The sequence below is a fragment of the Bombina bombina genome, chromosome 2, assembly GCF_027579735.1.
Source record: "Bombina bombina isolate aBomBom1 chromosome 2, aBomBom1.pri, whole genome shotgun sequence".
NCBI classification, from domain to species: Eukaryota; Metazoa; Chordata; class Amphibia; order Anura; family Bombinatoridae; genus Bombina; species Bombina bombina.
In genome coordinates, this window is record NC_069500.1 from 760,723,790 (window position 1) to 760,795,878 (window position 72,089).

Sequence of the window (72,089 nt, forward strand, 5' to 3'; positions counted from 1 at the left end):
TAGTTAAATGAGATTACTCTAGAGTCATTCACTGGCTGTTCATGCTTGTAAAGTAATCAGTAATCTGCTCATTATTCTCAAGTCATCATCCAGAATTGTTTACCTTAGCTGTGATGACTTTACAAGTCTAATGATGTGATGTCTGATAATGTGCAAATGATTTCTAAAGAAGTTTGATTATAATCCGGTTTGTTCTGAGTATATCTATACCTATATATCTATTTAAATATATATATAGATATATATAGAAAAATATATTTAAAAAAAATAAAAAGGACATTGGAATATGTAAGTATTTACACACACACATATATATATATATATATATATATATATATATATATATAAACACATTATATATATATATATATATATATATATATATATATATATACACACCCATACACATATTTAGATAATATGTAAGATAATTAAGAAACACTTTGGGTTTCTCTCTGCGGATGACAAATTGGAGACATGTGTCAGAGTTGGTGTACGATGCTCCTATAGAAGAGCCAAGACTTTAGCCAATGCATTATCGCCCTCATCCTTGCCTGAATTGAACAGACCCACAAGTGCTTGGCTAGCTCATAAGGGTTTGTTCAAATGTAGACAGAAATGTCGGGTATGTGAGTACATTTTGGCATCTAACATTTTTAAATCTGAAGTTACGGGTGAAACTTTTCCTATCACCAGCTGCCTGAAATGTACTTCAACTTATGTCGTATATGTACTCACCTGCATTTCTTGTCACCTACAGTATGTAGGTTTAACAACAAATGAAGTAAAGGTTCGCATTCGCAACCATTTGTCCACCATTCAAGCAGGAGAAGCTAGTACACCTTTGGTCAGACACTTTTCACGATGCCACAACAAGGACATTAAAAGTCTTAGATGGCAGGCCATTGAAAGAGTATGTTGCCCACCTAGAGGGGGTGATCTGGATCGGCTACTGCAAAAGAGGGAGATGTATTGGATCTTTAAACTTCAGACCCGAGTACCCTTGGGTCTGAATTCTGAATATGATCTAATCAACTTCTGGAAATAATCATGTGGTCATTCATCTCCCTCTTTTGCATTGGCCTTATGTAAGATGGATATAAATTACAAATTACAAGATTGATAGTTATACTAAACATCAATATACAACATTACATTAAGTTTACCATTTCGAAAGTGTCAACATCTCTATCTTATCTTATCTTACTTTAACCATTGTAATTTTAGAAGAACCAATACCTTAGATAAATTTTCAACTTTTTGTATAAATCTGCACCTAGTTTGAATGGCTTTAAGCTATCCTTTTAAGCCAATTTGTGTGATATGATTCACCGATATTGTGTGGTTATGAATTCTTATTGCTTAACAATGGGCATCATATGTATACCTCATGTCAAGTGTGAACACAGGGTTAATAACCCCCCCCCCCCCCAATTTAGCTCAATCTTTTTATTAAGTTATGTATTTTGGTGCATCTTATAATGCTTATATTTTCAAATGGATAACTTGACCATTTGATATGAATTTATCTGCATGGCATTATTTAGGGCTTAAAATTAATATACTATTTTTGTTTGCAAAAATAAATTTATAAAACAAAAATATTCCCTTTTTCAAAGTGTTCACAGTTCACATGGGGTTAAGTATTTATTCCAACTCTTCTTGCCAATTAAATTTTAACCAATTGGATTCTCCCAGCCACCTTTAACAGGTGAGCAGGGATTTTACCTGTAGCTATGATTACGCCGTGAGCGGCAAAACATGTCAGCAGCAGTCTTTCTACAAGTTTTGCTGGAGTTGTGAGACATGCCGATTTTGATCATGTATTCATGGATTGTTTTATATTGAAATAAATCAAGTTTTGGATCTGCAAAAAGTCTTCTGCAATTTGTTTCTTATTGCTATATATATATATATATATATATATATATATATATATATATATATATATATACAGTATATATACAGTGTATATATATATATATATATATATATATATATATATACCCATACACATATTTAGACATATATTGAGCAATGATACTTTTTTATTGGACTAACTATACATTTATAGTCAACTTATCTAAATCTCTGGACTAACATGGCTACTCCAATCAACGTGTGTAGAGCTGCAACAACTAATCGTCATAATCGATAATAATCGATTATTAAAATAGTTGTCAACGAATCTCATAATCGATTAATCGATTAGTTGGTTTGCAATTAGTTGCTCTGTGCACAACACCAGCTGCTTCACTCTAATGAGCTCCTGCACATGGTATTGTGTTTTATGGCTATGTCCTTAGCCTAAAGGACGTCTACAGACATCTACTTTTCACTTTTTCAGGACAGTATAAGTTTACAACTACCCCTGGCTTATGTGCAACTCAGATATAATAGTCATCGTTTGGATTGTTTATATTAAATCTGGTGATTTGGAACTATGCTTTTCATGATATAGTGCCAAGCTTGTTGTTTACACCTTACCCCTAGATTGATGGGAGTTATTTAAATTGATGTGCACTATTATCTGTTTGCACAATTATTAGCGTATTGCTGATTATATGTACTGTATAAATAAATGTGTAAGGCTTTGTCATGTTATTGATATACAGTCCTTAGCGCTTTTGATTTTGTTTTTTATTGCTTTTTTATATTTTTAATAAATTGTTATACATACCAGATTCAACCTTTTATAAGTATATATTCATTATTTTTAGAGCGGACTAGATATTTCCCCTAACCTTATAGCTGGTTATTTACCATTGCATATAGATATTCAAGATATTTTTATGTTAGAATGAAGTCAAGGGTTACTTTATTGAGAGGCCCCTTGCCAAGGTAGAAAACACTTAGCATTGGTGAAGAGCTAACAAAGATAAATATCCCACTTTGGTGAAATTGGCAAAAACCTACTTATACACCTCAACTGCCTTTTCTCTGCTGCAGGAAATATGCTGCAAACAGAGAACCAGCCTTAGCCAGAAGCATGTGGACATGTTGAGATTTTTGCATTTCAATCCAAAGTTTCTGAAAGAGTGAATAACAGAATGTTATTAACAGTGATAGTATAACTCTTTCTAGTTCTACCTCTTTTCAAACTGTTTGTGCTTTTGTTTTGTTTAATTATAAAACTGGGCTCTGCTGCTTACAAATTGAAGAAACAGTTGTGTTAATGTAAAGTTTTAGTCTGAAGTTTATAACACTCATTATGTGGATTTTATTTAAAACATAGAAAACTATTATTGATTCTCTTTTTATCCGATTAGTCGATTAATCGAAAAAATAATCGGCCGATTAATCGATTATGAAAATAATCGTTAGTTGCAGCCCTAGTGTATATATATATATATATATATATATATATATATATATATATATATATATATATATATATATATATACACACATTATAGCCTTTTCCAATCAAATACCTTGTCATATACCGTATACCTTTTAACCCTTATAAAACTTTTTTCAATTTATGTAAATCATTTTTAAGGGACAGTCAACACCAGAATTTTTATTGTTTTAATAGATAGATAAACCCTTAATTACCAATTCCCCAGTTTTGCATAACCAACACGGTTATAATTATACACGTTTTACCTCTGTAATTACCTTGTATCTAAGCCTCAGCAGACTGCCCCCTTATTTCAGTTCTTTTGACAGACTTGCATTTTAGCCAATCAGAGCTGTCTCCATGGTAAATTCACGTGCATGAGCTCAATGTCATCTATATGAAACACGTGAACTAATGCCCTCTAGTGGTGAAAAACTATCAAAATGCATTTAGATTAGAGGCAGCCTTTAAGGTCTAAGAAATTAGTATATGAACCTCCTAGGTTTAGCTTTCAACTAACAATACCAAGAGAACAAAGCAAAATTGGTGATAAAAGTAAATTGGAAAGTTGTTTAAAATTACATGCCCTATTTGAAACATGAAAGATTTTTTTTGGACTTTGACTGTCCAGATATTGTATATATGAGTGTAAAACTTTATTTTAATGTAGTTATGTTGTGCTTTGTGCAACGTTTTTTTACTCCTTACACTTTAAGCAAGGTCTTTAGTAACGCTAATCCAACAAGGGCAAATTTTGTTTGCATTCAAGCGCACTTGTTTACTTTTCAACTTGTAATACATGCTAAACTTTAGTGCACCACTTGTAATCTAGCCCTATGTATTTAAAATGAGTAATACTTTGCGCACATACCTTAACTGTGTTTGCAAGTCCAAAATCTCTAATGAAAACAGGGTTGGGCGTATTTATACCTCTATTGACTAACCATTTCAAGGATATATAAGTGGATACCATACCTATTAGGAAATAATGTCTCCGTATTGCAAAAAAAAAAAAACAACAAAAAAAAACAATCATCTGTACAAAATCTCAATTTTAAGGCTAGATTAGAAAACAATTTCCTACTCACGTGCTAACTACTCTCAAAGTAAAATATGATCGTGTTCGCATTAGTGCACGTATTACAACTTGAAAGTAAAAAGCACATGCAAAAGAACAAAGTGCGCTAACTTAACAACTTCGGATATTGCAACCGCACTTACTCTTTTCCACACAGACTTCGTTTATGTACTACTTTATTTTAATGTGTTTTTGATGTGTTTTGTGAAACTTTTTTTAACCCTTACAGTTTACGTCCGATTTTAAGCCACCCTAAATATTCTAGCGCAGTTTCGACTTTTGTTCAAGCACAAACTATAACTTTTTACTTGTAATATTAGCGCAAGTTAGCGTGTTCATAAAATCCATTGAAATTATAGTTTGCATTTGAGCAAAGTCAGAAGTGTTATCCATTCTCTAGTAAAAGCGCTTTACCATGGACTTGTAATATCAAGATGTGCGCTAATGTTACTGAGGTCCAGCTATATTGTGTATTGCATTGTGCACTATAACTAGCACTTCACTTGTAAACTGGCCCTTATTTAGTAGTTGCAAGGACTAAATTTAGCCATAAAATACAGAGAAATGAAAATGCATACCTGCTTCTGATTAGCCCTATCATATGCTTGTGAATAGTGTGTGGGGGGGGTCTCTCTTGCTGATTACCTACATTGCTAGCAATAAGAAAACAAAGCATACGAGGAAGGAGTATTTGTGGATTTTCATATGTACATTTTCTCACAGTGAAGATGTGCATATTGATCATGAATTTGAGGGTGGTATTAGGGGGACATTTTTCACAAAATCCTATGCACTTTTCTTTTTTAGTAATATGGCAAAATATACAAGCAGGCTGCTTTCCTTATAGGGATAGTAGAAATTGTTGTAGACAAAAAAAAGTAATCAGAATTTTCTATTTTCATTGGTACTTAAATTCATTAGTAATGTTCATTTGTCCCTTGCTGAAAGTCCTCATAATAGTGGCCAGGAGGAAGGGGTTAAAAATGTGTGAGTACCAGGCCAGCCCCTGTACCAGCAAACACTACAATCCTGAAGCTTTCAAGGGGAGGATTTCACCGTGTTATTGTGGGCAGAGCTGGATTCTAATCATTAATCCCTAGAGCGCCATTACTGGACTACAAAGAGAGAGAGGTGAGAGAGGAAAGAAAGAAAGTTTGAAAAATATTTGTGATTTTTGTATTTTGGTGTGTGTTTGTGTTTGTGTGTGAGTGTGTTTCTTAGTGTGTGTGTGTGTTTCTTAGTGTTTGTTAGTGTGTGTGTCTGTGTTTGTTAGTGTGTGTGTGTTAGTATGTGTGTCTGTGTTTGTTAGTGTGTGTGTGTGTTAGTGTGTGTGTCTGTGTTTGTTAGTGTGTGTTTGTTAGTGTGTGTGTCTGTGTTTGTTAGTGTGTGTGTGTTAGTGCGTGTGTCTGTGTTTGTTAGTGTGTGTGTGTTAGTGTGTGTGTCTGTGTTTGTTAGTGTGTGTGTGTGTTAGTGTGTGTGTCTGTGTTTGTTATTGTGTGTTTGTTAGTGTGTGTGTCTGTGTTTGTTAGTGTGTGTGTGTTAGTGTTTGTCTGTGTTTGTTAGTGTGTCTGTGTTTGTTAGTGTATGTGTGTGTGTTTGTTAGTGTATGTGTTTGAGGAGGGTGAGTGTGTGACAGAGAGAGAGAGAATATAGAGAAAGAAAATGCAGAATAGATATTACATAGAAAAGAAAAAATGGTTTAACAACTTAAAACAAGAAAATACACTATAGTTACATTGAAAAGGCAATGGGGAGAGAGAAGTGAGGCATGAAAAAAAAACAATGTGTGAGACAAACAAGTGGGAGTGAGAGGAGGAAGGGAGAAGTAAAGGAAAGCACATACAGTTAGAAATGTAAAAAGAATAAAAGAGTTACAAGCACTGGGATACTAAAGAGGAAAAACAGCCATGGGTAGTTAAAGGGAGGAGAAATAGTGAGAGAATAGGGAGGAGAGATTACCTGATACCAGTCTGTGTAAAGAAACGCTATGACCTGTGATTCTATCCTCAGACTCTCACGTGAACGCTGGCAACTGAGGATGAAGTGACAGGTAGGCCACTTACCCCTCATTTGTGTTTATTCTGGAATAGCTAGAGGTTTACAACTGAGTAAAGTTATTTCTTCTGAGATCTATAAGGAATGTGTGGCAGCCAGTCACCCTAGCAGAGAATGTGCCTGGGGTGGTTAGGAAAAATAGAATACATATGGCACATCTATACTCGAGAATTGCTTTATTCTTATATACTAGAATATTGATCTGTAGCTTTTGTAATGTGATATCATATAGTCACACAGAGACCTAGATTCACTAAGCTTTCAAAGAACTATAATGAGCCAGATCTCTAAAATTTTTATATTTTTCAAGGGAGCTCCAGGATAGTTTTAGATCAGTAGAGCCTGTTACTGTTTTTTTGAGGTTTGTCAATGTAATCTACTTATGTGTGTGCTAAGCATAAGAAAATCTGAATTTGCATGTGAAATTGATCTTCATTTAACATAGGAACAAATATCCTTGTGGTGTATATTTTTAATGTCACTGTAGTGATGCAGAACAATTTTGTGCAAGACTCATTTTTATATTTATTTTAACCTGAACCCATACTATTGTTACTGACTGAGAGGGGAATAGGTAATCACACTAATGGTCAACACTTAGAAATCTACTGGCAGATCCTAATGATTTGGCAAATTCAGATCAGCTAATAGCTTTGGGGGTAATTAATGGGGGTACATAGCACCCACCCTAGAAGTGTCACTAGAAAGTTCATTAACTACATTTTTAAGAGCCCCGTCGCATTTTTAATGTTTTCAGTAGAAAAAAAAAAGTATGACATTTAGAAATATTTATTTCAGTGGGGACCTCTGAATTAAAAGGCATTTAGGCCAGGAAGTATGGCTGTTAAGATGATGATAATGTCACCAATAAAGGGACATAAAAGTAGAAAAAAAGAAAATGCTGTAATGTGCACTGCTGCTCCTGAGCCTATCTAGGTATGCTTTCCAACAAAGGATACCAATTGAATGAAATACCTTTGATAATAAAAGTAAATTGAAAAGTATCTTAAAACCACATGTTCTATCTGAAACATGAAAATTACATTTTTACTTTAATGTCCCTTTAAAGTGAATGTAAATTTAGATGATAAAGTGCCCGGTTTTTAAAAATCCGATTAAAAATAGGGGCACTTTAATTCATAAAAATTTACATTTTACTTGTGTTGTGAAAATACTTACCTTTTAATCTTGACAGCCGCTGCATCGCTTCCCCCGCCCGTCGCAAAGCCTCTTCCCGGGTCTAAAATGGGGAATTCGGTTTCCTCCAATCACGGCGTTGAATCAGACACTGATTCCCCTGGGGGGGAGCCGTGAGCCGTGATTAGAGGATGACCGTATGACGTATGAAGAGGCTTGTGACGACCAGGGGAATCGCTGGAGCAGCTGTCAAGATTAAAAGGGAAGTATTTTCACAACACAAGTAAAATGTACATTTTGATGAACTAAAGTACCCCTGTTTTTAATCAGATTTATAAAAACCGGGCACTTTATCATCTAAATTTACATTCACTTTAAAGAGAAGAATGTGTGAATATTTGAAAGTCTTGAAAAACGAGGGTAATGTGTAGAAATACGGAGACTAGATAGGAAAAATGAAACAAAAGGGGGTATTTGAAGGGGTATAGATTATAATAAAAGTAAGGACAAAGTATAACATGTGGGTACAAAATAGAAGATGGACACTTGGTAGAAGAAGGAGGAAGTCAATGACAATTAAAAAAGTATAAAAAATTAAAAAAATAAGCATAATACTTCAAATTAAAAATAATTTTAAAAAATAAGTTCCAAAACTGTTAAAGTAAAAAAAATGATAAAAAAATAAATAAAAAGTTATAATATATATATATATATATATATATATATATATATATTGGAAAGAGGAAGTGACATATTTGGGAATTATGGCCTACTTTTATCTCCCTCCCTAGGACACACACAATAATCATGTACAACCAGAGCCGCTATGACAGCCCCCCTGTCTACAGCCCCCCCAACAGCTACTTCCATCACCCGAGCCAAGCTCCTGGCTCGTACGCTTACCATGTCAAGTCAGCTCCACCGGACTCATTTTATCAGGAAGATGTCCCACCGCAGCACTTCTACAAGTGGAACTCCCCTCCTGGGTGGATTCGCATCTTGCAGGGCACAGTCATTTTCCTCTGTGTGGCCATTTTTGCCTGTGTTGCCTCCACTTTGGCTTGGGAGTATAACTATGGAGGGTTGGGTGGTATGGGAGGAATGGGTGGATTATATGGAGGATATAGCGGAGGATATATGGGCGGCTATGGATACGGCTATGGTTCTGGTTATGGAATGACCAATCCCCAGGCTGCCAGTGGCTTTATGATGGCCATGGCTGTGCTGACCTTTGCAGCAGTTTTGGGGCTCTTCATAGCTAGTGTATCTAAAACCAGTAGTTCCCGTTCCCGTAGGTTCTTCATGGCTGTCCTTGTAATGAGTGCTGTACTGGCCACTATGGAACTCATTGCTAGCATTGTCTACATTGCTGGGGTTAATCCACGTTCCCAGATGGGTGGCAGCCTATACTATAGCCAAATCATGATGATGTGCAACCAGGTATACTCACCTGTCTCTGGTGGTGCTGGATTCGTGAATCAGTATCTTTATCACTACTGTATGGTTGATCCACAAGAGGTGAGTTGCTAGTGTTTATCTATCTACCTACCTTTCTATATTTTCTTTTTTATTACCATGTTTTTCTTAGTTGTATTCCTTTCTAACTCCATTAATAACATCAATTCCATTTACCTCAACAGGCGATTGCTATAGTCTGTGGTTTTATCATCGTCATCCTGCTATGCGTCATATCCTTCTTTGCTCAGAAGACAAGGCGCAAGATTTGGTCTTATGGTGAATCCAACATTTACTGGGACAAACCCATTGGCACCCTCCAAGAAGGTCCTAACGTAGAGGAATGGGTAAGATTGACAATGCATGGAAATAAGCTTTTGGAGAACTATTTTGTCTTTTAAATTACAAAATGCACTTTATCCAGTGCAGGGAATTTAGCATTATAGAAGCAATTATATTCAGTCACAAAAAATAGCCAGTACACTCTCTGTTATATCAGACAATCTTCTATATGTGTGATAACATTCTATTGCTTGTCAAAGAGGTGGTGTGTGGTACAATGATATCTAAGTAGGTGAAATTAGGATTAAGTATCAGAACATGAATTTGGTATCAGAACTTGACTTTGGTATCAGGACTTGAATTTGGTGAGAAACAGATAAGTACAAAACTATGTACAACCCATTAAAATTACCATCACAATGATATACATGTGCAGAACTGACAAAGGGTATCAATAATTTGCACCAAACAGATATATATAGGTTACATCTGTAAAGTTAAATGATAGATTATATTTATTGAAATATTTAGCACTTAACATCAATAAATAAATAACCAAATACAACTGGGAAAGTCCAGTAGTGCATTACTCTACTAAAAAAAATAAAAAAAGCAAATACGCAAATGAACATCCCAGAAGTGTGTTCCTTAAAGGGACATTAAAGTCAAAATTAAACTTTCAAGATAGAGCCTGTAATTTTAAGAGACTTCAGTTTACTTCTTTTATACAATTTACTTAGTTCTCTTGGTATCTTTTGTTGAAAACATACCTATAGGCTCAGGAGCAGCAATGGGAGCTAGCCTGTGATTGGTGGCTACACACATATGCCTCGTCTTGTCATTGGCTCACCAGATGTGTTCAGGTAGTTCACTTTTCAGGTTTAAACTCATAGTTACATGCAAGCAATAGTGTAATAATAAAATGTTCTAATATATTACAACATTTATATGTAGTTTTAAACTCTTCTACTCCCCAGCAACATAATTAGGAGTGGCCTTCAAAGATGTCAGACATATGCGCATTTCAATGGGTGTGGCCTAACATATTTTCCAGAAATACTTCACTTCACACACAGAGAATCATAAGTTCATGTCATATATTTCACTTTTCCCCTCCTGTCCAAGTGCTTTATGGATCCTGCCATAATCTTGCTGTCACAACTGTGGAAACGCCCAGCAGGGACTACCACATTTGTAGAACGAAATTGTCAAAGATCTTTAAGCCTCACATTGGAAGCCTAAGAGGAAACTATTTTTCACATTAAAGGGACACTAAATCCATTTTTCTTTTCTTTCATGATTCAGATAGAGCATGCAATTTCAAGCATCTTTCTAATTTACTCCTATTATCAATTTTTCTTTGTTCTCTTGCTATCTTTATTTGAAAAGCAGGAATCTAAGCTTAGGAGTCAGCCCATTTTTGTTTCAGAACCTGGGTAGCTCTTGCTGATTGGTGGCTAAATGTAACCACCAATCAGCCAGCAGGGGTGGTAAATAAAGGCAGAAAATTAACAGGCTAGATGGATTTTCTGGATTATATCTATCATCAAAATGTTTGTGTTTACAGTATACAGAAGGGTGTAAAATTGAATTTTTAGAGGGTAATTAACAAACAGGTTGGTGCGAGCCTGTGATACAGACTTAGAAGTGAAATGTTGGTTCATCTGCAGCTTTGCCTGAGAGGGTGAACTAGAGTGTGAGTGATTGGTGTTTGAGAGAGTGGAGTGTGCGCTGTACTTATATAAGAAGGAAAGGAACCAGTGTAAGTAGAATGAGCATGGGCGTAACTAGAAACTGGTGATAACCTCGGGAAAAACAAATAGTGTTTCTTATCTATTTAGTACAATTATGCCCCTGAATTTGGACCTACAGAAATAAGATTAGACAACAAGCAACCCAAGTACTAATAGGGACAGTAAAACACCTTAAGATTTTTTTATAAAATGATAGTTCTACATAATGAGACAGCTCTGCAATACACTCTTATTATTTATTTCCCCCTTTCATGTAATTTAGCTCTGGAAACAGGAATTCCTAATTGCCAAAACTCCAAATGCCCCCTGCTGACTAATCATGATACATGTGTTTCCTTAATTGGTTTTAACTGATAATAACAACTGCAAAACAATGTACTTCATATTAACATTATGACCTTGTTTGCAGACTAAAGCTCTGACTTGTTCAATGGTGGGTGGCGTTTGCATTAAAAACAATGTTATTTTGTTTTAAACATATTTAGACTTGGTTGCTGTATTATTCTATAGCAGCACAGAACCAATGGCTTGTAATTAAAAGGTACCTTTAACAGGAAATAGAAATATTACTTTAGCACTAGTAGATGAGATCATTTAGACTTTGAGCAAATCTGGAAAAGCCACAGATGTAGCAACCATTTCAGAGTCCAGGATGCAACTCAGGATGCTGGGTAATAGATATCTAGAATTGTTTCCAGTTACATGCAGGAACAATGGCAAAAATCATAAGTCTGCAGAGTCTAGAATCACAAATCCATATCATTCAGTTGAAATTAGGAACATAGAAGATTCAGACCCACAAGCAGGAACACCAAACTCAGTACATGGTCGTTGTATCAAAAAAGATACCACAATATAGAAAAGCACCTAAACACTGCTGTGTCAGAGGAAAAACATAAAGTATCATAAATACTTTGCATAAAAGTTACACTTAAAGGGACAGTCAACTCCAAAATTGTTATTGTTTAAAAGATAGATAATCCCTTAATTATCCATTCCCCAGTTTTGCATAACCAACATGGTTATATTAATGTACTTTTAACTTCTGTGATTACTTTGTATTTAAGCCTCTTCTGACAGCCCCCTGATCACATGTCTATTTATTTATTATCTATTGACTTGCATTTTAGCCAATTAGTGCTGTGTCATCCACAACCCAAGGGCATGAGCACAATGTTATCTATATGGCTCACATGAACTAGCAGTCTCCTGTTGTGAAAAGCTAATACAAAAGCATGTGATAGGAGGCTGTCTTTAATGGCTTAAAAACAGGCAGAAATTTAGAGGTTTTAAATGTTATAAAGTATATGAATATAACAATGTTGGTTGTGCAAAGCTGGGGAATGGGTAGTAAAGGCGTTATCTAACTTTTTAAACAATAATAATTTTTGTGTTGTCCCTTTAAGCTTAATAAAATGTGTTATACAACAGCTAATGATTTTTAAAAATGTAGATATAATATGGCAGTTCTTATATAAAGTAGTGCAGCAGCAAGATTAAATGTAAATAAAACTCAGTATAAAATTGTCCCCAGCACAATCTTTGGAACATTCCCAAATAGGTTTATTTAAAAAAAATATCTTCTTCTGTGGTAAAGGGACATGAAATTCAAAAATAAACGTTTATGATTCAGGTAGAGAATACAACTTTAAGAGACTTTTCAATGTATTTCTGCTATCAAATTTACTGTGTTCTCTTTGTATCCTTTCTTGAAAAGCATACCTAGGTAGCTGATGATTGGTGGCTATATACCTCTTGTCATTGGCTCACCAGATTTTATCAGTTAGGTCCCAAAAGTGCATTGTTGTTCTGGAGGGGACTTTAACTTTGGGGTTGATTCCAGTCTATCGGTCCCTTTTATTTTTTACAAAATCCCAATCCCAGGTTTTCGTTTGTTTCTCGGAGCCGAGAATGCATTTTCAGCTTGACGGGGAAAAAAACATTTTTATCATGGAGTTGAAAAGTTCTCTGTGATTACAATCCATTTTCTTGATACTTTTCAACAGGTTTTCGAGACCATATTTCACTTATGAAATTTGACACCTAGAGGCAGTCCCAAACGGTTTTGATATATTTGCAAGTATTCCAAGACTATTTGTAACAATTCTATCGTGTTGCACTGAAATGGCCACAGACTACATTTTAGAGGTGTTTTTTTTATACATGGTCTAGATTAATTAAAGCTCTATTTATGGCTATTGTAAAGTCCGCCTGCAGTGGGAAGGACACAAATTTACATATGTATTTAATATGTGATATTCCGTATAGCTAATGGGATCTGCAGGAAAAGCGATAAAACAGAAATCACAACCGCCAACTCTAGGAATGGTGTGTTGCAATTAAGTTCTGTAAATGTTTGTTTCTAATTCTACAGTCATCTTCATAAACAGGATTTCAAATGGAATCTCTTATTTATGATCAGGATTTAAGAACAGAACTGTATCTTTGTGACCAGGTTTTCAAGTGGAATTGCGTCTTTTTATACTGCGATTTTACCATTTGCTGTTCTGTGTTGTTTGTTTGCAACAGAGATGACGGGTTTCTAAAAAATTAGAATGTGCAACAATTACGTTTTAAAAAAAGAAATATATTGCGTTGGGTTGATTGTCCCGGGAGGAGGGGGCATTCCCTACACTACGGAAACAATTATTACAGCAGGGGAAAGGGAGGGATTGAGCCCTACAGATACGTAAAAGATGGGCTGGAAGGGTGAGGGGGACCCTACACTGCAGAAAAAAACACTATCGTGGAGGGGGTAATAAAGACTGTCTGCCAGTACCTACGATGGTGGTGATCCATGGGGGCGAGGGGGGAGGGATGAAAGAGAGCTGTTTGTTAGGGATCAGGGGGTGGGAGGGTAATCTCTACACTACAGCTTAAATGAACTTTACAAGCTAACTGATTAACCCCTTCACTGACAGGAATTTCAGAAGTGTGATGTGCAACTGCAATTAGCAGCATTCTAATTGCCAAAACCAATAGCAAAACCATGCATGTCTGCTATTTCTGAACAAAGAGGATCCCACAGAAGCTTTTACAACCATTTGTCTTATGACTGTAGTAGTTGTGTGTAAATAATTTCAGTGAGAAGCCAAAAGTTTGCGAAAAAGTTAAAGATTTTTTTTATATGATCATATTTGGAGACCAAATAGTGGCATCAAATATGCCAAAATGAGCCTAGATCACTACCTTGGGTTGTCTACTTTAAATATATATATATTTCATAGGTAAATAAAGAAAGAAAGGCTCTATTTCTGTTTAGAGTGATAGCAAAAATGTTAAAAATTCTCTGGTACTTTGGGCAAGTTTTTATCTGAAATTCCGTTTGCAAAGGGGTTAAGATCCATGTCTGTGGTGTGCAGATCCTGGAATAAAATACTGTAACATGTTATGAAATGAAATAGAAAACACACAGCGCCCACCGAATCAAGGTAGCTTTTTTACAACAATTTATTGTGCGCAAAAAGTAAAAGTATACACTTACAAGATAGTAGTGTTACATGTGCCTTTAAAAAATGATGATTGTCTTCAGCAAATGTCCGTTTTACCACTGACAGCGTGTAAGTTCAGAGTTCCGTGTTTAAATACTGCTCACACAGTCTTGCCGCCTCAGCTGTTCTCTCCTAACAGCGTATGGTGTTCTCCAACGAGAGCGGCTTAGGTACTCTTTCTTTGCTCGTCGCTGTGGTACGGTGCTTCAGGACCTATCAAAGGTTTGTCCTGTTTTTAACCCAACGCGTTTCTTTTGCAAGCGTGCAAACTTCATCAGGGGTATTTCACTCCTTTGCTTGACTGTCAATGTGGTCTAAATTTCCGACTTTTAAACTTCTAAACCGGATGTTACCTGACCATAGATCTGATACCGGTACAGGTATAAGATTCTACTGGGTCCTAATGCTCCCTTTGTTTCATCCTATCTTTTTACATTGAATCAAATAGTTAAAAATAGTTAAAATAGTAAAATGAACAGTTAATAAAAAATTTCAAATACATATATATATATACTCAAGAGCATGTTTGATATGTATATACCTCTGAAACAGATGCCTATATTTTAATAAAAAAACATAATTTATGTAAGAACTTACCTGATAAATTCATTTCTTTCATATTAACAAGAGTCCATGAGCTAGTGACGTATGGGATATACATTCCTACCAGGAGGGGCAAAGTTTCCCAAACCTTAAAATGCCTATAAATACACCCCTCACCACACCCACAAATCAGTTTAACGAATAGCCAAGAAGTGGGGTGATAAGAAAAAAAGTGCGAAGCATATAAAATAAGGAATTGGAATAATTGTGCTTTATACAAAAAAAAAAAAAAACCATAACCACCACAAAAAAGGGTGGGCCTCATGGACTCTTGTTAATATGAAAGAAATGAATTTATCAGGTAAGTTCTTACATAAATTATGTTTTCTTTCATGTAATTAACAAGAGTCCATGAGCTAGTGACGTATGGGATAATGAATACCCAAGATGTGGATCTTTCCACACAAGAGTCACTAGAGAGGGAGGGATAAAATAAAGACAGCCAATTCCTGCTGAAAATAATCCACACCCAAAATAAAGTTTAATGAAAAACATAAGCAGAAGATTCAAACCGAAACCACTGCCTGAAGTACCTTTCTACCAAAAACTGCTTCAGAAGAAGAGAATACATCAAAATGGTAGAATTTAGTAAAAGTATGCAAAGAGGACCAAGTCGCTGCTTTGCAAATCTGATCAACTGAAGCTTCATTCCTAAACGCCCAGGAAGTAGAAACTGACCTAGTAGAATGAGCTGTAATCCTCTGAGGCGGAGTCTTACCCGATTTAACATAGGCAAGATGAATTAAAGATTTCAACCAGGATGCCAAAGAAATGGCAGAAGCTTTCTGGCCTTTTCTAGAACCAGAAAAGATGACAAATAGACTAGAAGTCTTTCGGAAAGATTTAGTAGCTTCAACATAATATTTCAAAGCTCTAACAACATCCAAAGAATGTAACGATTTCTCCTTAGAATTCTTAGGATTAGGACATAATGAAGGAACCACGATTTCTCTACTAATGTTGTTGGAATTCACAACCTTAGGTAAAAATTCAAAAGAAGTTCGCAACACCGCCTTATCCTGATGAAAAATCAGAAAAGGAGACTCACAAGAAAGAGCAGATAATTCAGAAACTCTTCTGGCAGAAGAGATGGCCAAAAGGAACAAAACTTTCCAAGAAAGCAATTTAATGTCCAATGAATGCATAGGTTCAAACGGAGGAGCTTGAAGAGCTCCCAGAACCAAATTCAAACTCCATGGAGGAGAAATTGACTTAATGACAGGTTTTATATGAACCAAAGCTTGTACAAAACAATGAATATCAGGAAGAATAGCAATCTTTCTGTGAAAAAGAACAGAAAGAGCAGAGATTTGTCCTTTCAAGGAACTTGCGGACAAACCCTTATCTAAACCATCCTGAAGAAATTGTAATATTCTCGGAATTCTAAAAGAATACCAAGAAAAATGATGAGTAAGACACCAAGAAATATAAGTCTTCCAGACTCTATAATATATCTCTCTAGATACAGATTTACGAGCCTGTAACATAGTATCAATCACAGAGTCAGAGAAACCTCTTTGACTAAGAATCAAGCGTTCAATCTCCATACCTTTAAATTTAAGGATTTCAGATCCGGATGGAAAAAAGGACCTTGCGACAGAAGGTCTGGTCTTAACGGAAGAGTCCATGGTTGGCAAGATGCCATCCGGACAAGATCCGTATACCAAAACCTGTGAGGCCATGCCGGAGCTATTAGCAGAACAAACGAGCATTCCCTCAGAATCTTGGAGATTACTCTTGGAAGAAGAACTAGAGGCGGAAAGATATAGGCAGGATGATACTTCCAAGGAAGTGATAATGCATCCACTGCCTCCGCCTGAGGATCCCGGGATCTGGACAGATACCTGGGAAGTTTCTTGTTTAGATGAGAGGCCATCAGATCTATCTCTGGAAGCCCCCACATTTGAACAATCTGAAGAAATACCTCTGGGTGAAGAGACCATTCGCCCGGATGCAACGTTTGGCGACTGAGATAATCCGCTTCCCAATTGTCTACACCTGGGATATGAACCGCAGAGATTAGACAGGAGCTGGATTCCGCCCAAACCAAAATTCGAGATACTTCTTTCATAGCCAGAGGACTGTGAGTCCCTCCTTGATGATTGATGTATGCCACAGTTGTGACATTGTCTGTCTGAAAACAAATGAACGATTCTCTCTTCAGAAGAGGCCAAAACTGAAGAGCTCTGAAAATTGCACGGAGTTCCAAAATATTGATCGGTAATCTCACCTCCTGAGATTCCCAAACTCCCTGTGCCGTCAGAGATCCCCACACAGCTCCCCAACCTGTGAGACTTGCATCTGTTGAAATTACAGTCCAGGTCGGAAGAACAAAAGAAGCCCCCTGAATTAAACGATGGTGATCTGTCCACCACGTTAGAGAGTGTCGAACAATCGGTTTTAAAGATATTAATTGATATATCTTCGTGTAATCCCTGCACCATTGGTTCAGCATACAGAGCTGAAGAGGTCGCATGTGAAAACGAGCAAAGGGGATCGCGTCCGATGCAGCAGTCATAAGACCTAGAATTTCCATGCATAAGGCTACCGAAGGGAATGATTGAGACTGAAGGTTTCGACAAGCTGTAATCAATTTTAGACGTCTCTTGTCTGTTAAAGACAGAGTCATGGACACTGAATCTATCTGGAAACCCAGAAAGGTTACCCTTGTTTGAGGAATCAAAGAACTTTTTGGTAAATTGATCCTCCAACCATGATCTTGAAGAAACAACACAAGTCGATTCGTATGAGACTCTGCTAAATGTAAAGACTGAGCAAGTACCAAGATATCGTCCAAATAAGGAAATACCACAATACCCTGTTCTCTGATTACAGACAGAAGGGCACCGAGAATCTTTGTGAAAATTCTTGGAGCTGTAGCAAGGCCAAACGGTAGAGCCACAAATTGGTAATGCTTGTCTAGAAAAGAGAATCTCAGGAACTGAAAATGATCTGGATGAATCGGAATATGCAGATATGCATCCTGTAAATCTATTGTGGACATATAATTCCCTTGCTGAACAAAAGGCAATATAGTCCTTACAGTTACCATCTTGAACGTTGGTATCCTTACATAACGATTCAATAATTTTTAGATCCAGAACTGGTCTGAAGGAATTCTCCTTCTTTGGTACAATGAAGAGATTTGAATAAAACCCCATCCCCTGTTCCGGAACTGGAACTGGCATAATTACTCCAGCCAACTCTAGATCTGAAACACAATTCAGAAATGCTTGAGCTTTCACTGGATTTACTGGGACACGGGAAAGAAAAAATCTCTTTGCAGGAGGTCTCATCTTGAAACCAATTCTGTACCCTTCTGAAACAATGTTCTGAATCCAAAGATTGTGAACAGAATTGATCCAAATTTCTTTGAAAAAACGTAACCTGCCCCCTACCAGCTGAACTGGAATGAGGGCCGTACCTTCATGTGAACTTAGAAGCAGGCTTTGCCTTTCTAGCAGGCTTGGATTTATTCCAGACTGGAGATGGTTTCCAAACTGAAACTGCTCCTGAGGACGAAGGATCAGGCTTTTGTTCTTTGTTGAAACGAAAGGAACGAAAACGATTGTTAGCCCTGTTTTTACCTTTAGATTTTTTATCCTGTGGTAAAAAAGTTCCTTTCCCACCAGTAACAGTTGAAATAATAGAATCCAACTGAGAACCAAATAATTTGTTTCCCTGGAAAGAAATGGAAAGTAGAGTTGATTTAGAAGCCATATCAGCATTCCAAGTCTTAAGCCATAAAGCTCTTCTGGCTAAGATAGCCAGAGACATAAACCTAACATCAACTCTAATAATATCAAAAATGGCATCACAGATAAAATTATTAGCATGCTGGAGAAGAATAATAATATCATGAGAATCACGATTTGCTACTTGTTGCGCTAGGGTTTCCAACCAAAAAGTTGAAGCTGCAGCAACATCAGCCAATGATATAGCAGGTCTAAGAAGATTACCTGAACACAGATAAGCTTTTCTTAGAAAGGATTCAATTTTTCTATCTAAAGGATCCTTAAACGAGGTACCATCTGACGTAGGAATGGTAGTACGTTTAGCAAGGGTAGAAATAGCCCCATCAACTTTAGGGATTTTGTCCCAAAATTCTAACCTGTCAGGCGGAACAGGATATAATTGCTTAAAACGTTTAGAAGGAGTAAATTAATTACCCAATTTATCCCATTCTTTGGAAATCACTGCAGAAATAGCATTAGGAACAGGAAAAACTTCTGGAATAACCGCAGGAGCTTTAAAAACCTTATCCAAACGTATAGAATTAGTATCAAGAGGACTAGAATCCTCTATTTCTAAAGCAATTAGTACTTCTTTAAGTAAAGAGCGAATAAATTCCATCTTAAATAAATATGAAGATTTATCAGCATCAATCTCTGAGATAGAATCCTCTGAACCAGAAGAGTCCAAAGAATCAGAATGATGGTGTTCATTTAAAAATTCATCTGTAGAGAGAGAAGATTTAAAAGACTTTTTACGTTTACTAGAAGGAGAAATAACAGACAAAGCCTTCTTTATGGATTCAGAAACAAAATCTCTTATGTTATCAGGAACATTCTGCACCTTAGATGTTGAGGGAACTGCAACAGGCAATGGTACATTACTAAAGGAAATATTATCTGCTTTAACAAGTTTGTCATGACAATTATTACAAACAACAGCTGGAGGAATAGCTACCAAAAATTTACAGCAAATACACTTAGCTTTGGTAGATCCAGCAGGCAGTGATTTTCCTGTAGTATCTTCTGGCTCAGATGCAACGTGAGACATCTTGCAATATGTAAGAGAAAAAACAACATATAAAGCAAAATAGATCAAATTCCTTATAAGACAGTTTCAGGAATGGGAAAGAATGCCAAATATCAAGCTTCTAGCAACCAGAAGCAAATGAAAAATGAGACTGAAATAATGTGGAGACAAAAGCGACGCCCCAAATAAGACGCCCACATTATTTGGCGCCTAAATGCTTTTGGCGCCAAAAATGACGCCACATCCGGAACGCCGACATTTTTGGCGCAAAATAACGTCAAAAAATGACGTAACTTCCGGCGACACGTATGACGCCGGAAACGGAAAAGAATTTTTGCGCCAAAAAAGTCCGCGCCAAGAATGACGCAATAAAATGAAGCATTTTCAGCCCCCGCGAGCCTAACAGCCCACAGGGAAAAAAGTCAAATTGAGGTAAGAAAAATATGATAATTCAATGCATAATCCCAAATATGAAACTGACTGTCTGAAAATAAGGAATGTTGAACATCCTGAGTCAAGGCAAATAAATGTTTGAATACATATATTTAGAACTTTATAAACAAAGTGCCCAACCATAGCTTAGAGTGTCACAGAAAATAAGATTTACTTACCCCAGGACACTCATCTACATGTTGTAGAAAGCCAAACCAGTACTGAAACGAGAATCAGTAGAGGTAATGGTATATATAAGAGTATATCGTCGATCTGAAAAGGGAGGTAAGAGATGAATCTCTACGACCGATAACAGAGAACCTATGAAATAGACCCCGTAGAAGGAGATCACTGCATTCAAATAGGCAATACTCTCCTCACATCCCTCTGACATTCACTGCACGCTGAGAGGAAAACCGGGCTCCAACCTGCTGCGGAGCGCATATCAACGTAGAATCTAGCACAAACTTACTTCACCACCTCCATCGGAGGCAAAGTTTGTAAAACTGATTTGTGGGTGTGGTGAGGGGTGTATTTATAGGCATTTTAAGGTTTGGGAAACTTTGCCCCTCCTGGTAGGAATGTATATCCCATACGTCACTAGCTCATGGACTCTTGCTAATTACATGAAAGAAACTATTGTATATATAAAAAGAAAACCTTCAATTGATTTATCAGATTATAGAAAATAAATTTAAATAATGAACTTATTATTGCGGATACAATTGTTACCTTCCTGATTAATCACCTGTTTCTCTAGATCTTTTGTTTTTTATTTTTTATTTGTTAAAAAAATTTTTTATAAAGTATGCGCTTATTATTTTTCTTGAAAGATTTTTCTGTAAAGACTTTACCTTTATTATTCATGTAAAGGCTGCTAAATCTAAATCAATATTTAGACCCATTGGATGGAGACTTTTTAGCTCCGTAATCCAAAAAGTCTCTCTCCTTCTTAATTTGGTAAGGCGATTCATTCCTTCTACCTTGTGAGGTACCCAGTCAATGACTGTAATTCTTAATTCTTCAAGATTACTTGAAAAGTAATCCTTACAAGAAAAATAATAAGCGCATACTTTATAAAAAAAAGATCTAGAGAAACAGGTGATTAATCAGGAAGGTAACAATTGTATCCGCAATAATAAGTTCATTATTTAAATTTATTTTCTATAATCTGATAAATCAATTGAAGGTTTTCTTTTTATATATACAATAGTTTTTTATTAAAATATAGGCATCTGTTTCAGAGGTATATACATATCAAACATGCTCTTGAGTATATATATATATGTATTTGAAATTTTTTATTAACTGTTCATTTTATTATTTTTAACTATTTTTAACTATTTGATTCAATGTAAAAAGATAGGATGAAACAAAGGGAGCATTAGGACCCAGTAGAATCTTATACCTGTACCGGTATCAGATCTATGGTCAGGTAACATCCGGTTTAGAAGTTTAAAAGTCGGAAATTTAGACCACATTGACAGTCAAGCAAAGGAGTGAAATACCCCTGATGAAGTTTGCACGCTTGCAAAAGAAACGCGTTGGGTTAAAAACAGGACAAACCTTTGATAGGTCCTGAAGCACCGTACCACAGCGACAAGCAAAGAAAGAGTACCTAAGCCGCTCTCGTTGGAGAACACCATACGCTGTTAGGAGAGAACAGCTGAGGCGGCAAGACTGTGTGAGCAGTATTTAAACACGAAACTCTGAACTTACACGCTGTCAGTGGTAAAACGGACATTTGCTGAAGACAATCATCATTTTTTAAAGGCACATGTAACACTACTATCTTGTAAGTGTATACTTTTACTTTTTGCGCACAATAAATAGTTGTAAAAAAGCTACCTTGATTCGGTGGGCGCTGTGTGTTTTCTATTTCATTTCAGCTGTTTCATTTCTGCCGGAACAAAGACATCCGGAGTACACACCAGGCAGCAACCGATCAGATTTGGGTAACCACAAAGGAGCTGTATCGTTTTCTCAAGATTTAACAGTTTAAAAGGAATAAAACACAATAGGTCGGGACATTTGATCAAAGAACATTTTATGGGTAACTAACTATATATGTTTGCAGTGTTACAATTATAACATTTGTCTAAGACCAATTTTGAAAGGAGATTTTAACTGCTTAAATCATTTTTGGAAATAGAGTTATAAGGATCTCTATATATTTTTAGAGACAGAGTGATCTATATATAATACAAGAAATACGTAACTCTAAGTGGGATTTTATACAAAACAGTAGAAAAGTTAAATTTTGACGTTTCATTCAAGTTCTAATTTTCTAATTTTTTACTTTTATTGCAAAGTAATATTCCAGGGAGCGCTGAGATTTTAGTATTGTGTTAAAACTGTAACATGTTATGTTTTAAATGCACATTTATGGCACTTCTTTTGTTGGGTCTAAATAGATCCATTTTTAAAGTGAAATTGAATAGATGTCCCTTCAAATGATCTAACAAATATCATAGTCCTCATATTTCTAAATATGATGCCTAATTGCAGTAGAGATTCACTACAAACATTAATTTGAAGTACATTTTAAGTAAAGCCATTTAGTAGTTTATAAGTAATTAAGAGAATTTAAAATTCTATTTTGTTTCATATAAACACCACAAATGTTTTGCAACATCTGCAGTTAATGCTATTTAAATGGAATTGCGTGAGATTTACAATTAAGTTTTCTTGTGTTTTTATATTTTTTTTTTAACATTTATATCAGTTTTAAAGTTATGAAGATTTTAAATTCCAATGCTAAAATATTAGTTTTGCTCCCTCTTTTTGTCATAATACAGTACGCCTCAGTAAGATATTGTTAATATACGTTTTCAGCAGATGTTTGTTTCTTTATACCAATCTTACCATTCAATTTTCCTCTTTAGAGTTTAAAATCATGGTCATTTTGAATTGGCAAGGTTAATATTTTAAGATCTAAAGGACCACTAACAAAATTTAACATAGGCTAATTTTATGTATATGTCTCTGAAAATCTCAAGCATGATGATTAGGGAGACCCTTAGAACATATTTTCTCATTAATGCTTTTCTCTTGGTATGCAATATAGAACCTAGAAATATAATTAACTGATTTAAATGGAAGGTTTAAATGGATTTTATGTGTAAGAACAAATAAGTCTCCAATGAAGTCATTTTGCAAACTGAGCTTATTTTACTTGGAGCTCAAGTGGACCAAAACAAAAATTATTTTAAACTATCTGAAACCAACATGGGTTAACTGTTTTACTGTTTCAAATCATATGTAATTGATTTCTGAGTCATGGACCGTTAGACTATGGTTTGTGTGGTATCAGACTGGTGTAATATTATAAAGTTAATTCCAGTATGGAACAGTACCAGGGCATCACTGATGTGGGTCTTGTTGAGCTTAGTGTGTATTCCTTGTGGTGTATTTGGTATTTCTGTGTGTTTTATTGATTCTCATTAGATAGTTCTTATTAAGTTTTGTTTTTCTTTTTAACAATTGTATCTCCTCCAGCACTAGTGTGTCAGTGCTATTGTTTCTAACTGAGCAAATGACAAACTAATTATGTGCTCGTAACCAGAGTCAAAAAGAAAGTCGGTACTAAAGACAGAAAGTTATCACAAGAATCAGGCTAAAAATGTGTGTTCTTTAAAGATGCAATATTCAAGATGAAATAGCTTGTGTGATGATCTGGTGTCACTATATCTAGCAAAACTGTGAATTCTTGGTATAAAGAAACACACAATAGCATAGACTGTTTTAAAGAGGCTGTTTTGGTATTTTGGGGATTGTGTTTTTGAATTGGCTTGATCCTAAAGTGACTCTATTGTTTCAATGGAGCCAATCTAACAACTTTGCTCTTTGATGATGGACATTGTGAAATCTTGTTGAATCCTGCAATTGTAAAAGTTATGGCAGATATTCATTTCCTGCACAGGTCTTCTTGATTGTAGGCCAAAATCACACAAACCAGAAAAATTGTTATTGTCAGGATTATTTTTTTATTATTATTATTATTCCGTTGCTTTTTCCATTGCTCATAACTCTTAAACAGCTAGTGCTATGCTCTTGAAATCAGGTATGCTGATACAGCCTATTGCTCTGCTACATCTCATGCAAAATTGAACTCATAGGTCACATGCTCTGGCAGCCATATTGCTTTTTGTGACTAATTTCGAGAAATGCTTAAACATCTTCTGCTCTAGAACTGCTTATGCTACAAATTTGAAACTTGTTGTGCTGAGTGCTGCTATCACCTAGATTTGCTATTGCTCAAGAGAAGTGCCTCAGTCACATGATATGACCACCATCTTGCATTCTGCAAAAATCTTCAAACAATAAAGCGCAATTTTGCACATGTGCTCTTTGCAAGGTCATTCACTTCTAAGAGGTGGAGAAGAGGATAGGAAGCAGTGGTCTGATGATACATTGTGACTGCAGGTTCTTGTGAGAACCTGCAGTCGAAGAGCAGGAAAAGGCTTGATAATATAAATCGTGCCCATAGACTGTTAATATATTGTTTTGCATTTGTTTTTCTCAAATAGAAATGCAGATAACATCTGTAATCAGTCTACAGCGATTTCATAGAAACATTTCCCTCTTTTATATTCTACAAGACATCTCCTTACAAGCGTCAGGTGGTTATGCACATAGATGTTAAGAATAATGGAAGTACAGTTTAGGGCTATTGACACATAGGTCATCATACAAGGTTCTGTAATACTGAGAGGGGTTTGTAAGGGTGTTGTTTTGCACATATATGTGATAGTCAGAGCAAGTGTGTAATATATAGGATTGTGTAAGCTGATTCTAGGTAAGTGGATGTGAATGAAATTCTGTGCAGGTAGTTGGATGGGGGGTTTGTATGCAGTGCCAGTGTATGAACTGATATGAAAATGAGTCTCAGGATATTTGGTACACAGGCATTTGTAAGCAGTTTCTATATACTGTAGTTACTGCCAGCTTCTCTCCTATTGAATATTTGCTCACTGATACCACAGTTTCTGTCTAGTGATTCATTAACACACTCAGTGCAATGAATATTTATTCCCTCAGGGATCGGCACACACAGCTTGCCCTTCTTATCAGGGTGGAAAAGAGTAACCCATACAATGCCAAGCAAAAACCACACACATACAGTTATATATATATGTGTGTATGTGTGTGAGAGAGAGTGTGTTTATATGTGTGTATGAGTGTGTGTGAATGAGTGTGTGGGAGAGTGTATGTGTGTATGAGTGTGTGAGAGAGAGTGTATGTTTGTGTGTGTGTGTGTCTATGTATGTGTATGTATGTGGGTGGGTGTGTTTAAATGTGTGTATTTATGTATGAGTGTGTGTGTGCATAGGTATGTGTGTTTGAGTGTGTGTGTATGAGTGTGTGAGAGAGTGTATGTTGGTGTATGTGTTTATGAGTGTGTGTGTGTGTATGTATGTGAGTGTGTGTGTGTATGAGTGTGAGAGAGAGTGTATGTGTGAGTGTGTGTATGAGTGTGTGCGAGAGAATGTATGTTAGTGTATGAATGTGTGTATGTGTTTATGAGTGTAAGTGTATGTATGTATGAGTGTGTGTGCGTGCGTGTATGAGTGCATGTATATATGTATGAATGTGTGAGAGTGTATGTTTATGTGTGTATGTATGCGTGTGTGTGTATGTATGTGTATGTGTCTGTGTGTGTGTGTTTGTGTATGTGTGTGTATGAATGTATGTTTTTATGAGTTTGTGTATGAATGTGTGAGAGAGAGTGTATGTTTGTGTGTGTGTGTGTGTATGTGTTTATGAGTTTGCGTATGAATGTGTGAGAGAGAGTGTATGTTTGTGTGTGTGTGTGTGTATGTGTTTATGAGTTTGCGTATGAATGTGTGAGAGAGAGTGTATGTTTGTGTGTGTGTGTGTATGTATGTATGTATGTTTGTATGTCTTTATAAGTGTGTGTATATGAATGTGTAAGAGAGAGTGTATGTTTGTGTGTGTATGTATGTATGGATGGATGTGTATGTGTTTATAAGTGTGTGTGTATGAATGTGTAAGAGAGAGTGTATGTGTGTGTGTGTGTATGTATGTATGTGTATGTCTTTATAAGTGTGTGTGAATGTGTAAGAGAGAGTGTATGTTTGTGTGTGTATGTATGCATGTATGTGTATGTGTTTATAAGTGTGTGTGTATGAATGTGTAAGAGAGAGTGTATGTTTGTGTGTGTGTGTGTATGTATGTATGTATGTTTGTATGTCTTTATAAGTGTGTGTATATGAATGTGTAAGAGAGAGTGTATGTTTGTGTGTGTATGTATGTATGGATGGATGTGTATGTGTTTATAAGTGTGTGTGTATGAATGTGTAAGAGAGAGTGTATGTGTGTGTGTGTGTATGTATGTATGTGTATGTCTTTATAAGTGTGTGTGAATGTGTAAGAGAGAGTGTATGTTTGTGTGTGTATGTATGCATGTATGTGTATGTGTTTATAAGTGTGTGTGTATGAATGTGTAAGAGAGAGTGTATGTTTGTGTGTGTATGTATGTATGTATGTGTTTATAAGTGTGTGTGAATGTGTAAGAGAGAGTGTATGTTTACATGTCTGTGTTAGAATTAGAGTCTGCAAATGTGGGAAGCAATGGAGAAGAAAGTGTTGTTAGTTATTAGTCTGAATACTGTAATACTAGTGCATATCATCAATATTGTTTGTACGGTTCAGGTTCCAGTGTATTGGGTAGGTAGTCAGTGACCAATACATGTCATATATTAAATGTGCAGTATGTATACTACCAATACAGTTCATATATTGCAGCAGTGGACATAACTGACATATCAGAGGCTTCTCAAGCAGCCCAGTTCCTGTTTTCTGCCTCAGTATTTCCCACATTTTTTGTGAGTCTAAAATAGGAAACACAGGCAAAGTACCTCTGAGCAAGGTCACAAAGTCACAATTTACTGCATGTAATATTAACCCCTGTAATAGAACTTTTTTTTAGCTGTCTGCACTCATTACATTTACAATAGGCTGCCTTTGCCTGTTGTACCCCACCTATACTGTATATTTCAATACTTAAGTACTGGTTATAGAAAAGTATAGAGTTTAGAAGAAATTAAGCCCCCAGTGGTAGGCAGAGAGATAATACAATTTTTCAATTGTTCTCTCTAAGTACTGGTCACACTGTGTATACAGTGATGGAAAAGATAAGGAGGATTTTGAGTAAATATACAGAAAAGCTCTCCCTGCAAGCTCAGCCAATTTGATTAAGTTGTGATTTCAATTAGCAGAAACAGCTATTTCATATATAAAATATACCTAAAGTAGCATTTTCCCATAGATTTTAAACCTTGAAGCCGGTATAACAAGTCATTCTAAACACATTAAAGGGAAAGGGAGCTATACTTTGTAAACACACCCTTATTTTAATATAGGTTTTAGCTGTAAAAATATCATGACTTAACAGTAATGTTTGCTATTGCACACCGCGTGTAATCTAGGCCATTTTTCAATAAATCAAATCATCATTAAATATCAGAAGATAAAATGTATTATTTGTGTCACTGCACAATTTTACAATTTATGTAGAAAAGGTCTAAAATATCTAACTATAAAAATATTAGAAACATTTGAAAATGAACCAAGATTCTGATTTCCCAGAGGGGTGACTTAACAAAATTTGGCAGTGTATACATTCAATTACCAATTATCTCAGATTAAGAAGTTGCAAATACTGTATACGTAATTATAGTCTCGGAAGTAACCAACAACTGCCGGCTAAAGAGTTCACTCTTCAACAATGGAAAACAAAGAAACAGTATCTTGTGATCCTCTTAGCTGTTCATTAGTAAAACCGTACAGGGAACCCACAGCTGCTACATTCATTAGTATTCCTGCTCCGTGGAAGGTCCGAGCTGCCAGCATTCCCAAAAGCCGTAGTAAGAAGCGTCACTCAGATCGGTCATGTGACCGCCTGTGATATGCAGCTTCAGGGAATCCTGATAATTATCAACACTGTAAAGAACCAGGGAGCTCCCCATGTTAAAACAAAGTTTACAAAATATAGATGGCACAGCATAAGCATAGACTCTTTGGTGTGGATCCGCATATTTGTTGCTGGTATGCAAATACCCCTGTCTAAACTCATTCAGTGTACCAAAAAATATTTTGGAAAAAACCCATGTACAAAAAAGCATCCTAGATAGAATTTCACATCTATTTACTTTCACTTAGTTCTCCCATTTATTTTGGGGGTCCCCCTCAATGTCAGAGGTGAGGTTATAAGATGGTGCAATGTATATGTTGCATTTAGTTTATGATAAATGTTTATGGTATCAGGTGGTCTCATATTTTGTGTTATTCCTTATATAGGTATCACTGAATGTTGGCACATACAAGAGGCAGGGCATACAGGGGAAGGGGATAAGGGCACTGGACTGAGGGGCCCCACAAATCTAACTTGCACAGGGCCCCACAAATGCTAAGGTTGGCCCTGGTTCAGGGGAACATGGAACTATGCAGGTGATTATTATTACTATGACTATCACTTGATAGCTATAAGGACATTAGTAGAACCTCACTCTTTCCAATATTGGGAGTTATGATATATTTCTATGGAAACACCAATAAAGAACCAATCGTGAGAGATATTTATCATTGTTGTGACTATTATCTAGCAGCTGGAAGGATACAGGACCACTCATTTGAAAGAGCAGGATTGCCTATTTATTGTGGAGGGCAACATAGGGGACACCCCCAGATGTTGTTCCATATGTACATGGCTCTATCATGTAATCACCGTTGCCATGGTTATAAGCTTATGGCCATTTGGGAATGTGAACATTTATTTTAAAGAGGGGCCTCTCCTTTTTTCTAAAGAGTGGTCACTTGTACCACTGTAATGCTTATTTTGAGGTGGTAGGTCCCTTTTATAGTCTAGAGCACCAGAAAAGGTATATTTTTGCTGATAGCAGGACAATCTATCTAACAACACAAAATAAAAGAGAAACAGGCTAATGGTCATGGAGACATGGAGAGTCTTGCAAGAATTTGCACAGCCCTTAATGGAAGCAAAATATATGTGAAATGTTTCACACAAAGAGCAACAACAGCAACAACAGAATGTGGGTCATTATCTCAGGCTGAAGGACAGTAGCTCCAGGAACAATTTGTATACAAATATTTCGTATAAAACAAATATTTTAAATGGATTTGACACGTCCTCGCTAGATATATATGTTTTAATGCTACATACCTCTATTCACATATAATGAACACAACCTTCTAAGCTTGTCTATAATTTATTTTTCTCTGTATTTCATTGAAAGCAGTACAACCAATTAGAGATTTGCTTCACACCCCCTGGCACGAGCTCTAGACGCATGTGCTGTTTATGGAAGCTGTGCATAAAGGAACGTGCACTATACAAACTAATGGTACAATCGCTAACACTCTGATAGGAGATAGCGGCATAGACAGCAAAAAGAAAAAAACAGGTAACATTTTTTTAGCCACCAACCAGCAAGTGCGACCAGGGTTCTAAACCAAAAATAGATTGGCTCCTAAGCTTTCATTCCTGTTTTTCAATTAAACATACCAAGAGAACGAAGAAAAATTGATAATAGGAGTAAATTAGAAAGTTGTTAAAATCGCATGCACTATCTGAATCACAAAAGAAAAAAATTGGGCTTCATATCCCTTTAAAGGGACAGTAAATCATAATTAGACATTCATGATTTAGACAGAGCATACAATTTTAAACAACTTTCCAATTTACTTCTATCATTTAATTTGCTTCCTTTTCTTGTTATCCTTTGCTGAAAGGTTTATCAAGGTAAGCTCAGGAGCAGCAAAGAGCCTAGGCTCTAGCTGCTGATTGTTGGCTGCATTTAAAGGGACACTAAACCCAAAAATGCATTTCATGAATCTGGTAGAAAATAAAATGTTAAACAACATTCAAATTTACTTCTATAATCTAATTTGCTTCATTCTTTAGATATTCTTTGTTGAAGAAATAGCAATGCATATGGGTGAGCCAATCACACGAGGCATCTATGTGCAGCCACCAATCAGCAGCTACTGATCCTATCTAGATATGCTTTTTAACAAATGATATCAAGAGAACAAAGCAAATTAGATAATAGAAGTAAATTAGAAAGTTGTTTAAAATTGCATGATCTATCTGAACCACAAAAGAAAAAAAAATTGGGTTTCATGTCCCTTTAAATACCGATTATCACTAGTGCATTGCTGTTTTTTCAACAAATGATACCAAAAGAATGAAATAAACTTGATGATAGAAGTAAACAGGAAAGTTGTTTAAAAATGTTCTACCTAAATCATGAAAGAAAAATGTTGTGTTTCTGTCCCTTTAAGCTTACACTTTATCAGACATAATGGCAGACTCTTGGTTCCTATCTGCTGCCAAAATCTATGTTTCTATGTTTCAAAGTGAAATTAAAACATTATGGTTCATTGATTTAATATTGTTGATAAATGCCTAATGAGTGTAAGTGTAGATTTTGTGTCAGTTAACCAGTAATATAAATTAATGATGTGTGCAGTTAACAATTTCAAACATTTACGAGTAATTTTATAATTTGCCTTGTTTTTTTTTTAATATCCAAATACTTTTTTGCAATTTTAAAAGAGCTTTACGAAGTCTGTATTTAAATCGTGAAGCATTTTTCTTGTATGAAAGTATCATTTGAACTATATTTATAATAATGTTTCTTAAAATAGTAAGAAAATAAGGGTAAAGGGTTAACTGCGCAAAAAAGAGACCTATTAAGCCTGTGGTGATTAAGAGAAAACTCCCAACCTCTATTGATAAAGTGAGATAAAGAGAATAATATGGATTCTAAGAAGAAACCATAGTATTCAAAAAACACAGGCGCTATACAGCTTAAAATAGAAAAAATTATAATAATTTATGAGCATATAACGCCAAATATATGTGCAAAAAAATGACACCTGGTGCAAATTGGATCAACCAAAAAAGTGCTGGCGACAATAGAATATAAAATATATAAATTTAATTACATAAGTGAAACAAATAAAATAAAGTATATTTTGCAAACAATAGCGCTGATCAGGCGCAATATTGAAGTGTAGTATACAAATAGCGACACTGCACCTACGGAGGCCGGAGAGGGACAAAAACAGAACAGAGCAGAGAAACGAGTTTCAATCCGTACTTGGGCTTTAGGCTTGAAAAAGACCCTGTGTACGGGTTGAAACGCGTTGCTCTGCTCTGTTCTGTTTTTGTCCCTCTCCGGCCTCCGTAGGTGCAGTGTCCCAGTTACCTGTGTAAAGGTGTTTGCATTCTTCCCTGCTGGGTTGATTCTTTCTGCATCCTGCGGTTTGGAGTTTCACGCCACTGAGAGGAACATATAGGATTCAACCACCGATCTCCGGTCTCTCATTGAAGATCAATATCCTCCTTCAAAATCCTCTTTCAAAATCTGGGCTAATTCAAGAACCATCACAGCGAATCATATTTGGGAATCAATCACACTCTTCAAACTGTTACATTTGTATTGTACATTTTATCACATTGTCGCTATTTGTATACTACACTTCAATATTGCGCCTGATCAGCGCTATTGTTTGCAAAATATACTTTATTTTATTTGTTTCAATTATGTAATTAAATTTATATATTTTATATTCTATTGTCGCCAGCACTTTTTTGGTTGATCCAATTTGCACCAGGTGTCATTTTTTTGCACATATATTTGGCGTTATATGCTCATAAGTTATTATAATTTTTCTATTTTAAGCTGTATAGCGCCTGTGTTTTTTGAATACTATGGTTTCTTCTTAGAATCCATATTATTCTCTTTATCTCACTTCTTAAAATAGTAAACAATCAAGTTTTTTTTAAATAAAAATGTGTGAAAACATACATTTAAAAATCCATGCAAGAAAAGCCAAGTTATACTGCTCTGAAAGCGAAAACAATTTCAGCAAGATTACAAGTTTTGCGGTACGGCTATACCGCTAAAAAATTGGCCTTTGCGCGTGAAATGGCAGGTCTCCCGTATTACAAGTTGCGGCGATATACCGCTATCGTTTTAGCATGTACCGCAACTCTCCATTCCGCACTCAAAAAATGTCTTTTGAGTGTGGAATTTTCAGGTCTCCCGTATTACAAGTTGTTCGGTCAGGCTATTATGCTAGCGTTATAGCTTATACCGCCACAATCCATTCCGTTATCAAAGACCAGTAGTTATGGATTTTGCAAAAATAAAAATATTTCGCAAAACTCATAACAAAAATGTTATAAAGTACACTAACACCCATAAACTACCTATTATCCCCTAAACTGCCATCCCCTCACATCACAAATACTATAATAAACCTATTAACCCCTAATCCAACGCCCATCCACCCACATCGTCATAACTAAATTAAAGTATTAACCCCTAAACCGCAGACCCCCCACATTGTCAACACTAAATAAACACATTAACCCCTAAACCGCCACCCCCCAAATTGCAAATACTAAAATAAACCTATTAACCCCTTAACCGCTGGCTCCCACATCGCAAACACTAAAATAAACCTATTAACCCTTAAACCGCCGGCCCCCCACATCACAACACACTTAATTAAACTATTAACCCCTAAACCTAAAACCCCCTAACTTTAAATTAAAGTTACAATATAACTAACTTTAAATGGCAAAAAAATACCTGTGAAATTCAAAAAACCTAAGCTTAAACTATAAATAAACCTAATATAACTATTTTAAAAAACTAAAATAAACTAAAAAAACAGACCTAAGTTACAAAATAAAAAATCCTACGAAAAAAAATTAAAAAGTTAACATTACAAAAAAACTCACTGAGATTACAAAAAACTTAAAAAATCTAAGATTACAAAAAATAATAAACGAAATTTTATCCAAAATAATAAAAATTAAACCTAATCTAATACCTTTATAAAAACAAAAAAGCCACCCAGGGCCGGATTGGGCCGCCGGGATACTATGGATGTGATGGTCCGGGACTGGAATCGGATGTGAGCAGCTGAGGTGGTCGGGAGCGGAGCGGCTGCCGCAGCCCGCAGTCACAGTGCTCATCTTGCAAGCATAGGTGATTCGGCAGTGCTGCGGCCGCTCACGCTCTGCCTCCCAGCATCACACATATATTCGTTTGCTACTAGTGGTGGTACGGTAGTAGTGCTAATAGCACAGGAAAGTATCAGCTCTGTTCATCTCTTTTTGGCTGACAACGAGTGACAGAGAGCAAACCACAAATATTGCTCATGGGAATGAGGTGCAGCAGCAAGTCCTCCATCCAGAAGGTGAGGCTGAAACATCATGTTGTTACTATTGTCGCACAGAATCCAGCTCGTGCCCCCAAAACATTGTCTATGTATAGCACCCTATGCTTGTCCACATTATTGTCTGTGTATAGCACACATTAGTATCCATGTATACCACCTTGCACTTGATCATATAACTTCCCCATATATATATATTACCCTATGTGAGCCCATGATACTATCCATGTATAGCTCTATGTGCTAAATTCATTCCATGCACCTTCCTCTAATTATGGGTGCTGCCATTTTGAAACGTAGGTTACTCTATAGGTATATGAAGGAGAGTTGCTGCGCATGTGAAAACAGGTCAACACTGAAATGCAGTGGAAAGTAGATTTCAACACGGTTGCACTCATGACTAGAGGGAGGCAGGAGATAACCTTAGTTAATACTATGCTAATAAAATGTATGTGGTGTTTAATGTCCCTTTAATGTTCCTTTAACACAGCGCAAAGTCACTGAAAACATGAGTTACCAACCAGCCAATATTTTATCAGCATGCTCAGTAAGTTTCAGGTCAATATAGACATTAAATAATAAACATAGAAATAAAGGCAAGTTGAAAGTAAAAATGCTGCACTCTTGCGACACCCAACGCCCACAAAAAGCTAGACTTCATATATTGCGATATCGCATTGGCCCCATAGACTTCAATGTAAAAAAACTAACACCTATTCTCGCGCACTAATCCCCATTGCAATAAACCCCCTACTGTAATAACCCCTAATTCGCCCCAGCCCCCATTGCAAAACTCCTTCAACACTACTTAACCCCTAACCAGCCACAACCCCATCACAGTTAACTCCCTACTCAATTAACCCCTAAACCGCCACAACCCCATTTAAATGAACCCCCTTCTCTATTAACCCCTAAAGCACCACAACCCCCATTGCAATTAACCCCCCAAAAAACCTTAAGGCTAGAACCTCAAGTTTTAACTCACCATATTCAATCTGGCTCCTTAGGGGGCAGCGGTGGCTCCACAGCGGCTGGCAGCCAAGGGCAGCGGCAGTCCTCTTCTTCTATGGTGCGCGCCTCTTTTTTCATGGCAGTCCTCTCCAGTGGTCCTCTTCTTTTCTTCCTCTCACTCCATCTTCATGCTGTCCCCGCAGCACACAGAAGCTTGAATGCAGGTTCCCCCTTTTATAGGGGTGTCCTTGCATTTCTATTGGTTTATTTTTCTATTCAAATTCAAATCAGTCAATAGAAAAAGCTTTCAACTAGACTTGTCGACAGACAAAAAAATTATTTTGTTTCATCCAATATTCAGTCATTGAGTTGTTCAGAATTTGTTTATTAACAAAATCTGTTTGTTCGCTATGTCGTATGGGGAATGTCTTTTTGGCAATAGAGGAGAAGCTGGGCAGTGGCTTATTCTATTAGTGTCCTTTGTTGAAGAAGCAGCAATGCACTAATGGGTGCTAGCTGAACACACCAGATAAGCCAATGACATGAGGCATATATGAGCAGTCACCAATCAACAGCTATCTCCCAGCAGTGCATTGCTGCTCCTGAGCCTACCTGGATATGCTTCTCAATAAAGGATACCAAGAGAACAAAGCATATTAGCTAATAGAAGTAAACTGGAAAGTTATTTGAAACGCATGCTCTATCTGAATTATGGAAGTTTTGTTTTGACTTTATTGTCACTTTAAATATTAAAGCCAATAGAAGAAGAAAAAGATTTGTTATTTATTTGTTTATATTTATTTAAAAGGGTCAGAATTGTCAAATACAAAAATGCATGATCAGTCAAGGATATACTGCTAGATCATTATTGAATATTATAGTTTAGAATTTGAAGTCTTTCCCACCATTAGAGAAATCACACTTGTTTGTGTAGGTTTTTCTTAGAGCCGTTCATATATTGTTTACGTAGGGGTGCAACGAATAAAGTTTTTTTTACATGCTAAATTCCAAATCTGAATTAACATATCTAGTGCCAACCTTGAAACAGCAAGCTATGTTTTCTAATGAATTGGAATAGCTTTCAGCTTGAACACTTTCTGAAAAGCCATATGAGATACATTGCATGACTCAGTCTTATAGCAGAAAAGATAACAGAGATAGTTTCCTTAACCTGATCCTACCTTAGCAAATAACTGCAAAACATACACAGTGCGCTAGTTCCTCTTTGAAATGTTAGGAGGTTTATTATCATGAGCGTGTTACATTATATATGATCCTTTTGTAATGTATAACCATGGGCAATGAACTCTGCACTTCTAACTTTCTAATTGCCTAAGCGATTTTCATAATTAGTTGGATGTGTACATTCTTAATGCTATAATCAGCTCATACAATTCAATGCAGTGTTCTATCAGATGTGTCTGTTTTTAGTACATGAGATATGATATCAGGGAATTGGGTACATTTTGTTTCTCATAGGTAGATTTTGTTCTACCAGTAGATCTCTATATGATGAACGGTAGATGATAAGAGTGTTGTGTGATTTCCCATTCCCCTCTAAGCCAGTGGGGATAGTACAGGCTCAAGTTAAAGGGACAGTCAACACAATAATTGTTATTGTTTAAAAAGATAGATAATGCCTTTACTACCCATTCCCCAGATTTGCACAACCAACATTGTTATATTAATTTACTTTATAACCTTTAAACCTCTAAATTTCTGCCTAATTCTAAGCCACTACAGACAGCCTCTTATCACATGCTTTTTATTAGCTTTTCACAACGGGAGACTGCTAGTTCATGTAGGCCATATAGATAACATTGTGCTCTCTCCCAATGAGTTGTGCATGACACTGCACTAATTGGCTAAAATGCAAGTCAATACATAATAAATAAATAAATAACCATGTGATAAGGGGGCTGTCAGAAGAGGCTTAGATACAAGGTAATCACATAGGTAAAAGTGTATTTTTCTGTGCAAATCTGGGGAATGGGTAATAAATGGATTATCTATCTTTTTAAACAATACCATTTTTTAAGTTGCCTGTCCCTTTAAAAGAAATGTAAAAATGTGCTTTGCAGAAATTTATTCTGCATCACTACAATGGTTTGTGATTCAGCCCAAGAAGATTAGTCACTGTGTTTCATGTGCAAAATCATTTTTTGTTATGCTTAGAACAAGTAGAAATTGATAATGCTGACAAATTTCACAAAAGTAGATGCCGGCTCACTAAAGTAAGGGCACCTTGTTGTATGTTATTAAAACTGCAAGTATATATATAAGTGCAATAGGTATTGTCAGTGAAGCTCAAGGCTTTTCAATTCCATTTATCAAGCCTGAAAATCTGGCGTGTTAAAGGGACATGAAAGCCCCCCAAAAATATTTTGTGATTCAGATAGAGAATACAATTTTAAACAATTTTCTAATTTACTTCTATTATCTAATTTGTTTCATTCTCTTGGTATGCTTTGTTGAAGGAGCAGCCATGCACTACTGGTTTCTAACTGAACACATGGGTGAGCCAATCACAATCAATATATATATGCAGCCACCAATCAGCAGCTAAAACCTAGGTTCTCTGCTGCTCCTGAACTTGCCTAGATAAACCTTTCGGCAGAGGATAACACGAGAAGTAAGCAAATTAAATAATATAAGTAAATTGGAAAGTTGTTTAAAATTGTATTCTCTATATGAATCATGAAATAAATATATTTTTGGGGTTTCATGTCCCTTTAAGGAGGCTTAAGGACTGGAATTTAGAACCCTGATATAACTCTATAATTTATGTAGATATATAGTAAAATATCAGTGCTGTGTATTTCTTTTAACCTGCATTGCTGTGGTTTATTGTCAGTGTAATGTGGTACAGAGATCTGTCAGTGCCAGGTAAAGCTCTGTTCTTGTTCTGTGCAGGTGAAGAGTGTTCCTGGGGTCCCCCCTGATGATACCGTGACCATTACTTACTCAGAGAGGCCGCAGAGTCCAGTTAAGGCTCTGAGCAACAACAGCATTTACAAACCTCAGGACAGTGTTGACAGTAGAGTCGAGACCCCTCTTATGAGCAGGTATGAGGATGTTTTTTTATTTTAAACTCAATAAGATACCAAAATAAAGTCTCACTTTCTGACTCCCAATTATGTTGTGACTATTAGTGCAGGAAATAATTGTGTTCCATATTTAAAATAGCCTGGGGATGGGATACATAATGGCCAGATAAACAATCATGACTATTGCACACATAAGGCAAGATTACAAGTGGCCGCTAAAAGTAGAGCGAATCGCGATAAGCAATATTGTGACCGCTCAAACTTCTGGGTGTATTACAAAGTAAATGTCTGTGCTCAAGCACAACATTTTTTGTGTGCAATTTTTGGGTTAGAGTGAGCGAAGACCAAGGTGTCGATTTATCAAATGTCGGGCAGACATGATCCGCTGTAGCGCATACGCTGTCGGCATTTAACACGGTATGAGAACCTAGCACAGCGAAGGGGGTAAGAAGCACAGCAATGGGCAGAAGATTGAAATATATATGTATATGCTTAAATACATTCAGTATATATTTATGTCTTTATATATGTATTATACACATATTAACACATAAATATAACTGTATATAAGCATATACATATATATTTATAGATAACACACAGTTCTTCATAGACCGCAATGTAAAGGCACTTTTCATTGCCGTTTTTTTTTTCTAACACCCCACACCCCCCAACTTTAACCCCTAAAAACTGCTTCATACAGTTTAAAAAAAAAAAAAAGATGCTAATATTTTTTATTTTTGAAAATTACCTACACACTTTATTTTGGGAGCAATTGGGGCACATTTAGAAAATTAACCAGAAATCTGATCTCTGGTTAATTTTTGGAGCGCTAATTGCTAATGTAAACTCATGGTAGCAATAACCAGCCACTTGTAATAGCTGGTTATTTATCACGCACCCGTAAACTATGCCTGTTTACAGGCGCTCAATAAATAAGTGCTCCACTTGAAATCTAGCCCTTAATTTTTTATATGTAGTTATTCCTAAGTGCAAATAAGTTCTGGCAGAGTTGGGACATTTATACTTATTTATCAAAACTTCTTAATAGGTAAGTAATATTTTATATTGCTTTACTCTTACCTGCTGTATCCTTCAACGAAAGATAAATGTGAGTGACATTAGATATATTGTCTAATGAGTACATGATAGACTTATGTGACTAGATACATTAATGGGACATGATACCCAAATGCTGAAGAACTTGAAAGTGATTCAACATACCTGTTAAAAGCTAACTTGAGAATATAACAAAGAAAATTTCTATGTAAAAAGGAAGATGTTTTACCTCAACATTTCCTTAGTAGCCACATCCCATTGTAAAGGGATTGTAAGCAGCCAATCAGGATGCTAGTCCCAGGACTTGCAAGGGAGATTGCTTCTGGCATGTGCAGGCACAGTCATGTTATTTCCCTCCACATTTTAAGTAAGTTTACTATTAAATATCACAAGATTTCAGGGAAATCTCATGAAATCACTTTAAATCAAAATGGGACATCAGCACGGATAAAGCTGATAGGCTGCAATTTTTATTTTCCTTCTTAATATGAGGAGAGTCCACGGCATCATTCCTTACTTTTGGGAAATACTGAACCTGGCCACCAGGAGGAGGCAAAGACACCCCAGCCAATGGCTTAAATACTCCCCCCCTACTTCCCTCATATCCCAGTTATTCTTTGCCTTTCGTCACAGGGAAGGAAGTTTTGGCTACGTTAGAGGTTCCAGAGCCCAAATTGCCTGAGGAACTTTTGATTCCTAAATTAGATAAGGTCTATGAGGACAGGGTTGTGTCACAAACTTTTCCGGTTCCTGTAAAGATGGCGAACATTATTAAGAATTAATGGGAAAGGATTGGTTCTCTTTTTTCCCCTTCATCTTCCTTTAAGAAATTGTTCCCGGTCCCGGACTCTCAATTGGAGTTGTGGGGTTCCATCCCCAAGGTGGATGGCGCTATCTCCACGCTTGCTAAGCACACTACTATCCTGCTTGATGATAGTTCGTCGTTTAAAGAGCCCATGGATAATTAGATAGAAACTCTGTTAAGAAAGATGTTTCAACATACGGGATTTGTTTCAACTGGCAGCGGCTGTTGCTGCTGTTGCTGAAGCGGCTACCTACTGGTGCGACTCCTTATCTGAGTTGATCGAGGTGGAGATGGAGGGTCCCCTCGACGTGATCCAGGAAAGAATTAAGGCCTTAAGGGTGGCTAATTCTTTTATTTGTAATGATAATTTGCAAATTATTCACCTGAATGCTAAGGCTTCAGGTTTTTCTGTTCAAGCCCGTAGGGCACTCTGGCTGAAATCCTGGTCTGCGGAGATGACTTCTAAGTCCAGACTTCTTTCCCTCCCCTTTAAGGGAAAGATTTTAATTGGTCCAGGCTTGGACTCAATTATCTCCAAGGTTACTGGAGGCACAGGTGCCTTTTTACCGCAGGATAAGAAGAACAAGCCTAAGGGACAAGGTCCTAATTTTGTTTCTTTCGTTCGGATAAATCCCAATGTCAGCAGCCCTCTGCAAAGCCTGAGCAATCCAAGAGACAAAGTCAGCATGAAGGGGCGGCCCCGATCCGATTCTGGATCATGTAGGGGGCAGACTGTCGCTCTTTTCGGACGCTTGGTTTGGGGACGTGCAAGACCCGTAGGTCCTGGAGGTCATTGCTCAGGGATACAAGATAGGTTTCAAGTCTCATCCACCCAGGGGCAGATGCCTCCTATCAAACCTATCTTCCAGGCCAAAAAAGAGAGAAGCCTTTCTGGGGTGCGTGAGGGATCTCTCCTCCCTAGGAGTCATTGTCCCGGTACCTCTCGCAGAAAGAGGTTTGGGATACTATTCAAACCTTTTTGTGGTCCCAAAGAAGGAGGGAATTTTCCGCCCGATTCTGGACCTAAAGTGCTTAAACAAATTCCTATCTGTTCCCTTGTTCAAGATAGAGATGATAAGGTCTGTTCTTCCCTTAGTTCAGGAAGGACAGTTCATGACCACTATAAATCTGAAGGATGCTTAACTTCATGTTCCAATCCACAAGGAACACTTCAAGTTCCTAAGGTTTGCGTTCCTGAACCAGCACTTCCAGTTTATTGCTCTTCCGTTTGGTCTAGCTACTGCTTCAAGAGTTTTTACGAAGGTTCTAGGGGTTCTGCTTGCAGTGGCCAGAACCAGGGGTATAGCAGTAGCTCCATACTTGGAAGATATTCTGGTTCAAGCACTATCTTGTCGTCTGGCAGAAGACAATTCGAAATCTCTTCTGTTTCTTCTTTGATCTCATGGTTGGAAAATAAACTTAGAAAAGAGTTCTCTTATTCCCGGTACCAGGGTGGAATTCCTGGGTACTATAATAGACTCCATATCTATGAGGATATTCCTTACAGACCAGAGACATTACAAGCTAACTTCTGCTTGTCTTGCCCTCCAGATCTCCTTAAGGCCCTCTGTGGCTCGGTGTATGGAGGTGATTGGTCTCATGGTGTCCAGCATGGACATCATTCCTTTTGCCAGATTCCATCTCAGACCACTACAGCTGTGCATGCTGAGACAGTGGAATGGCGATCATTCGGATCTGTCCGAAAAGATTTCTCTGGACAACCGGTCGAGAGAATCGCTCTCCTGGTGGCTCTGTCAAGATCACGTGTCCCAAGGAACATCCTTCTTAAGAGCATAATGGGAGTTTGTGACTCCGGACGCAAGTCTATCAAGACGGGTAGCTGTTTGGGGTGCCAGGAAGGCACAGGGCCTGTGGACTCGAGAGGAATCCCTCCTCTCGATCAACATTATGGAACTTCGGGCAAACTTCAATGCTTTGAAGGCTTGGCCTCTTCTGGGTTCATCCCAGTTTATCAGATTCCAATAAGACAACATAACCTCGGTGGCTTACATCAACCATCAGGGGGGAACGAGAAGCTCCCTAACAATGAGGAGAAGTATCTCGGATTCTGGAGTGGGCAGAAGCCCACAACTGCTCGCTCTTAGCAATCCACATTCCAGGTGTGGAAAACTGGGAAGCAGATTTCCTCAGCAGACAATCATTTCATCCGGGGGAATGGTCTCTCCATCCCGAGGTGTTTGCGGAGATTTGCTACAAATGAGGAACGCCGGAGATAGATCTCAAGGCGTCCCGTCTCAATTCCAAGCTACCCAGATATTGGTTGCGGTCCAGGGGTCCTCAAGTGGAGCTAATAGATGCATTAGCAGTGCCTTGGAGGTTCAATCTGATTTACATTTTCCCGCCGTTACCACTTCTTCCTCGTGTAGTGGCCCACATCAAGCAGGAGCAGGCATCAGTGATACTGATTGCTCCATCATGGTAGCAAAGAATGTGGTTCACGGACCTGGTGGGGATGTCCTTATCTCCTCCGTGGAAGTTACCTTGTTGCAGGAATCTGCTTGAACAGAGTCCTTTTGTTCATCAAAATCTAGACTCTCTGAGGCTGACTGCGTGGAGATTGAACGCTTAGTCTTAGCCAAGAGAGGTTTCTCTGAGAGGGTTATTGATACTCTCATTCAGGCTCGTAAGCCTGTTACTCATCGCAGCTATCATAAGGTGTGGAGAGCTTACTTATTCTGGTGTGAAGAGCGTGGTTTAGCCTGGCATAAGGTAAGGCTGCCAGGATACTTTCCTTTCTCCAGGAAAGTCTGGAGAAGGGCCTGTCTGCCAGTTCCCTGAGGAGACAGATTTCGTCCCTTTCTGTTTTACTGCACAAGAGGCTCACAGAACTCCCTGACATGCAATCTTTCGTTAAGGCTCTGATTAGGATCAGACCTGTGTTTAGATCTAATGCTCCACCTTGGAGTTTGAATCTTGTTCTTAAGTTTTTTGCAACGGGCTCCTTGTGAGCCTATGCATTCAGTTGACATCAAATTGTTGTCCTGGAAGGTTCTTTTTCTATTGGCTATTGCATCGGCACACAGAGTTTCTGAAATAGCTGTCTTGCAATGTGAGCCTCCTTATCTGGTGTTCCACACTGATAAGGCTGTCCTATGTACCCGCTTGGGTTTTCTCCCTAAGGTGGTGTCTGATCGTAACATCAATCAGGAGATTGTGGTTCCTTCCTTATGTCCTAATCCTTCTTCTTCGAAGGAACGTTTACTTCATAATCTGGATGTGGTTTGAGCTTTGAAGTTTTATCTTCAAGCTACTAAGGATTTTAGGCAAACTTCTTGCTTGTTTGTTATCTACTCTGGGAAGCGTAAGGGTCTGAAGGCTTCTTCGACTTCCTTATCTTTTTGGTTGAGTAGTTTTATACGCTTAGCTTACGAGTCAGCGGACTTAGACCTCCTCAGAGGATTACGTCTCATTCCACTAGAATGGTGGCTTCCTCTTGGGCCTTTAAGAACGAGGCCTCTATGAATCAGATTTGTAAGGCGGCTTCCTGGTCCTCCTTACATACTTTTTCAAAATTCTACAAGTTTGACGTTTTTTGCTTCGGCAGAAGCAGCTTTTGGGAGAAAGGTTTTACAGGCTGTGGTGCCCTCAGATAAGGGTCCGCCTCTCTTTTACCCCTACCGTTATCATTCAGTGTCCTCTAGAGCTTGGGTATAGTTTTCCCAACAGTAAGGAATAATGCCGTTGACTCTCCTCATATTAAGAAGGAAATCATAAATTATGCTTACCTGATAATTTAATTTCCTTCTGTATAAGGGCCCGTATACTCCGATGGGTGGACCAAAATTAGTTTTTCTCTTCCGACACCATTTATACTCTGATATTTCTCCTACTGTTCCTTGTTCCCATGGCAGAATGACTGGAATGTGAGGGAAGTAGGGGGAGAATTTAAGCCTTTGGCTGGGGTGTCTTTGCCTCCTCCTGGTGGCCAGGTTCAGTATTACCCGACAGTAATGAATGATGCCGTGGACTCTCCTCATACAGAAGGAAATGAAATTATCAGGTAAGCATAATATATGTTTTTTTTTAACTTTCAGCTGGATAGTAGCTGAAGGATAACAGAGCACTTGCTATTATGAGCATAAGAATTTTGGAGGTCAAATATCTTCCTTTTTTACATAGAGATGTACAGGTGATATTTTCTTGTCAACTTTCTGCAGTTATCCTGCATCACTTTCAAGTGATTTAGCATATGGGTATTACGTCCCTTTAATGTGGTAACAACTGTGTTTGTAGCTCATATGTTGCATCCAGTGCACCCCCTGAAAGAAGCAGAAGACCTCCAGTCCACAGGGGCCGAAGACGGAGAAGGAATCCAGAGCTTGATGAGTCCCAGTATGAGACGGATTATACAACGGCTGTAGACTCTGGAGATGACAGAGATCTGGGAGAGTGGGAGAGGTGAGAAGCAAACACTGGGGCAGTGAATACTCTGGGAGTAGATGAGCAGTAGGGATTATGAAGGGAGATAGAGGGACATTAAATTCAATGTAAAATATCCATAAAATATTAAAATTTGAATGGAACAAAATCAGTGCTTATTGGGTTGTCAAGGGTTGTATTCTAGGACTGCTATGAAATAGCAAATAAAAATTGTTTAACAAAAGGCAGTTTACAGTTTACAATACAGTGTCTAGCTGTTGATATATACCAATCATATATTAAAAATGGGCTTTTACTTCCCTTTAATGGGCTATAAAAAATTCTGTTTCATTGTTGTAATACAAAAAACCCCCACTAAAGGGTAGATTTATCATGGTGCAGACGGACATGATCCACTGAAGCGATCATGTCCGCCGCACATCGATAAATGCCGACAGCATATGCTGTCGGCATTTATCATTGCACAAGCAGTTCTGTTGAACTGCTTATGCAATGCTGCCCCCTGCAGATTTGCGGCCAATAGGCCGCTAGCAGGGGTGTCAATCAACCCAATTGTATGCGATCGGGCGGATTTATGTCCGCAGCCTCAGAGCAGGAGTACGAGTTAAGGAGCAGCGGTCATAAGACTCTTGTGGAAACAGGAGTGTTTGGCCCCATTCGGGCCATGATAAATCGGCCCCTAAGTGTGTTATACTTAATAGAAATAATTGCAATATGTAGTATTCATCATTTAAAAGAGGATTTTACCTTTTATTTTATTTTTTTTAACTTAATTTGTGAAGGGTCCATCACTTCTCTACAGGAATGCAAAGGAGCACCTTTTCCTTTGAAGTGTTGCTAGGAGTCAGTTTATTGCCCATACTTAGTAGAGGACTTTTGCAGCAAACATAATGTGACTGTAGAACATGAGATTTATAATAGTAGCTCCCTTATCTAGCTGCAGGCAGTGGCTACACTGAGGAATTCTAAGTGCTCATTTAGCAATAAAACAAGAACGTTATTTGCTGTTTTTTTAACACAGTCTGTTTTTTTGTTTTCTGTCATTTAACTTTTTTTACTACAGTTTCATATCCTTTAAGGAAAAAAATAACAGAGATATTGAGATTAATACATATTAGAAAAGCCTACAGTTGAGAAGCAGCATATATACTATATAAAGTAACACTAGAACAGCAATAACATAGAAGTTACAGGGGGTTGGGACTGTAGAAGTGTAACAGTGCCTGAAGAGAGTAGAAACAATAGAGGGATATTCGAGAAGCTATAGACCAGTGATTTTCAACCTTTTTTTGCTGTGGCACACTTTTTTACATTAAAATATCCTGCGGCACACCACCATCCTAAAATTTTACAAAATAACACATTGTAGCTTAATACAGTGTATATGTGTATATATATATATATATATATATATATACACACACACACTGTACTGTGCTGTCATGCCATGCCTCCTACAAACTATACATGACATATTGACATTCATTCACAAACATTCATAATGATTGTCTGTGAATGAATGTCAATATGTCATTGATGTAAATGACGCCTGATGAGCCTGTCGCATACCTCCCCAATATTTTAAAATTTGAAAGAGGGACACCCCCGCACTGGGAAAAGTCCCCCCCATCAGTCATCATCTAACTTAAAATAAAAAAAAAGGCCCAGAATAAAAAAACAAGCAAAATTTAAAAAATGTCGCATTGTTGTCAGTATGCCGCGGCACACCGGAGGATCTCTCATGGCACACTAGTGTGCCACGGCACACTGGTTGAAAAACACTGCTATAGACAATGAGGGCCAGTACAGGAGTCATGGTAGGATTACAGGTGAGGACAACTATAGAAAGTGGGCGCTATAGCATTCTGGTCTATGAGAACATAGTCTTCCTATATTTATAACATGAGTGTATGAAAATAGCAAAGAAGTTTTAGTTGATGCTGCTATTATAGGAATTTGAATTAATGAGCCCATCTCACAATGATAATGTCTCAATTTCCCTCAGTCTATATCCACCTATATCCTCGGATACTGAACGTCAGGAGTACAAGCGGGAGTTTGATTCTGACCTACGCCGTTATAAACTCATGTGTGCAGAGATGGATGACATCAACGACCAGCTGCAACAGCTTAACAAGCAACTTGACGGACTAACCGAGGGCAGCATTCAATACCAGGTCATTTCTCCATATCTAAATCAAATGCTAGTAGAAGAAGTTCTAATGGAATCAAAACTGACCTTGATGCAAACAGTATCAAGACAAGGAGTCCAATGAAAATAAAACAAAATCATATGACAGAGTCGGAACTAAAACTTAAAACGTATGTGTATGGGATATGTTTACCCAACAAGTCACACTCTTGTCATGATGAATCCATATGTAACTGGGTAGGTTGCCAGGAATATGGCTACTGCCATGTCAATAGTGCAGGAATGAATTACAATCTTTTCTGACATCCAGGGGATTAACCCTAACATCAAACTCTCACCTAATCCCAAATCCCTAACCCTTACCTTACCGATATGTATTACTGGCAAGACTCAAGCATTATACAGATGCTGCAGTATTTCATGGGCAGGTTGATGTATTCTAGTTGACAATCTTGCGGCCAAAATATAATGGCTACATACCATTTGGGTACAGCTGTGCAGACACCAGGCATGAAATAACCTTTCAGTATAACATTTTCTTGGCGTTTTTAACATAATATTAAATTTATTAATACCAAGGAAAAGGGTTACAATCACACAAAATAAAGGAAAATTAGAAGCCTGTTGTCCTTTCAGTAATGATAATTCATTTTCAACATGTAGATAATAAATCATAGATGTTAAATTTAGCAAAACCATCAACCCCCCCCCACATTGTTTATTTATTTATTTTTATGTTTTTTATATTTTTGACCATATTATATTGATAGTGCTGTACAGTTTTCTTCAAAATAACACCATAACTAGATAGTAATGCAACCCACTTAGCAAAATATGGTCTTAATATATTTTTGGTAGGTTTGTATTATGGCCCAGTCATGTCACATATATAGGAAATATCTATGCATAAAATGTTTTTAATTTTCTTGTGTTCACATTTCAAGAGCAATACAAAATAGTCACTTCTATAAAAAATGAATTCAAGTACAAACTTATTTTAAAGGGACATGGAAGTCAAAACAAAATTGTCATAATTTGGATAGAGTGTACAGTTTTCTAAAAAAAAGAACAACTTTGCTCCTTTCCATATGTCTTGAGCACTATATGTAAAACGTTGTTACAAACATTGTTGCAAACACTACTACCATATAGAGCTCAGGATATGTGCAGGTTCCTGAGATAAATATGCTGTTATGGAAAGAAGCAACATTATAACAAGAGAAAGAGAAACATTTAATAGCAGAAGAATGGTTTAATTGTATACTCTATGTGAATCGTGTCATTATTATTAGAACCTACATATTGGTAGGACCTTATTTATCATAGCACAATATGCCTCTGACTTCCATTACCCCCCCCCCCCCCCCCCCAATTTTAGAACATCCTACTCTGGTTTCTGTTCCTGACGCTCTCAACTCTTCTTGTTTGTACTAATCATCCATTCTTATTTGCAGGGGGTAGCTGAAGAGTATAACAGACTGAAAGATCTTAAAAGAGTGAGTACAATATTCTTATTTTAAATATAGATAGAAGAGGACAGAATGCAACTTAAAGGGACAGTCTAGTCAAAATTAAACTTTCATGATTCAGATAGGGCATGCAATTTTAAACAACTTTCAAATTTACATTTATCATCAAATTTGCTTTGTTCACTTGGTATTCTTTGTTGAAAAGCCCTTGAAGGCCGTCTCTTATCTCAGTGCATTTTTAAACTTTTTCATAGCTAGACAGCGCTAGTTAATGTGTGCCATATGGATAACATTCACATCCGTTGAGTCATTTATGAGTCAGCACTGATTGGCTAAAATGCAAGTCTGTCAAAAGGACTAAAATAAGGGGGCAGTCTGCAGAGGCTTAGATACAAGGTAATAACAGAGGTAAAAAGTATATGAATATAACTGTGTTGGTTATGCAGAACTGGAGAATGGGTAATAAAGGGATTATCTATCTTTTTAACAATAACAATTCTGGAGTAGACTGTCCCTTTAAATTCACAACATGTGAACAACTTATCTCAGTATAGATGTGGCTACAGTGAGAATTTCTAAGTGCTCATTTTGCAAGAAAACAAGTAAGGAGAAGTAAAAGAGCTGTTTCATATCCCTTTAACAGCCAATGAACATTAGCGTGAAGAATACAATTAATATGCAGTAATTATTTTAGTGAAAGGGACAGGAAACCCCAAAGATGTCATTTATGATTCGGATAAAACATACAATTTTAAATAGCTTTCAAATGTTCTTTTGTTATCAAATTTGCTTCATTTTCTTGTTATCTTTTGCTGAAGGAACAGCAATGCACTACTGGCGGACACAATCACAAGAGGCAAATGTGTGCAGGCACCAATCACCAGCTAGCTCCCACTAGTGTAGGTTATGTGTGTATTCATTTACAAGATAGCAAGGCACATTTGAAAATAGAAGTGATTTTAAAAGTGTAAAAAAATGACATGCTCTATCTATTCCATTAAATTTTAAAAATATTTTACTTCACATTTTTTCAGCAAAAAAGCTTAAGAAAAAATGTGTTTAAATGCTGTTCTTTAGTATGGACAAAATGGGGAAAATGTTTGAGTAACAATGACCCTTTAAGCTTACACTTCAGAAGGAAAAGTGACCAGACTCCATGGCCTCTAGTTATCAAGCTGTCTACTTACCTGCATTCGGCGGCCCAATACGCTCGCCTAAGCTTGCCTGACATCGCCGCCGCGGACCTGAATATGTTCGCCAAAGTTATCAAGAAAGCTGTCAAGAAGCCGCGCACCAAGTATGGAGCGATGAGCAGCGGACTGTTGTTAACTGACAGTCATCGATCTCGCTGCTCATCGGCTTCTTCGCAGCTTTCTTGCCTGTCACTAAGCACCCACACTAAACTATACTGTTTTACCCCCGAAACCGCCGTTCACGGAGCCCCCTGCAACTGAATAAAGTTATTAACCCCTAAACCGCCGCTCCCGGACCCCGCCGCAACTATAATAAATATATTAACCCCTAAACCTCCGCTCCCGGACCCCTCCGCCACTATAATAAATATATGAACCCCTAAACCGCCGCTCCCGGACCCCGCCGCCACCTACATTATACCTATTAACCCCTAATCTGCCGCCCCTACACCGCCGCCACCTACATAAAGTTATTAACCCCTATCCTGACGATCCCGGACCCCGCCGCAAATAAATTAATTGTTTAACCCCTAAACCGCCGCACCCAGAGCCCGCCGCCACCTACATTACATTTATTAACCCCTATCCTGCCCCCCTACACTGCCGCCACCTACATTACATTGATTAACCCCTAATCTCCCCCCCTACACTGCCGCCACTATAATAAATGAATTAACTCCTAAACCTGTCTAACCCTAACACCCCCCTAACTTAAATATTATTTAAATTAATCTAAATAAATATTCCTATAATTAAATAAATAATTCCTATTTAAAACTAAATACTTACCTATAAAATAAACCCTAAGATAGCTACAATATAATTAATAATTATATTGTAGCTATTTTATGGTTTATTTTTATTTTACAGGCAAGTTTGTATTTATTTTAACTAGGTACAATAGCTATTAAATAGTTATTAACTATTTAATAGCTACCTAGCTAAAATAACTACAAAAGTACCTGTAAAATAAATTCTAACCTAAGTTACAATTACACCTAACACTACACTATCATCAAATAAATTAAATTAATTAACTATAATTGCCTAACATTATATAAAATTAACTAAAAATAACTAAAGTACAAAAAATACATATAAATTACAGAAAATGAAAAAATTACAAGAATTTTAAACTAATTACACCTAATCTATGCCCCCTAATAATATAAAAAAGCCCCCCAAAATAATAACATTCCCTACCCTAAACTAAATTACAAATAGCCCTTAAAAGGGCCTTTTGCGGGGCATTGCCCCAAAGTAATCAGCTCTTTTACCTGTAAAAAAAATTAATACAATACTCCCCCCCAACATTACAACCCACCACCCAGACATCGGGTGGGTTTTAGAGTAGGGGGGTGTGGGTGGTGGGTTGTAATGTTGGGGGGGGGAGTATTGTATTTATTTTTTTTACAGGTAAAAGAACTGATTACTTTGGGGCAATGCACCGCAAAAGGCCCTTTTAAGGGCTGGTAAAAGAGCTGGTTACTTTGTAATTTAGTTTAGGATAGGGATTTTTATTATTTTGGGGGCTTTTTTATTTTATTAGGGGGCTTAGATTAGGTGTAATTAGATTAAACTTCTTGTAATATTTTTTTATTTTTTGTAATTTAGTGTTTGTTTGTTTTTGTACTATAGTTTAGTTTATTTAATTGTATTTTATTTTAGCTAATTGTAGTTAATTTATTTAATTATAGGAATATTTATTTAGATTAATTTAAATAATATTTAAGTTAGGGGATGTTAAGGTTAGACTTGTGGCGGCGGAGTAGGGGGGTAGATTAGGGGTTAATCAATGTACTGTAGGTGGCGGCTGTGTAGGGGGCGGCAGATTAGGGGTTAATAAGTATAATGCAGTTGCAGCAGGGTCCGGGAGTGGCGGTTTAGGGGTTAATAAGTTTATTATAGTGGTGGCGGGGTCCGGGAGCGGCGGTTTATGGGGTAAGAAGTTTATTTAGGTGCGGCGGGGTCCGGGAGCGGCGGTTTAGGGGTTAATAAGTATAAAGTAGGCGGCGGCGGTGTAGGGGGGAGATTAGGGGTGTTTAGACTCGGGGTACATGTTAGGGTGTTAGGTGCAGACACTTCCCATAGAAATCAATGGAATATTGGGCAGCAGCGAACATGAGCTCTCGCTGCTGTCAGACTCCAGGGCGGCGGATTGAAAACAAGGTACGCTGACCCGGAAAAGTGGCGAGCGTACCTGGTAGGTATTTGATAACTACCAAAAGTAGTCAGATTGTGCCGAACTTGCGTTCGGAACATCTGTAGTGACGTAACCATCGATCTGTGTCGGACTGAGTCCGGTGGATCGTATGTTACGTCACTAAATTCTACTTTTGCCGGCTGTAGGGCTTGATAACTACGGCGAATCAGCCTCGCCACAAATACGCTGCGGAATTGATAACGCTTGATAACTAGAGGCCCATGAATCTTTTGGTTTTTATCTGCTGTCAAAATCTATATTTAAATTGAATGTTAAAAGTAACCACTAAATTAAATGATCTAATCACTTTGGCTATTTTCATTTTATTTCTTTAGACTCCTGATTACCAGTCAAAGAAGAATGAAACCAAACAACTCAGAAACAAGCTGTTTCATATCAAGAGGATGGTGAATGGCTATGACAAATATAGAAGTTGAAAAATTGGGCAACACTGGAGGATATTAAGTAGGAGACACCCCGAGATGGCAGCAATCAAGTTGCTGTAACTAAGGATTTTCCCCCTGATCTGAATTCTGGAGGAATGAAACTCAACAATTTCTTTAACCTTGAATCTGAAGGTCACGTTAACTTCAATAGTAATCTGCAGCTGTATCAGAGAACTAGCACATTAAAGGGACAGTATGCTCCAATTTTCATTTAACTGCATGTAATAGACACTAGTATAAAGAATAAGATGCACAGATACTGATATAAAAATCCAGTATAAAACAGTTTAAAAAATTATTTAGAAGCTCCCAGTTTAGCTCTGTTTAAAGGATTATCTGGAACACCCACTGCAAGTGGGAAATATTCAGACACTCCCCCCTCCCCCTTCCTCTGCATATGAAAAAACCCTTTACGCAAACAGGAGAAAGCTGGAGTAGGTATACATCAGTATTTTGATAAAACTTTGGGGCTTGGTTAGGAGTCTGAAAATCAGTGCAATGTTATTTAAAAATAAGCAAAACTATATATATATATTTTTTTTTTTAAAGTTGTATGGGCTATATAAATGGATAATCTACAAAACATTTATGCAAAGAAAAATCTAGTGTATAATGTCCCTTTTAGTATAACAGCAACAGGTCTTATTAGGAAAGATGACTCCATTTTAATAAGCAATTTAAGGCTAGATTACGAGTGGCGCGATAACTGTTGCGAATCGAAAAGGGGTTTATTGCGACTCATTGCACACGTCGGAAGTAGCGTACGTATTACGTGTTGAAATTAAACGCGTTCACATGAGCATAATTGAATTTAACGCACGTTGGGTTAGCAAGACTTCAGAGCTCTGGTTAACTGTTACGCAAGGCAAAACAATGGAGAAAAACCCCCCATCAAAAATACATTAAAACTACAGTTAGAATCATAATAACACTATCTGATAAAAATTATTTTTTAAAAAGATTGCATAAAAAAAGTTATAAGGGCTGAACGATATGAGATCTCAGTTGTTGGGGGGAAAAAGACTAAAAAAGGGCTTTAACATAGAGATAATACATATACATGTCTAAATATATATACAGTATATGTATTTATATGTGTGTGTATATATGTATTTATGTATTTATATGTGTATATATGTATTTACAGACATATATACACATACAGGGAGTGCAGAATTATTAGGCAAATGAGTATTTTGACCACATCATCCTCTTTATGCATGTTGTCTTACTCCAAGCTGTATAGGCTTGAAAGCCTACTACCAATTAAGCATATTAGGTGATGTGCATCTCTGTAATGAGAAGGGGTGTGGTCTAATGACATCACCACCCTATATCAGGTGTGCATAATTATTAGGCAACTTCCTTTCCTTTGGCAAAATGGGTCAAAAGAAGGACTTGACAGGCTCAGAAAAGTAAAAAATAGTGAGATATCTTGCAGAGGGATGCAGCACTCTTAAAATTGCAAAGCTTCTGAAGCGTGATCATCGAACAATCAAGCGTTTCATTCAAAATAGTCAACAGGGTCGCAAGAAGCGCGTGGAAAAACCAAGGCGCAAAATAACTGCCCATGAACTGAGAAAAGTCAAGCGTGCAGCTGCCAAGATGCCACTTGCCACCAGTTTGGCCATATTTCAGAGCTGCAACATCACTGGAGTGCCCAAAAGCACAAGGTGTGCAATACTCAGAGACATGGCCAAGGTAAGAAAGGCTGAAAGACGACCACCACTGAACAAGACACACAAGCTGAAACGTCAAGACTGGGCCAAGAAATATCTCAAGACTGATTTTTCTAAGGTTTTATGGACTGATGAAATGAGAGTGAGTCTTGATGGGCCAGATGGATGGGCCCGTGGCTGGATTGGTAAAGGGCAGAGAGCTCCAGTCCGACTCAGACGCCAGCAAGGTGGAGGTGGAGTACTGGTTTGGGCTGGTATCATCAAAGATGAGCTTGTGGGGCCTTTTCGGGTTGAGGATGGAGTCAAGCTCAACTCCCAGTCCTACTGCCAGTTTCTGGAAGACACCTTCTTCAAGCAGTGGTACAGGAAGAAGTCTGCATCCTTCAAGAAAAACATGATTTTCATGCAGGACAATGCTCCATCACACGCGTCCAAGTACTCCACAGAGTGGCTGGCAAGAAAGGGTATAAAAGAAGAAAATCTAATGACATGGCCTCCTTGTTCACCTGATCTGAACCACATTGAGAACCTGTGGTCCATCATCAAATGTGAGATTTACAAGGAGGGAAAACAGTACACCTCTCTGAACAGTGTCTGGGAGGCTGTGGTTGCTGCTGCATGCAATGTTGATGGTGAACAGATCAAAACACTGACAGAATCCATGGATGGCAGGCTTTTGAGTGTCCTTGCAAAGAAAGGTGGCTATATTGGTCACTGATTTGTTTTTGTTTTGTTTTTGAATGTGAGAAATGTATATTTGTGAATGTTGAGATGTTATTTTGGTTTCACTGGTAAAAATAAATAATTGAAATGGGTATATATTTGTTTTTTGTTAAGTTGCTTAATAATTATGCACAGTAATAGTCACCTGCACACACAGATATCCCCCTAAAATAGCTATAACTAAAAACAAACTAAAAACTACTTCCAAAACTATTCAGCTTTGATATTAATGAGTTTTTTGGGTTCATTGAGAACATGGTTGTTGTTCAATAATAAAATTAATCCTCAAAAATACAACTTGCCTAATAATTCTGCACTCCCTGCATATAAACACATAAATACACACACATATATATATATATATATATATATATATATATATGTGTGTGTGTGTGTGTGTGTGTGTGTGTGTGTGTGTGTGTGTGTGTGTGTGTGTGTGTGTGTGTGTGTGTGTGAATTGGAGCCCTTTGCAGTCAAGAAGCTGAAAACATGTAAAAGCCCATCTATGCAATATTCATTTTTAATAAAGTGTTTAACTATGTATTTACTGTAAATATTTCCTATGCCAATGTTCTTCACATAGAGGAATATGCTAAAGTATTGTTAAATAAATATTTCTATACATTTCTGTATATCTCTATACTTATATATAATGATCTATATATATATATAGGAATAGATATATATTTACCAAAAAAACTAAAATATATATATATTTTACCAAAATCCATCAGATATATCTAGAAATATGTATTTAACGATTAATAATGAGAACAACATTGGAATGTGAAATATTAATATTTCCTGTTATGTTAGCACAGTTGAGAAAATGTGATCGGGTTTGCGTGTTAGTGGGGTGTTAGGTTTTTTCCACGTTTCGTGCTCCATTAAAGTCAATGGGGAATACATTAACCCATTGAGTGCTAAGCACTTTCCCACCTAGGTGCTAAGCTATTTTAAGTTTTTTTGTTTTGTTATTTTAAATATATTTTTTTAAACTTTTTATTTTTTCAGATTTCAAGACTTACACTGTTGGAAAGGTTAGGCGATTACCTTTCCAACGGTGGGTCTTGAGGGCTGTAGCTGCTTAGATGCCTGAGATACAGGCTTCTAAACAGCATGCCCCCTGCTCCTATTATTAACATTGTGAATTTTAAATAAAGTTGCTTGGTGACGTCATCACATCATTGCGCGTGACGTCACTGCACATAACGTGAAGCCCTGGCGATGCATGTCACTATGCAGGCTCGATCACCGGGGTGGGAGCGGATGGGAGCTCCCAGATCTCCCTCAAGGTGTATAGCGACAGCTCTGAGTTAGCACTAGAGTGGGACTCAAGGGGTTAACGTAGTCACAATATTCAAATTTTTGCTTTTTGCAAGCATCTGGTTAGCGCTCGTGCAAAAACTTTTTCTTTTCAACTTAATACGTGCACTACCTGACACACGCAAAAAGCCTCTGTCTAGCTGGAGTGCAAAGTACTGCTCCACTTGAAATCTAGTCCTAAATAAGCAATTCTCTAAGTCTTCACACCATTCTATGTTCTTTGGTTACACACAAAGTCCAGGAAAAAAAGAAAAGCCATGACTTTGTTCTACTCTAAGAAATGTATATAAAGTAATAAGTGTATATTACGTGTATATATAGCTCTAAAATGCAGAAAGTTTGCTCACGGTGCTACTATCTTTGTAAATAGTAGACGTGTCAAATTTTGTTTTCATTATTTGTTTGCAAAACTAACAACAACAAATTTGAAATAAATTTGTCTGCAATTCATTCAGTAATTAATATAGTTTATAAACTAAACAAACTAATAAACTAATTCAAAATGTAGTTTGCCCTAAACAAACGTTATATTAGTTAATTACATAATTAACTCATTTCTGACAAAATTAGTTAAAAACTGTTATTTATTTTGCAAGCAAATAACAAAGATGAATTTTTGCACATATCTTGCAAATAGTACTAATACTAGAAAATATCACCTGTTTTTATTGTTGTTAATGCTGGGATTTATTAAGTGTTTATTAAGTGTTTATATTGATCCAAATTATGAAAGTAGCAATCTATATTTTATAATTTCACTAATATATGTGCATATATAAAACTTTTGACTACATTTATAAAATTTACTTCTGACTTTTTGTAACAAAATAAATCCTGTAAATTCTATTGTTTCTAGAAATTGTTTCTTTGACCATAATCATTTTTACAAATAGCACAGATTGTTTATCACAAATGTTTTTGAGCTGTTTAAATCTGTATCTTTGATTTTTTCAGGTGATTTTTTTACCATGTAAACTACATCAAGTTACATATTCCTTTTAAAAAGTTGAAAGTAAATGTGCACTGCCGAGCACAATATAAATTTGTGCTCGTCTGGTTAGCATGACTGAAGACCTTGTGTAAAGGGTAAGGACTTTAAAAAAGTTGCACCAAACACAACATAAAAACATTAAAATAAACAGTTACATTCATATATACACTATCAGATAAAAAATATCCATATAAATATTAATAGTATAAAGTTGTAAGGGTTAAAAAATATATGGTATATGACAAGGTATTTGAATGGAAAGGGCTATAATATATATATATATATATATATATATATATATATATATATATATATATATGTGTGTGTGTGTGTGTGTGTGTGTGTGTTGTGTGTGTATGTCTAAATAAGTGTATGGGTGTATATATACATTCCATTCCATTGAAGTCTATGGAAGTTAACACAGTCCCGATAGCTGAAGTTAACACTCATCTGGTTTTCCTCTTGCACTAAACATTTGCTTTCAACTTGTAATACGCACATTAGCCTATACACATTACCAGTGTCATCTGTCTTAGCTCTTGAGCAGAAGCACTAAGTACCGCTCCACTTGTAAACTGGCCCTATAACTCTTAAAAAAGATATATTCAATTGCAAAACAAATGTGTTAACGTTCTAAAACAAACAAAAGTCAGGAAATAGATGAGCTGTGGTCTCCTCTTTTAAAGGCACTTTTTTTTTTCCTTTGGTACTTCAGTCTAAAATAAAGTACTTTACAAGTTAAAATAATATCAAAGATGTCAAAGAACATTTAGGTAACACTGATCATATTATGGTCATGTTTGAATTCAGTTTCCATAAGCAGTACAGCCCAGACTTCATTTTAAAAAGCAAACTTCAATGATTTAAGAAAATCGTTAAATTGGGACAAAATATTCTCAAATAAAAACACATAGGCCTCTACCTGACAGTGCGGATCAGGTCCGCCAGACCTCACTGAATATGGAGAGCAATACGCTCTCCGTATTCAGCATTGCACCAGCAGCTCACAAGAGCTGCTGTGCAACACCGCCCCCTGCAGACTCGCGGCCAATGGGCCGCCAGCAGGGGGTGTCAATCAATTCCGGCGATGTCTGTCCGCCTGCTCAGAGCAGGCGGACAGGTTATGGAGCAGCGGTCTTTGTGACAGCTGCTTCATAACTGCTGTTTCTGGTGAGTCTGAAGACTCGCCAGAAACACGGGGCATCAAGCTCCATTCGGAGCTTGATAGGTAGGCCCCATAGTATTAATTGAGAACATTCAAAACTTTGTTCAAGTGATGGTAAATCCTAGAGTTTTTAAATATATAATATATATATATTATAAATATCAACACATACCACATAACAAAATTAAATAAATAAATCCAAGCCAATGTGGCTCAATACAAATGTGCTAAGAGAAATTGTGAAATGAAATATAGGGCATTTAAATTATTCAAAGAAAATAGTACAGGTTCATCATTCCAAATATATAAGGAATGTAACAAAGCATGCAAAAAAGCAATACGCTCAGCCAAAATAGAAAATTAAAGTTTAATTGCAAAGGATTCTAAGTCAAACCCTAAAAGGTTTTTAGGTATATAAAGAAAAAAAAATAAAGAAGGAAAACATTTAAGGTTTTTCATTTCTGTATATACAAGAGAGGAACCAATCTGAGAGATACTAAAACAAATATATCAGAACTAAAATAATATCAAGCTAATTAAAACTCTATGTCCACATAGAATACACTCAAGGTTTGTAAGGGAACTTAGCGCTTTTATAGCCAAACATCTACTCTTACTTTTTGAGAATTATTACCCTGAGACATAGTGCCCCAGCACTGGCATAAAGCTGATGTGGTGCCACTTCTTTAGAAAAGGAAACAGGGTTGATCCAGGAAGTTGAAAATGGCATGTTTTTTATGAGAAATATATCGTTATGTGAAACTAATCTAATTAGATTTTACGACTTATTAAGTAAGAATATAGATAATTGTGAATCGATTGATGTGATACAGTGCTGCATGAGAGATTATTGTACAAAATTAAGGGACTGAGAATAGCTGATAAAGTTATGGGTAAATAACTATTTAAAAGACAGGGAGCAAAAAGTTATAGTAGATGGATCTTACTCAGATATTTTAAAAGTAATTAGTGGGGTCCCACAAGGATCAGTATAGCGCCCTAAAGAAGAATTAATTATAGCAACATCTCTATTTTTGCAGATAATACAAAGTTGCGTAAAATGATTAGGACAGACCAGGATGTAATTGGTCTGTAAGGGGATTTACAATGGAAGAATGGACTGGTAAACGGCAAATGAGATGTAATACTGGTAAGGTTCTACATTTTGGAAGCAAAAATATGCAGGGTGCCTATTATTGCTATGGGAAAAGACATATCAAGGCAAAAGAGGAAAAGGATTTAAGCTTACTGATAGTTTATAAACTAAAATGAGTGTGCAATGCAAGGCAGAGGCTTCTAAATCAAATAAGATGCTAATTTATATGAAAACAGCATTAATCCCAATAGAGCACCAAAGGACAATCCTCATAAATAAAAATCTTTTAAATTACAATATGCCAAAAAAACACAAATAATTTTTAATAAAAAAATTAAATATTCTTAGTGTGCAAAAAGTCCAATTGCAATACAATACTTTTGTTGATCGGTTTTCTGTTGCTTAATCCCATATCAAAAGCAGTTCTGGTACCAGGATTACTCACATATTCAGACCTAAAACATTATGGGCTAGATAACAAGTAATATCCACACAAACTTTTATTGGTCCATAGAACAAAGGGGAAATATAGATGCTAATAAATTTCATTCTTACTGTGTTATGCTGTGGTGTGTTTGGTACTTGGACACTCTCTTGCTGCTCTTGGACCCTAAAATCTGTTTAATCTCTGGGTAATATCCACTGTAGGAACGTCAAGCCGGCATGGACTAAACACACTGATGCGACCTCTGCATCCTCTTTCAGACTATCAGCCAAGCGCTCTTTCCGGTTGGTGCACAGTGTTGTCAAATACTATAGGCAAATATCCAGTAATGAAAGAAGGTGTTGTCAGCGTATAGCCTACACTCAGGGTCTCAGTGAGTCAATCAGAGCAAAAAATATTGAGGAGCACTGGCGGAAATAAAATTATACTTTATTTATCAAAGTTTAAAAAGTTAACACACAACTTGACAGAGTGGGGACTTAAGGTAAAAAAAAAATACTAATACTGTAATGTTAGACTTTTTTATTTTTTGGTTTTAGATTAATTTAATTTAATTTATTTTTTATTTTTAAGTAATGTTAGCTTTTTTATTTTAATTGTAACTTAGTATTTTTTTATTTAGGTACTTGGGGTTAATTTAGGGGATATTAGGTTAGGGGGCTTAGTAATTTAATTAGTTATTTGCATTGTGGAGGTTTGGCGGATTAGGGGTTAATAGTTTTATTAGGTTTATTGAATTGTGGGTTAATAGCAGATTAGGGGTTAATAGTTTTATTAGATTTATTGCGATGTGGGTTAATGTTGGATTAGGGGTTAATACATTTATTAGGTTTATTGCGATGTGGTAGATAGGCATTGCCCCAAAGTAACCAGCTCTTTTACCAGCCCTTAAAAGGGCTTTTTGTGGGGCATTGTCACAAAGTAATCAGCTCTTTTGCCTGTAATCTAAATCCCCCTACACCGCCGCCACATATATTAAAATTATTAACCCCTAATCTAATCCCCCTACACCGCCGCCACCTATATTAAAATTATTAACCCCTAATCTAATCTCCCTACACCGCTGCCACCTATATTAAATTTATTAACCCCTAATCTAATCCCCCTATACCGCCGCCACCTATATTAAATTAATTAACCCCTAATCTAATCCCCCTATACCGCCGCCACCTATATTAAATTAATTAACCCCTAAAATACTAAAATTTCCCTACCATTAAATCTAAGTCTAACCCTACAAATAGCCCTGAAAAGGGCTTTTTGCGTGGCATTGCCCCAAAGTAACCAGCCCCAAAGTAACCCTATACCGCCGCCACCTATATTAAATTAATTAACCCCTAATCTAATCCCCCTATACCGCCACCACCTATATTAAATTAATTAACCCCTAAAATACAAAAAATTCCCTACCATTAAACCTAAGTCTAAACCTACAAATAGCCCTGAAAAGGGCTTTTTGCGTGGCATTGCCCCAAAGTAACCAGCTCTATTGCCAGCCCTTAAAAGGGCTTTTTGCGGGGCATTGCCCCAAAGTAATCAGCTCTTTTACCAGCGCTTAAAAGGTCTTTTTGCCGGGCATTGTCACAAAGTAATCAGCTCTTTTGCCTGTAATCTAAATCCCCCTATACCGCCGCCACCTATAATAAATGTATTACCCCCTAATCTAATCCCCCTACACCGCCGCCACCTATATTAAATATATTAACCCCTAATCTGACCTTTCCTACACCGCCGCCACCTATATTAACCCCAATTATATTAGAGTTAATATAGTTAATATAGTTATTATATATGTTAACTATATTAACCCTATCTAACTCTAACACCCCTAACTTAATTATTATTAAAATAAATCTAAATAATATTAATAATATTAACTAATTATTCCTATTTAAAACTAAATACTTACCTATAAAATAAACCCTAAGATAGCTACAATATAATTAATAATTACATTGTAGCTATTTTAGGGTTTATATTTATTTTACAGGTAACTTGGTATTTATTTTAACTAGGTACAATAGCTATTAAATAGTTAATAACTATTTAATACCTACCTAGTTAAAATAATTACCAATTTACCTGTAAAATAAATCCTAACCTAAGTTACAAATACACCTACACTATCAATAAATTAAATAAACTACAAATATCTAAACTAAAATACAATTAAATACACTAAACTAAATTACAAAAAAAACAAACACTAAATTACAAAAAATAAAAAAATTACAAGATTTTTAAGCTAATTACACCTATTCTAAGCCCCCTAATAAAATAACAAAGCCCCCCAAAATAAAAAAAAATTCCCTACCCTAATCTAAATTACAAAAGTAATCAGCTCTATTACCAGCCCTTAAAAGGGCCTTTTGTGGGGCATTGCCCCAAAGTAATCAGCTCTTTTGCCCTTAAAAAAACCTAAGTCTAACCCCCAAGTGCTCCTTACCTGTCCTGAAGACCGGCGGAGAAGGTCCTGTTCCAGGCGGAGAAGTCTTCTTCCAGGCGGCGACCTCTTCTTCTTCCAGGATCCAGCCGGCACGGAGAGGAGGAGTTGAAGACCGATGACCGCGGAGCTGAAGACCATCCATCTGGAACTGAAGACCGGCGATGCTGGAACTGAAGATCGGCGACGCTGGAACTGAAGACCTCTGGAACTGAAGACCGGAGCCGGAGCGTGGAGGATCCTCTTCATACGATCGCCGCCGTACACTGAATAGGAATTCAAGGTACGCGATTAAAAATGGCGTCCCTTGAATTCCTATTGGCTGATTTGAGCCTTCAAATTCAAATCAGCCAATCGGATGTGAGCTACTTTAATTCTATTGGCCGATTTGAATAGAGCTGGTTACTTTGGGGCAATGCCACGCAAAAAGCCCTTTTCAGGGCTATTTGTAGGGTTAGACTTAGGTTTAGTGGTAGGGAAATTTTAGTATTTTAGGGGTTAATTAATTTAATATAGGTGGCGGCGGTATAGGGGGATTAGATTAGGGGTTAATTAATTTAATATAGGTGGCGGCGGTATAGGGGGATTAGATTAGAGGTTAATTAATTTAATATAGGTGGCGGCGGTATAGGGGGATTAGATTAGGGGTTAATTAATTTAATATAGGTGGCGGCAGTATAGGGGGATTAGATTAGGGGTTAATTAATTTAATATAGGTGGTGGCGGTATAGGGGGATTAGATTAGGGGTTAATAAATTTAATATAGGTGGCGGCGGTGTAGGGGGATTAGATTAGGGGTTAATACTTTTAATGTAGGTGGCGGCGGTGTAGGGGGATTAGATTAGGGGTTAATACTTTTAATGTAGGTGGCGGCGGTGTAGGGGGATTAGATTAGGGGTTAATAATTTTAATATAGGTGGCGGCGGTGTAGGGGGATTTAGATTACAGGCAAAAGAGCTGATTACTTTGTGACAATGCCCCGCAAAAAGCCCTTTTAAGGGCTGGTAAAAGAGCTGGTTACTTTGGGGCAATGCCCCGCAAAAGGCCCTTTTAAGGGCTGGTAATAGACCTGGTTACTTTGGGGCAATGCAACGCAAAAAGTCCTTTTCAGGGCTATTTTTAATTTAGTTTAGGGTAGAGACAGTTTAGTATTTTAGGGGGTTATAAATTTATTATAGGTGGTGGCGGTGTAGGGGGATTAGATTAGGGGTTAACACATTTAAAATAGGTTGCGGCGGTGTAGGGGGATTAGATTAGGGGTTAATATAGTTTAAATAGGTGGCGGCGGTGTAGGGGGATTAGATTAGGGGTTAATATGGTTTAAATAGGTGGTGGCGGTGTAGGGGGATCATATTAGGGGGTAAAATAGTTTAAATAGGTGGCGGCGGGGTAGGGAGCTCATATTAGGGGGTAAAACATTTAATGTAGCTAGCGGCGGTGTAGGGGGCTCAGATTAGGGGGTAATATAGATAATGTAGCTGGCGGCGGGGTCCGGGAGCGGCAGTTTAGGGGTTAATATATTTATTATTAGGAGGGAGAGGGTGGATTGCGTATAGAAGGGTATACGTGTCGGGCTATGTTTGGGAGGCGTGTTAGACAGTACGGGAGATTTAATAACTTAGTCAAGTTTTTTTATGCGGCTGCAGTTTCTAAAGTGCCGTAAGTCACTGGCGACTCCAGAAATTTGTACTTACGCAGATTTCTGGACATCGCTGGTTTGTCAGACTTACGACACTTTAGCATCTGACGGCGCCGTATATGAGATAGCTCGAGTTGCGAGCTGAAACTACGGGCGGCGCAGGTTTCCACGCTTGCGCCGAAACCTGCGCCGTATATTGGATCGCGGCCCAGAGCTCTTGCTAATGTGTAACATTGTTGTTAAACTGCTGCCATCTAGAGCTCTTGCTAATGTATAACATTGTTGTTAAACTGCTGCCGTCTAGAGCTCTTGCTAATGTATAACATTGTTGTTAAACTGCTGCCTTCTAGAGCTCTTGCTAATGTATAACATTGTTGTTAAACTGCTGCCATCTAGAGCTCTTGCTAATGTATAACATTGTTGTTAAACTGCTGCCGTATAGAGCTCTTGCTAATGTATAACATTGTTGTTAAACTGCTGCCATCTAGAGCTCTTGATAATGTATAACATTGTTGTTAAACTGCTGCCATCTAGAGCTCTTGCTAATGTATAGCATTGTTGTTAAACTGCTGCCGTCTAGAGCTCTTGGTAATGTATAACATTGTTGTTAAACTGCTGCCATCTAGAGCTCTTGCTAATGTATAACATTGTTGTTAAACTGCTGCCATCTAGAGCTCTTGCTAATGTATAACATTGTTGTTAAACTGCTGCCATCTAGAGCTCTTGCTAATGTATAACATTGTTGTTAAACTGCTGCCATCTAGAGCTCTTGCTAATGTATAACATTGTTGTTAAACTGCTGCCGTATAGAGCTCTTGCTAATGTATAACATTGTTGTTAAACTGCTGCCATCTAGAGCTCTTGCTAATGTATAACATTGTTGTTAAACTGCTGCCATCTAGAGCTCTTGCTAATGTATAACATTGTTGTTAAACTGCTGCCGTATAGAGCTCTTGCTAATGTATAACATTGTTGTTAAACAGCTGCCATCTAGAGCTCTTGCTAATGTATAACATTGTTGTTAAACTGCTGCCGTCTAGAGCTCTTGCTAATGTATAGCATTGTTGTTAAACTGCTGCCGTCTAGAGCTCTTGCTAATGTATAATATTGTTGTTAAACTGCTGCCATCTAGAGCTCTTGCTAATGTATAACATTGTTGTTAAACTGCTGCCATCTAGAGCTCTTGCTAATGTATAACATTGTTGTTAAACTGCTGCCATCTAGAGCTCTTGCTAATGTATAACATTGTTGTTAAACTGCTGCCATCTAGAGCTCTTGCTAATGTGTAACACTGTTGTTAAACTGCTGCCGTATAGAGCTCTTGCTAATGTGTAACACTGTTGTTAAACTGCTGCCGTATAGAGCTCTTGCTAATGTGTAACACTGTTGTTAAACTGCTGCCGTATAGAGCTCTTGCTAATGTGTAACACTGTTGTTAAACTGCTGCCGTATAGAGCTCTTGCTAATGTGTAACACTGTTGTTAAACTGCTGCCATCTAGAGCTCTTGCTAATGTATAACATTGTTGTTAAACTGCTGCCATCTAGAGCTCTTGCTAATGTATAACTTTGTTGTTAAACTGCTGCCGTATAGAGCTCTTTCTAATGTATAACATTGTTGTTAAACTGCTGCCATCTAGAGCTCTTGCTAATGTATAACATTGTTGTTAAACTGCTGCCATCTAGAGCTCTTGCTAATGTATAGCATTGTTGTTAAACTGCTGCCGTCTAGAGCTCTTGCTAATGTATAGCATTGTTGTTAAACTGCTGCCATCTAGAGCTCTTGCTAATGTATAACATTGTTGTTAAACTGCTGCCATCTAGAGCTCTTGCTAATGTATAACATTGTTGTTAAACTGCTGCCATCTAGAGCTCTTGCTAATGTATAACATTGTTGTTAAACTGCTGCCGTCTAGAGCTCTTGCTAATGTGTAACACTGTTGTTAAACTGCTGCCGTATAGAGCTCTTGCTAATGTGTAACACTGTTGTTAAACTGCTGCCGTATAGAGCTCTTGCTAATGTGTAACACTGTTGTTAAACTGCTGCCGTATAGAGCTCTTGCTAATGTGTAACACTGTTGTTAAACTGCTGCCATATAGAGCTCTTGCTAATGTGTAACACTGTTGTTAAACTGCTGCCGTATAGAGCTCTTGCTAATGTGTAACACTGTTGTTAAACTGCTGCCATATAGAGCTCTTGCTAATGTGTAACACTGTTGTTAAACTGCTGCCGTATAGAGCTCTTGCTAATGTGTAACACTGTTGTTAAACTGCTGCCGTATATTGCTGCCTACACGTGCACTCTCCTGGTTTGCAACAAAGAATAATAAGAAAATTTGATAATAGAAGTAAATTGGAAATTTGTTTGAAATTGTTTATTCTTTCAGAATCATGAAAGAAAATGTTGTGGTTTTATGTCCCTTTAACCCGACTCTCTGGGATCCATTTATTAAACATCGGGGGGGGGGGGACATCGCTGCAAGTGGAGTCAGTGGACAACATATGCTGACCACATTTAACATTGCACAAGCATTGCACTAGCAATGCTTGCGCAATGCTGGTCCCTGCTCACTGTCAGCTATTTGGCCACTAGCAGGGGCTCTCAATCATTCTGAACGGATCGGGATGATTTCAATCCGCCACCTTTTAAGACTGTTGCTACTTAACTATAGTTTCAGGCGCAATCGCTGCTTGGTAAATGGACACCTCTGTCTCTTTTGCTTGTTTGTTTTAGTTCTGCTAGATATCAGATAACTCCGGCCCTCAGATACAACCCCCTTTCTCTCCCTCAGCACACACAGCACTTGACATCACATCAAATCTCAGCATTTTTATTATTTTTTGTTATATTTCTTTATTAAGACTGAACAATATATTACACAATCCATGAGTGACACCGCTATTATCTCTGCAGTGTTTTGATAAATATATGTATGTGTTAGTCATAATAAGGGTTTGTTTCCCATAGCACTAATGAATACTGTATGAAAACTAAATATCTTAAATATCTTTTTAAGGCCACAGTCTTGATCAATTATTTGTGCATGGAATCATAAAAACAAGTGTACTACTGGGAGCTAGCTGCTGATTGGGTGCTACACAAATACACTTCTTGTCAACATTACTGGCACTCTAGAATATTTGTACATTATGTACAATAACTCCAGAAATAATTGGAAATGTACCTACTTGTATTAGGATATATTGATTGGATGTGCAAAGGTATTCAACAACAAAAAGATCCCCTTTAAACTTACACCTAATAATTTCACAGAAGCATATACTATGAACTGGACACAATTAAAGGGACATTTTCTTAATATTTGATGGCACAACCTTTGGCAAACTATAGTGCAATAAAAAGCTTTTTTTTTGCATTTTTATATTCCTTTTACCTTTTTTTCATACAAGACTACCTTTAACACATTTTATTCCTGCTTTTACATAGACAGAAGAACTGTTTTGAGCTTATTATTAATGGAAATAAAATTGCCCCCTCATGAGAACTATACTATCTGCTCAATCTCCTGTTTTGAAGTTGATCTTTTGCAGTCATTGCATTCAGTGCTTAGTCTTGCAGATGATTAATATTTTTACAGTGCATCTAACAGGGTCATGCTGCTGTCTCCATCAAACAAAGGGTCTAAGAGCTGTAGGGCTATGGTATGGGCTCTGTTAGAGTCATGGGGTCCTACGACAAAAGCAATAAGGAATTGCCTTTATCATTTGGTGCTGTTTAATGAGTGTAACTAGGGTTGCCAGTTTTTTAAGACTCCGAGTGTTACATAAATATAAAAGGTTCTGTTCCTCAATGCATTAAAACTATGTTAAAGAAAGACATGAGGGGCAGTAAAGAGTTCAAATCACTTCTGTGTATTTGCTGTTTATTTGTTTTGTTTGTTTACTGGCAGCCAAAGGGCAAAATGACTGCTCAGTTCTGAAAAATATACATGGTGGGATTAAGAGCAAGGGCTAAGGTAGAGCTTTTATATATTTTTTTTTTTTTGTGGGGGGGGGGGGATTGTGTGACTCCACCTAGTGTGACTCCACCTACTATTGTGCTAAGCCTCCGACAGATTGCCACAGACTGACAGATAGATTAGATCTACAGATCGATTGATAGACAGACCGACAGACAGACCGACAGACAGACAGACAGATAGATAGATAGATTAGCTACGCAGATCGATAGACAGATAGATGTACCTGCAACCGGCACTGATTACAGGGCCCCCTGCATTAGGATTGTACACAAAAATCATAGAGATTTTAAATAGAGCTATATGGCATGTGATATCTGTAGGGTGTAATGAAGAAATATTGAGCCTTAGATGTCCCTTTATATCATTGATCTCTTAAAAATAGTAAATGTCCCAAAAGGGATTTTTTATATATGACCACATGCAAAATTATTATGAGTGTATTTTTCTGTAACTCCTGAATGAGTTAAGTAATAAGAGTCTGTATTTTACATAATTCTTTCTTCTTTGGGACAGTCTTGATAAAGGGACATTTAAGTCATGTTTTCTTTTTCTGCCTACAAAAAGTGGCATTATAAACTGTATTACAGTTTGTTTTAAATGAAGCAGATGTTCCTGTATTGCGATCAAACAATAAAACGATAGAACTTTTTTTGTTTTTGCACCTTTATGTCCCTTTAACATTTGTTCATGCAAATAAACCCTTTTAAACCATTTCAATGGTATTCTTTAGGTTGGCAGGTGTGTGTCAAACCCTATAATCTAAACATTAGTACATTCACTTAGCTGTTACTATTCAGTAAGCCCATTTTACTCAGAAAGTAAGAACAGTCTTAAAGAGATAGTAAAGTCCAATGAAACTTTCATGATTTAGATAGGGCATGTCATTTTAAACAACTTTATAATTTACTTTTATCATCAAATTTAATTTGCTCTTTTGGTATTCTTAGTTGAAAGCTAAACCTAGGTAGGCTCATATGCTAATTTCTAAGCCCTTGAAGGCCGCCTCTTATCTGAATGCATTTAACAGTTTTTCACAGCTAGAGGGCGTTAGTTCATGTGTTTCATATAAATAACATGCTCACGCACGTAGAGTTATTTAAGAGCCAACACTAATTGCCTAAAATACAAGTCTGTCAAAAGATCTGAGATAAGGAGGCAGTCTGCAGACGCTTAGATATAAGGTGATTACAGAGGTAACAAGTGTATTTATATAACAGTGTTGGTTGTGCAAAACTGGGGTATGGTAAATAAAGGAATTATCTGTCTTTTTAAACAACATTTTTGGTGTTTACTATCCCTTTAAATAAATGTAACTAATTAGAGCTGTTTTCCTTTGGTTGTAAACTCGTATAGCAGTTTTACAGTAAGGGATAATAATAAGAAAACTTTCTGTTAACAAATCTTTATTGTTTATACCAGCAAATAGCTATGCTAAATAATAATAAAAAAAGAGATTATAGATTTGTCCGTAATCCTCTTGTTGACCTATGCATAAGGCCTCATCAGCTTTAGAAATTCTAAGAGCAAGAGCCCATCACAAGGAAATAAAACATATGTTGCCTAATTAAAATGTTTTGTATCCCCGATGCCTATAGCGTATTGTCACATGTTGTCTGGGAGCGGAATGGAGTGCTATGGAAATTTAGTTTGTCTATGGTATTGAGAGCCCAAATTCGAAATTAAAGGGACAGTAAAGTCAAAATGAAATTTAAATGGATTGTTTAGAGCATGCAATTATTAAAGGGACAGTCTACACTAAAATTGTTATTGTTTAAAAAGATAGACAACGCTTTTACTTCCCATTCCCCAACTTTGCACAACCAACATTATTATATTAATATACTTTATAACCTTTAAACCTCTCAATTTCTGCCTGTTTCTAAGCCACTATAGACAGCCTCTTATCACATGCTTTTTTATTAGCTTTTCACAACAGGAGACTGCTAGTTCATGTGGGCCATATAGATAACATTGTGTTCACGCCCGAGTTGTTATTTAAGAGTCAGCACAACACAGTACTTATTATCTAAAATGCAAGTCAATAGATAATAAATAAAAAGTAATGTGATCAGGGGGCTGTCAGAAGATGCCTAGATACAAGGTAATCACAGAGGTAAAATGTGTATTAATATAACTATGTAGGTTATGCAAAACTGGGGAATAGGTAATAAAGGGATTATCTATCTTTTAAAACAATATAAATTATATTTTAGACTGTCCCTTTAACAACTTTCCAATTTACTTATATTATCAATGTTGATTAGTTCTCTTGGTATCCTTTGTTAAAGAGTAATCTAGGTGAGCTCATGAGCATAATATCTGGCAGCAGTGTTTGCAAAGTTGTTTATAGCAATCTTATACGTAGTTGCAAACACTGCTGCCATAGGCTGATATACATATGTTCATGCTCCTAAGCTCCTATCAGCCTAACTTTCTTTACTCTTCAACAAAGGATACCAAGAAGAGAAAGTAAACTTGACAATGGAAAAAACTTGGAAAATTGTTTAAATTTGCATACTCAATCTGAATCATTAAGGTTTTATTTTTTACTTTACTGTCCCTTTAAAGCTGTCTATTGCCTATTGCAGTGATTTTTAACCTTTTTTTTGCCGTGGCACACTTTTTTACATTAAAAAATCCTGTGGCACACCACCATCCCAAAATTTTAAAAAAAATCACACATTGTAGCCTAATACAGCATATATATATATACACATACACACAAACACACACATAGTGTATGTATTGTGCTGTTATGCCATGCCTCCTACAAACTACCCCTGCACTGGGAGTAAAAAACAAGCAAAGTTTAAAAAATATGTCACACTGTTGTCAGTCTGCCGTGGCACACCTGAGGATCTCTCACGGCACACTGGTTGAAAAACACTGGCCTATTGTATTCCTAATATAATTTGATCTGGTAGGGAAAATCTTAAACGGATGTGTTTTTTTTTTATTTGTTGCAGCAATGTAAAATAAAAACGTAGTAAATTGCAGAGGTAGGATCCCAAATAAGTCAATAAATATTGTACATTTAAAAAATCCCTGTTGAATATCATTTATGTACAGACAGCAACACAAACAGAAGTATCAATATAGATAAGATCTACTTAAAAAGTATAAACAATGGCAATTTAATATTACAATCAATCAATAGTCACCATTTCACTCTAGTATGCACATGACCCTTACATACCATGACCCAGCTGCTGAAAACAGAAGCAAATTATCCACCAGCTTTGGCTCCCTGCTGTCTGAAGGAGTCACATGGTGAAGTTTGTATTCAGTGACGTGTAGTTGTGAAGAACTGTAGACAAATACATCACTATATTTCAGAATAACCACAAATTCAGCAAGGAAGTGAAACCCCAGCTCTGAGACAATGATAAGCAGTAAGTGCAGACCAGCTAAAAAGCTAAGACAACCTACTCAATAACTTATCTCCCCCCTAAAACACAAGGTCATGAAACACCATTGTTAAAGAGGAATGGTAACAGGGAATTCTTGGTAGAACTGTATACATGAAGAACAAAATCCTGGGGTGTGGGATAGTCCCTTGCCCCCCCCCCCCCACCCCCCTACAATACAGAGTTAGCTTCTTTCTTTTTTTTTTGCTCCTGTATTAGTCTACATTTTTTTTCTTAAATGATATTCCTCTTTGTTGACTTTATTTTCTTCATCCATGTTTCTTTCATGTAATTGGCAAGAGTCCATGAGCTAGTGACGTATGGGATATACAATCCTACCAGGAGGGGCAAGGTTTCCCAAACCTCAAAATGCCTATAAATACACCCCTCACCACACCCACAATTCAGTTTTACAAACTTTGCCTCCTATGGAGGTGGTGAAATAAGTTTGTGCTAAGATTTCTACGTTGATATGCGCTTCTCAGCATTTTGAAGCCTGATTCCTCTCAGAGTACAGTGAATGTCAGAGGGATGTGAAGGGAGTATCACCTATTGAATGCAATGGTTTTCCTCACGGGAGATCTATTTGATAGGTTCTCTGTTATCAGTCGTAGAGATTCATCTCCTACCTCCCCTTTCAGATCAACGATATACTCTCATATTCCATTACACTCTCAGCTATGGTTTGGCACTATATGTATTTATATAAAGTTCTAAATATATGTTTTGTACTTATATTTGCCATGATTCAGGTTTTCAGTATATTTCCTTTTGCAGACTGTCAGTTTCATATCTGGGAAATGCATCCTTTTTGTATCCTTTGCCAGCAGTTACATTGGAGTTTTGGGAAAAGATCCCCAAAGTTGATGGGGCTATCTCTACTCTTGCTAAACGTACTACTATTCCTATGGAAGATAATACTTCTTTTAAAGGTCCTTTAGATAGGAAACTTGAATCTTATCTAAGGAAAGCCTATTTGTATTCTGGTCATCTTCTCAGGCCAACAATTTCTTTGGCTGATGTTGCAGCTGCATCAACTTTTTGGTTGGAAAATTTAGCGTAACAAGAATTGGATTCTGATTTGTCTAGCATTGTTCACTTGCTTCAACATGCTAATAATTGTATTTGTGATGCCATTTTTGATATCATCAAAATTGATGTTAAATCTATGTCTTTAGCTATTTTAGCTAGAAGAGCTTTGTGGCTTAAATCTTGGAATGCTGACATGACTTCTAAGTCCAGATTGCTATTTCTTTCTTTCCAAGGTAATAAGTTATTTCTTTCTCAGTTGGATTCGATTATTTCAACTGTCACTGGAGGGAAGGGAGTTTTTTTGCCTCAGGATAGAAGACCTAAGGGTAAATCTAAAGCTTCTAACCGTTTTCATTCCTTTCGACAAGATAAGGAACAGAAACCTAATCCTTCTCCCAAGGAATCTGTTTCCAATTAGAAACCTTCTTCAAATTGGAATAAATCCAAGCCATTTAAGAAACCAAAGCCAGCCCCCAAGTCCGCATGAAGGTGCGGCCCTCATTCCAGCTCAGCTGGTAGGAGGCAGATTAATATTTTTCAAGGATGTTTGGATAAATTCTGTCCGAAATCAATGGATTCAGAGTATTGTCTCTCAGGGGTACCGAATAGGATTCAGAGTAAGACCTCCTGTGAGAAGATATTTTCTCTCATGCATCCCAGCAAATCCAGTAAAGGTTCAGGCTTTCTTGAAGTGTGTTTCAGACCTGGAGTTTTCAGGGGTAATCATGCCAGTTCCATTTCAGGAACAGGGTCTGGGGTTTCATTCAAATCTATTCATTGTCCCAAAGAAAGAAAATTCATTCAGA

General features: G+C 37.0%; 1 protein-coding gene across 1 annotated transcript; it reads left to right on the forward strand.

Annotated features, from left to right (window-relative positions):
• Positions 1–5,496: 5,496 nt before the first annotated feature.
• LOC128649541 (occludin) lies at positions 5,497–52,890 on the forward strand. Its single transcript, XM_053702877.1, has 9 exons — positions 5,497–5,552; positions 6,432–6,471; positions 8,405–9,131; positions 9,254–9,415; positions 37,495–37,646; positions 43,747–43,911; positions 45,899–46,070; positions 47,500–47,541; positions 51,246–52,890. Exons 3-9 carry the CDS (start codon positions 8,421–8,423, stop codon positions 51,345–51,347), a joined length of 1,506 nt encoding a protein of 501 aa, XP_053558852.1. The 5' UTR covers positions 5,497–5,552; positions 6,432–6,471; positions 8,405–8,420; the 3' UTR covers positions 51,348–52,890.
• Positions 52,891–72,089: the final 19,199 nt, after the last annotated feature.

Bases quoted from the DNA above. Each gene is read 5' to 3' on its own strand.
- LOC128649541 (XM_053702877.1), top strand. From the start codon at position 8,421: ATGTACAACCAGAGCCGCTATGACAGCCCCCCTGTCTACAGCCCCCCC. The intron at 9,132-9,253 runs GTGAGTTGCTAG...TTACCTCAACAG, and splicing joins GTATGGTTGATCCACAAGAG to GCGATTGCTATAGTCTGTGG. The intron at 46,071-47,499 runs GTCATTTCTCCA...TCTTATTTGCAG, and splicing joins AGGGCAGCATTCAATACCAG to GGGGTAGCTGAAGAGTATAA.